At 48.5% G+C, this 71,455-nt stretch overlaps 2 protein-coding genes across 2 annotated transcripts; both read right to left on the reverse strand.

The window, feature by feature from the left end:
• Positions 1-22,712: 22,712 nt before the first annotated feature.
• Positions 22,713-37,678, reverse strand: LOC134369071 (histone-lysine N-methyltransferase PRDM7-like). Its single transcript, XM_063085260.1, has 10 exons — positions 37,603-37,678; positions 37,063-37,179; positions 36,607-36,711; positions 34,334-34,383; positions 32,425-32,581; positions 31,618-31,719; positions 31,135-31,406; positions 30,660-30,727; positions 29,262-29,520; positions 22,713-22,790 (listed from the first exon to the last, which is right to left on the reverse strand). Exons 1-10 carry the CDS (start codon positions 37,676-37,678, stop codon positions 22,713-22,715), a joined length of 1,284 nt encoding a protein of 427 aa, XP_062941330.1.
• Positions 37,679-47,394: 9,716 nt separating this feature from the next.
• LOC134369072 (PI-PLC X domain-containing protein 1-like) lies at positions 47,395-54,679 on the reverse strand. Its single transcript, XM_063085261.1, has 5 exons — positions 54,553-54,679; positions 53,604-53,721; positions 53,251-53,497; positions 50,891-51,092; positions 47,395-47,633 (listed from the first exon to the last, which is right to left on the reverse strand). Exons 1-5 carry the CDS (start codon positions 54,677-54,679, stop codon positions 47,395-47,397), a joined length of 933 nt encoding a protein of 310 aa, XP_062941331.1.
• Positions 54,680-71,455: the final 16,776 nt, after the last annotated feature.

A 71,455-nucleotide genomic window follows, 5' to 3' on the forward strand; every position in this document is an offset into this window, starting at 1 on the left:
ATACCCTACCCCTAACCCTAAAACTAACCCTAACACTAACCCACATCTGGACCAGAATCCTAACCCTAACCATTACCTGAACCCTAACCTGAACCTGAACCCTAACCCTAACCTTCAACCTAAGTCTAAACCGAACTGTAACCCTAATCCTAGCCCTAAACCTAACCCTAATCCTAACCCTGAACTGATCCCGAACCTGAACCTGTACACTAACTCTGACCCTACAAAGGAACCGATCCCTAATCCTAATGGAATACTAAACTTAACACTAACCCGAACCCTAAACCGAGCCCTAACCAAAACCCTGACCCGAATTAGAACTCGAACCAGAAACCTAAACCTAACCCAAACTCCAGGCATAACCCTAACCCTAACCCTAACCAGAAACCTAACCTGGACCAGAACCCTAAACCTAAACATAAACCTAACCTGCACCCTAACACTAACCAAAGCTCTAACCTTAACCTGGGCCCTAACCCTAACACGAACCCTAACCCTCATCCTAACTCTAACCATAAACTGAAACCTACCCCTACCCCTACCCCTATCACTAACCTGAACGATAACACAAAACCAAAAAGTAACTCAAGCCCTAATCCTATCCAGAACCCTAAACATAACCCTAACCCTAAACCAAATCCAAAGCCTTAGCTGAACCCTAAAACTAACCCTTACCATAACATGAACCCGAATCCGAACCAGAACCCAAACCCTACTATCACCCTAACCCGAACCCTAAAAGGAACCCTAACACAAAAATGAACACAAACTACAAGCCTAACCTTAACCGTAAACCTAACACAAATCCCAACCCTAACCTGAACCTGAACCTGACCCGAACCCGAACCCAAACTCTCATACTAACCCAAACCCAACACCTAAACCTCACCCTAACCCTGACCCTAACCCTAACACTTAACTGAAACCGAACACTAAAATGAATACTAACCCTAACCCCAAAACGAACGCAAAACCTAACCTGAATCCGATCCCAAACCCTAACCCTCACCCGAAGAATAACCCGAAAACTAACACTAACCCAACGCTATCCCTACCCAAACCCCTAACCCGAACACAATCCTAACCCTAAGCCTAACCATAACCCTGTCCCTAACACTATCCCGAACCCGAACACTAACCCGAACCCTAACACTAACCCAACAACTTACCCTAACACTAACCCTAAACCTAAACGAAACACAAACCAGAACACTAACACGAACCCTAACCCTAACCCTATCAATAACCATAACCCTAATTCTAATCCTAATCCTAACCCAAACCAGAACTTTAATCCTAAACCATACTGTAACCAGTACCTGAACCAAAACCGGAACTGTAACACTAACCTAACCATAATCCGAACCCGAAAGAAAACCCTCCCCCTAACCCTAACCCTAACCTAAACCCTAAACCTAACACTACACCTAAGCCTATCCGTAAGGCAAACCTGAACGATAACACGAACCCTAACCCTAAACACAATCCCTAAACCTAACAATAACCCTAACCCGAACCCGAACCCGAACCCGAACCCAAAACAGAACCCGAACCCTAAACCAAACCCTATCCAGTCCCCAAAGCAAAACCGGAACCCTCAAACTACCGTAACCCTAACCCAAACTGGAAAGAAAACCCAAACCCTAACACTAACCCGAACCCGAAGCAGAACCAAAACCCGAAACTGCCCCCGAAACCAACCCTTACACTCACCCTAACACCTAACCTAACCTGAGACCTATCCCGAACCATAATCCTAACCTGAACAATAACCCTTATTTATAAAAGCAATACACAGCAGAGAAATAAGAAATGAAACATATTCCAAATCTCACCCACCCCGAGGTGCCCATTAAACAGGTTCATGTATATCTTCTAGGCATGTAAACACATCTGTATAGAAACACAAATTATAATCACCTTATAGACGTAATGGAATACATCTCCATCTGTGACCTGCTTGGATCAGCATATTGTACAAATCTTTTTCCTGAAAATAAATAACTTTCCCACAAGTAATTTTTAATGCTTCCAATCTATCCTATTGAAAGGATGAATCATAATTTAAACAGTTTCCCTACTGTGGACTGGTTTATTAACTCTTTGCTATTACTGAGAATATTGTGATGTATAGGCTTGTTAAAACCTTAATCTTTTCAGCAGATGGTTAGATCCATAGGAAACATTTGAAGTCTTGAAATTACTAATTCATCAGGCACTTGCACTCCTCAGGCTTCCTATATGTAAAGCTAAACTGTGTTCTGGACATGTAACACCAAATTTATGTCCTATTAGAATGAACATTTACTGTTGGTTTTGACCTTTGCTACATTTCTAAAAGGAGAAGAATCACATATATCCTGTTTTCCTTCGTATTTCTTTAATTACTTAAGGTTGACATTTCTCATGTATGCAAGAGTTTACAGCCTCCAAGGTGGTCCCCAATGGTTCCCAACTCCTGCTATCCACACTCTGTGTAATTCCCGCCCACATTCTTTCAGGCCTGATCTGCATGACCGGTAGAATATAGACAAGTGGTCATCTGTCACTTCTGACTGACACTTAGGTTCCAAAAGACATTTTTTATTTTGTATGATTCATATGTTCATTGTAGCTTAACACGTGCTCAGTTTTGGGAAAGGTCTGTGAATGCCTCTGCCTCTCTCTTGGATCGCTTCTTACTGTGCTATGCCTCAGTCTTAGATTGCTTGCACAAGAGGGATTTGCGGCCACATTGTGGTGAGCTAACAGGCCAGCCCAAGGAGAGTCACTTTTAAGGTTCAATCTCATTGTCCAACTGGACAGAACAAGCCAAACAGCAGGGATGTAGAGGAAGGAATACTGTCCACCATGCATTGCAAAGTGGGCCCCTCATTGCCCCTCCTCTCTATCCAAGAGCATTCTCTCACCAACTGGATCAGCCTCAGAGGGCTTTGTAAGCAAGTCCCAGCACGAGGCCGTGGAAGGATTGAAATCGACTTTGTTTGCTCTGCCACTTGCCAGTACAATCCCTTCTGTAGCCTGAAAAAAGCAGTGCTTTTCCTCTCAATTAGTAGTCACACTATATATGTTTTAATTTTGCACACTACAGAAGCATGTGGCATTTTTACCCTTGTGGACGGAGCCCTGGGTTTAAAAGTTTGGACAATCCCACTCTAGAACATATTCTCTAAGACATTCCAAGGAGGAGAAATCACATGCATGGAAGACCAAAGCAAATGCTGTGTGTGCCTGAAGGACTTAGAGCTCAAAGTGCAAAATTCTGCTGGCTAGAGAGGGTCAAAGATGGACTGAGAGGCAAAGCTAGGGGAAAGATCACTTTAAATGCCTGGAAAACTCACAGGAAAGAGAAAGTACATGATAGTCTCTGGACTCAAAATGTACAAACCTTACAGGAAAAAAGAGGGGCACTGAATCACTCAAGGCTCAGATCACTCAAGTTAACACCTCATTCCAGCCAGCTCACTAGCAAACCTAGAGCCTCAGTCTGGGCCCCAGTGTTGCCAGTGGAAGCTGGGCCACTTGTAGGCAGAGAGACAAGAGCCAGAATCACAGGGAGGCAGCTCCTAGGTCCCAATGGTAAAAGACCAGCCAGAGTTGCCAGGCAGATGTACGGACTCACACAGGATGTAGTATCTGGGGGTACTGGCAATTTATATCACACTCGCAAAATCAGTAATATTTGAAGTAACAAAGCTTTGGAGCACAGTGTCATAGCCCTGCATGAGGTCTTTTCAGGATACCAGGAGGATGAGACATAGCCCTCCATCCATTGATCAGCAATGCTGGAAACCTGGACGAGGAAAGCCTGGAGCTATAACGCTGCAGAGCATGGTGGAGATACAGGGGAGTCACTGGTTGAACGCAGGGGTGGCTTGTTTTGATTTGCTAGGAGTGGGTCAGGGAAAGGAAGGTGGGTAAAGAGAAAAAAAAATAAAACAGGGGAGAAGGGAAAGGTAAGGTCTACTGTAAAGGGCCTGTGCTTGTATCCTCTAAAAACGCAGAAGAGAGGAAGCCTTGCAACCTAATTTATGTATGGTTTTGTAAAGAATTACAGGGCTGTATGCAACTGAGTGCAGAATTAATGACATCTACCACGTTTGTTCCGTCCCGTCAATATAAACTACCTATTTTACACATCAGTTATTACCGGGAGATGAGGGAGGGACGGGGTGGGTTGGGGAGGAGCGAGTGGACAGGGAAGTGAGAAGGGAAAGGGGCAGGAGAGCACAGACACAGACGCCTCCTTGCATGGAGGTGTGCTCCCATCTAGTGAGACTTTGGTTTATTGCAAAGTCAGTTCGATTTGGGTAACGAGAGGCAGCAGGGCTGATGATATTGCATCTGATGAGAGCCAAGCCCTCACGCTCCTGATCCCGCTGCCTCTGTTCGGGTGACTGAGGGAGGGTGGAAGGGAAGCAATCGCCAGGCCAGGTGGAAAGGCACCCACCTGCTCGGGTAACCAGGGACTAAGCCTGCAAACCGGCAACGTCGCCATAAACAGTGGGCAGAACCAAGTCAGGAGGAGTGGTCACTTTGAGAACCCTTGCTGCCCGATCAGCAGACAATAGAAACGGAGTGAGAGGCCCTGCCCCACCTCTGGCCGGGGAGCCGAGCATGGAGGTCCAGGTTACTCGGATGCCCCTACAGCATTCACCTCCCTGGGTTTACGAGCCCTCGAGCACCCCAGGGCCGCCTGTGGTCCACACGGGGCGATCAAGCCCCACCGACTGGACTGCCCGTTTTACCTGCAGCTGCACAGATCCCCCCACCGACAGCAGGGGGCCACTTTCCTTTCCTTGAGGAGGGGGTATTGCAGCTTTCCCACTGCCCTCAGACCCGTACGTGGACCCTCAGCACCTCCTTCCATGCCTCATGCCACTGCCTTCTTTTCGCAACGCGGCTGTCATCCACACGCAGTAGCCATCCTGGCTCTCCTGAACTTTTCCTTAAAAACCTTCATCCAAAATTCCTTTGAGTTGCCAAGCAGCTTCCCACACAGGCAGTAACGGAGACACATTGGGGGAGGAAGGGGACACAGAGAGGCTGCGGCACTGAGCTCCCGCAAAGAATATGTGAACCGAGGGGTCGGGGGACTCCCAGAGTTGGATTTCTGCAAGAGACAGCCATCCAGGGCACGTGGGGCAGCCTCCACTCTGTTCCCTTTTGCTTCTTAATAGCACTGAAAGGGTCCTCCCATGAAGGAACCTCATCCCTTCCCCAGTCTTCCTTGATCTCACACTCGTCTCTCTCCCCCTGCCCTTTCCTGCCTGCCTGACCCCACATCGGAAGCCGCAGTCCTGCAGCAGTGGCCACCCCGTTAATGAAGCGTGGTTGAAATCCGTGCTGCCCCCTTCAGAGCTTGCTGGCTCTGCCCGCTCTTCCTGCTCTGGTCTCACCTGCCTGGCCTCCCTCTCGCAGCAGGTTTTTCCCACTCAGCCTTCACGTTTGGGATCGAGAACCACATCAGCCAGTCCAACATCAACGGGACGCTGGTGCCGCCCGCCGCCCTCATCTCCATCCTGCAGAAGGGGCTGCAGTACGTGGAGGCTGAGATCAGCATCAACGAGGTACGTGATGTTTGCGGGGCTGGGCTTCCCAGCAGCGGGGTCTCGGGACCCCAGTCCAAAGCCCGCGTGTGCTTCCTGCAGGCGTCTGAGAGCAAGCTGGGGTTGTTTGTTTGGTTTTTGTTACACTTTGAGCATCCCAAATACGAAGTCCTAAATGTTCCAAAATCTGAAGTTTTTGAGCATCAATGTGATCCTCAGAGGAAATGCTCACTTGAACATTTCAGATTTTGGATTTTCAGATTTGGGGTGCATAACCAGTAAGTATAATGCAAGTATTCCAAACTCAGAAAAAATTTCACACTGTGAAACGCTTCTGGTTCCAAGCATTCCTGGGAGCCTGACAGAGGGCATAACCAGAGGGACAGTCAGGGACAGAGAGATGATGGCCCTGTGTTAAAGTGACTTCAGGTGCTGGTTTCACGACTGTGCTCTTTGTGGAGCTGATCCGGGGAAGTATAGAACAAAAACCATCAATTAAAATCATACAGATTCTCTTGTATCCCCTGCCACCTACTAGATTGGAGCTGTGCCGATTTGATAGAAATTTTGAAAGTGTTATTTGGGATTTAAACAGATCCCTTCTCTTCCCTGGCCCCTTCATCTGTGCTCTCTGGATTCAGCTGAGTCCCACACGGATGAGTCCACGTGTCCCAGTTCTGTCCCGCCTTCCTCAAGTTCAGAGCACACAAAAATGTGTTTGTCCGTCCACCAGGCAGCACCCGGAGCACTGCGGGTTTCATGTGATTCAAGTATTTAGAAAGCACGTCTTACTTTTAAGTGTGTACAGAAATTTTTTTGATAGTACCAGAGAATCAAAGGATGTTCAGACAAAAATGTGAATCAGAGGCCCAGACTGGAGCTCCCTCAGTACAGCGTGGTGTTGACAACACCAAGTCAAGGGTGATCCCCTTACCGGTCATCTTTAAAAAAAAAAAAAAAAAAATATGAATCAGAAGTAAACGAGGTCATTGTCGGTTGTATCGTGGCTGTATTCGGTCTAAACCCTGAACCCAGGGCATCGTTTCAAGTAGCTGCAAGTGCTTATTTTATTAGATCAGATGGGCACGTTCACCAGGAAGGAAATCCTGAATGCTGCAGGCATCTCTAAAACGGGGCTGCTGATTCCAAAGACTTACTCCTCCCACAAAAGTGGGTACTAAGAGATTCCACACTTGCCGTGGCACCAGACGGGGTTTCTCCTGTTCAGCACTATGTACACATGTGGCTGGACCCTGCTCTGTAGTGGGGACTGTCCTGTGCACTGGAGGATGTGGACCGGCATCCCTGGTCTCAACCCACCAGCTGTCAGTAGATTCCCTGCCAAGTGGTGACAATGAAAAATGTCTCCAGTCATTCCCTGATGTCCCCCAAGGAGACAAAATAACTCCCCCCTTACACACATCCCTGCCCCTGTTGAGAATCCTTGCATCAGGGATATAGCACTTTTGTCTAGGAATAAAGGAGACAGGTTCACATGTCCTTAATGTCCCAGTTCAGGTTGACACTTACCAAATATCAGGTCTCCCTCGAGACAGCCACCATACCTAGTTCTTCATCGATGGTTCCCCTTGTCCACCTCCCTGTCCTTGGCCCACCAGAGAGTCCCTCTGCCCTGCCCCTAAATTCCGGGCACCTGCTTGATGCCGCCGACCCCCGACCCCAGCCCCTGAGCTCCCAGGCGTCTCTGTTTCTGGGCCACCTTCCTGCACCTCTCCCACCTGGAAGGCAGAGTCTGGTCCTCGAGGTCCTCTTGCGGTTGCTGACGGCTGCCCTTGGCTTACTTTCTCAGGATGGCACGGTGTTTGACGGCAGCCCCATAGAGTCCCTGTCCCTGATAGACGCTGTGATGCCCGACGTGGTGCAGACGCGGCAGCAGGCGTTCCGCGAGAAGCTCGCGCCGCAGCAGGCCAGTGCGGCGGCCGCAGCGGCAGCAGCAGCGGCTGCAGCAGCAGCCACGGCAGCCACGTCAGCGCCGGCAGCAGTTTCCCAGCAAAATCCACCAAAGAATGGAGAGGCCACGGTCAACGGGGAGGAGAACGAGCACACGCAATAATTAAGTGTGTTTCTTCTGGCGCTTTATTGTGCTTCTAAAGCTGGGCGAATGCAACGACTTCTTAGAGATCTGCCTGCTGTCAACTTCTCACCAGTTGCTTTCCAGTGCTTGCTTACTGTACGGCCGGAAGACCTTCACATTCCCTGTTTGTCAGCAAAATCCTTAGACATGACCTTCTCGACACACATCCTGGATTTTAAGAAATCCTGCTGCCCTGCTCCTGAGGGCACGCGTGTAACAGGGACAAGTACCAGATGATCACTGTCCAACATAAGCAAGTATCTCTCTCAGCCTTCCATGCAGAGGGTTTTCAGCCAAATTATGGTCTAGTAGTCGAGCCCATGGTCAGTGCAAGGGCACCACGCCCCGAACACCAGGCATCATCTTACTAGGTCATTGCAAAACTCCGGGAGGTTAGACCTGTTAGCTAATCTCCCAAGAGTATGCAGCAGATGAGTCAGAGCTCGACAATCATATCACAAAACTTGCTCAGGCCCGGTGCACCTTCCACCAACTAACTCCCACATCAGAAAATCTATTTAAAACTAGAACAACGGAGACAAAAGAGGTGCCATGTCCTGGGACCCAAAGTCAGAATGCAAGGCATGCCTGTGCTCCATCAAGGACCTGAGCCATTCTGCCACCCCTCTGGTCTGAGGTCGGCTCCTTGCCCGTTCCCCATCTCTGGTCTGTTCCTCTGGAGGCTGTTCCCTGCTGTGGCCGTGGGAGTGGGAGTTCTTCTGCCCAGGCTGCGTCTGGGCACTGACCCCTGCCCCAGGGAGCCCAGCCTCCTTCTCTTGCTGGTGCACGTGGCTAACACACCCTCGCTCACTGCTCTTAATTTCTGCAGCAGCCAGCTCAACCCCCTTCTCAGCACCTCACGCCTGGTCTGCAGACCAGCCTGTTTGTGCTGGAGCGTGCCACGGCTGCCTGTGGATAAGTGAGCAGGTGACAGCCTACTCTGCACGCCTCTACAGAGTCCCAGGCCCCCACTGCATGGCTGGCTAGGATGCCAGCTGTCCTCTCGCCATCACCAGGGGATGGATCCACCAAACATGGAAGATCATTTTGCTTATCTTCATCTTCTCCCAGCCACATGGGAACTTGGGAAGCATAAAAGAAGTAGGGTTTTTTCACAGCCCCACTGTTCCTGAGGGTAGGCTGTGAAGATTTTGTGTCAGGCTTCTCAATCCAAGCAAGGGTCACCAGGCATTTTCATATTTTTATGTGTTGACCCAGAAGCAGTGGATCTTAGGTTACCTGCCACTGAGAAGTGAGTCCTTCTCTTCCTGGGGTTTTCCACCAAAATATCTGAACAAGAAGATGTAACAGCAGACTCAACTCTACACTGCATTACAAAACTGTCAGCTGCTGCTGACTGTGTGCTAGTTAGATTGGACCTCTGCCTTCTCTTTCCCGTAAAGCAGGGGCTAGTAAACTTTCCCTAAGGGGCCAGACAGTGGCTGTCACAGGCATTCAGGGCCAGGCAGTCTCTGTCACAGTGACCCAATTTTGTCTTGAAATGCCGTAGCAGCTGTCCTCTTCTGCTCGGGCAGCTGTGACAGAGCACCGCAGATCTGCGGCAGGAACAGCAGACATTTCTCCCCACAGGCCTGGAGGATACAAGTCTGAGCTCAAGGCGGGGCAGCCTGGTTCCTCCTTAGTCCTCTCTCCTTGGCTAGTACACACCATCTTCTCCCTGTGTCCTCACATGTTCGTCCCTCTGTGTGTGTCTGTGTCCTAATCTCCTCTCCTTATAAGGACATCAGTCATATTGGATTAAAACCCAATCTAGCAACCTCATTTTACCTTAATCACCTCTTTAAAGACCCCGTCCCCAAATACAGTCACTGTGTGAGGTACTGGGGACATGGTTCACACCATAACAGTCGCTGCAGGTAATGCCTAAATATGTGGGCATCAGTAAATAACTTAAACGTTATTTATGAGGAGAGGCTGCACCAGGCTAGGTTTTGGCCCATGGGCCATAGTTGACTGGCCCCAGTTTAAGGAATAATTTAGTGTATTTCTCACTCAAATTTGAAGACTGGCAAAATACAAAGAGACATAAAATACCCAATCACACAAAGCCATGATTTAGTTATAATCATCAGAGATGGTATCACCTAGTATATAAAAACAAGGTGTTCCTAAAACAGAAGCCCCCTGAGAATGAGTTTCCTTTTTATTGATGAGCCACGTGCCTTTTTGTGTTTCCTACAACAGATAATCACTCGAAACCCATGCAAATTGATGGGGACGTTGAGATTCCACCCAACAAAGCCACAGTCCTTCGAGGCCATCAGTCTGAGTTGTTCATTTGTGCCTGGAACCCTGTCAGTGATCTGCTGGCTTCTGGGTGAGGATGTCAGGTGGGGGATGCTCCAGGGTCAGGGGAACCCCTTCTCGTCTCTGGCATTCTGCCTCAAGGGACACGTGCTGTTGTCTGACCTCGTGTGTCATGTCTTTCCGACATGAGCAGATCCCTAGTGGGTCCTGTGAAGTCCACAGCTCTGTGTGTCTCGGATTGTGAAGTCGACATTCCACGCCGTGTTCTCCATGGGATGGGGAGCAAAGACATTTAAAACTGCTAAATGCAGAGGTGGGAAGGAGCAGAGTGGGGGTGGATGGGAAAGGGGGAAAGAGCTGTTCCCACCAAGAGCCAACGTGCGTGTGTTTTTATTCTGCAGGTCTGGAGACTCGACGGCCAGGATATGGAACCTTAATGAACACAGCAACGGGGACTCTACCCAGCTTTTACTGAGGCAATGTATACGGGAGGGGGGACACGATGTCCCCAGTAACAAAGATGTCACCTCACTGGACTGGAATGTAAGCATCTTCCACCCCCCGGGCCCCTTGAAATGTGTGGTGGCCCTGCCCTGAGCTGTGGGCTCACAGGTGCTCTCCATCTCCAAGAGATCCTGCTGAGGCCATGGCGGGCACAGAATGAGCTGGGTGTTGGGTGGCCGTGCCTTCCCATGGTCAGCACACATGAGCGAGTCAAGCCTGATGGCGCTGAGAGGGGGACCTCACAGCGTGAAGGTGGGACCCCCGGAAGGCTCAGCTGGGGAGCTGTGACAAGCAGCCAGGAAAGAAAACTTTCCACCTGGAGAGCTCAGGACCAGCAGCTAAGTGCATTTATACGTGGGACACATGCCGTTCAACTTCTTTTTGCTTTCTGCATAGTCTTAGGATGACTTTCTGTAGGTATTTTAAATTCTGTCCTTAATTAGACAGCACACATGTTGAGTGGTTCCAGTGTGGCTTTCTCACTTCCTGGTCCACATGCCTTGCATTTAATTTAACAGCACTGTGTGCTGAAGTAGTCAGAGATGACCCGTTAGTCTCTTAATGTGGCATCAGTTATCGGCTTAGGAATATTCTAGACTTGGGATCCTGGCGATTTCTGTGTGCTTTTCTGGTGCCACCACTACTAAGCTGCTTCTGTGGGTTTGTGTCTCTTTCTGGCCCGCAGAGCAATGGGACGCTTCTGGCCATAGGTTCATATGACCGTTTTGCAAGGATATGGATGGAAGACGGTAGTCCTGTGTCTGTCGTGTTGGGGTTGGACAGGACCCTCTTCTGTATGTAACCGTGAAGTGAACAGACCATGACTTTGAAGTCAACATGTTTGTCTGTATTGGTTTTACATAACAGGTATTCTGGCCAGCACCTTAGGCCAACATAGAGACCCCATCTTTGCCTTGAAATGGAACAAAAAGGGGAATTATATTTTGAGTGCTGGTGTAGACAAAGTGAGTATTAACTTAAAAAAAAAATACTTTCGATCTATACATGTTTATTTTCATTCTCCAGATAACACGATGTTTTCTTTGAATTCTTAGGCTTTCTCCTTCCCCTTAAGAAATCAAAAGGACCTGTATAGGTTTTGTTTTTGTAATTTTGATCTTCGTGTTAATTTTACCATGTAATCTCTGTCAGTATATTCCACTGTTCTACAGACCTCTGTGCAAAGTGTCTCTTCTTTTGAGGTTCATAGTTTAATGATAAAGAGAGGAAAATCTCCAGACTGTGTTTATCAATGGCTGGACAGAGCAGGGGGTGTGGGTGTGCTCTGTGTAAACTTTCACCCCTAGACTGATGTTAGTGACACAGACTGTTCTCTTAGCAGACTTCTGCTCTCTTAATTTGATAAGCTCCTTTTTCCCACTGTAGACTGCACAATTCCTGAGCAGGAGTAAAACGGACCCAGGGACAGGGCACTGTCCCCTGACAGGCCACGGAGCCAAAGTGGGACTCCTTTACTCTGCACTTGGACAGGGCTGCCAGAGAGATGTGATGGCTTTAGAGCCAGGTGCCTCTCGAAGCCATCATGGGGTGGAAGATCCCAGAACAAAGAGGAAGGAGACATAGAACCATTCCCCCACAGAAACTACACTGGTTTCATGATAGTTTGAAAACTTTACTCTGTTACTGCTTTCTGTTCATTCAAGGTGTAAAATTTAATATAAAATAATAAACGAACTCTAAACATCATCACACTCTTGGAGAAGTCATGGGTGCAGTTGGCAGGGTACAGCCCACACAGGTGATAACTGGCCCATCACCTGTTCTTCTAAATAAGTTTTATTGATACACAGCCACTCTCATTTGTTGAGAATTGTCGGTAGCCGCTTTCACGCCTTAGTGGCCGAGTTGAGGAGTTGCAATAGAAGACCATTGGACCTCAAACTTTAAGGTATTTACCAGGGGCCCCATGACAGAAAGAGTGCCAGCGCCTGTATGTGGATATAACTGTGTAGGTCAGTGAATCATTTGTTTCTTTTCTCTATATTTAAGCCAAGAAACTCTTCATTCAGACTTGGGAGCCTAATTTATTATAATATAAGAAAAGATAAGCTGCTGTGGTTGACATACTAAATGTGTCGTGTAACTACCATCTAATTTTTCCCAAGATGTTCTAGTTCAATTAATACGCATACACAGTACTCTGTCATGCCTTCAGTAGGCCATTGGTAACTGCCACTTGAATTATGAAAATAATTCATGAAAATGATCGCTAACATTTACAGCAAGCAGGCATTAGTATGTTCAATTCCATTTTACAGAGGAAGAATTGGAGTGCCAGAGATGTTTATTACCTTGTCAAGTGACACACAGCTGGTGCAGGGTGGAGGAGGATCAGTCCCTGGTTACCAGTAACTCTGCCCTCCGACTTGCCGAGCATTCTAAATCGTTTCCTGGCCACCTTCCCACCTGGCGGATCTTTATTGTACATTCATTTGTGTGTTTCTTACCGATTATTTATTTTGACTCTACCAGGTGACGGACTGTACGATCAGTAAAAATGCGTATTTGGAATCATGTTAGTCTTTTGGGTCATGTATGTCCCTCTTTACTCCTTAGTCAATCATGGCAGTGTGACAAGAACGTAAGTAGGGTGGAGAGGGGAACAAAGGTGGGAGCACCTACCGCACTCCCCATGCAGAAAGAGGCAGGCCAGATGTCTGTTCCGTTCACATCGGAGATGTTCTCAACGAAATCTGGGAGTCCTAACAACACCGAAGAACGTATTATGATACCTACGTGAGAATTAAATGATGCTTGGTGTCTGATTCTAATTCAAATCTAAAGCTGACTTTAGTTGCTTTGTACAGATAACAGATAGATAGATGGACAGATATAGATATAGACAGACAGACAGACAGACAGATAGATTAACAGACAGACAGACAGACAACAGATATGATAGTAAGGAAGCTAGGTAGATATGCTAGATAGAAGATAAGCATGACACATAGAGATAGATGATAGAAAGGAAGGGAGGAAGAGAGGGGAAAGGGAAGGGAGAGGATGGAAGTGAAGAGAAGGGAATTGAAGGAAGTTAGAAAAATCTACACATATTGGAGTGTGCAGAGAGAGAGAAAGAAAATATACTGCATTACTCAGGAAATAACTCTTATGATAGCAAGGCAATCCCATGCACTTTGATTTCAAATTGAACCATCTTTGGCTACAGTCTCATCCCTATTTTTTTTTTTTTTTTTATTGTTTGCTTGGCATTGCAACGTGATGTTTTGAATAGCAATCTGTATTTCTCAGCTTCAATTTTAATCTCCATGTTAATTATACCTCATTTGAAAACGAATTATTCATAAAGCACAGTTTGGAAGTTTGAATATATAAATCCTTCATTCTTTTTAAAAAACATACATTTAAGATTTTCACAAATTAGCTCTCAATAATTTGCTTTTTACATTTGTTATTTGTGAGTTTCCCTTGTTATTAGACCCACATATCTAATGCTACTTAAAACAGCGCACACACTTTCGGTACATATTATGGTTTTTTCATTAGGTAATACAATGCCCTTTGTTTAAACATACACTATGTAATACACTACTAAAGGAGAACTGGGGACACTAAGACATACTATTTCTCATTATCAAGCCACTGCTAATAAAAATAATGCCTTTCTTCTGTATATAACTTTTGGCACATAGCACTCCTTTGAGATCAATAAAAGCCCTATGAGGTAGGCATCGTATTTCTTATTTTTCTGTAAGGGGACAGGTCACCAGCTTTCTTCTGACTTCTGCTTTCTCCTCATTTCCTCACAACACTATCCACCACCCTTTCTAAGGCTAAAGGATGTACGCATAATAATTCACTAACCCTCAAAAGATGTCTGGGTACACATTTACTTCCAGATATTCAAGTTATAGAAACTAAGTTACTATTAAGATGCTTTTCCAAAACGACTTAGTAGAATCAGGAAGAAAAGGAGTTTTGATTGAATTAGCCTGCACGCAAGTGATTTTACGCCAAATAAAAAGGAAATATTGCTTCCCTGTCTTATTCCTCAAGTCTGATAAAGTAACTTGAGGTTGCAAAGCATTTATTTGAAGTCAAGTTTCTTGAGCGCCTTCAGTCACGTTTTTGGCAATGTGGGTAAGGGGACAGAATAGCTGGGCCCTAGACACACAGCCCTGTGCCCAGAAACTTGCACAAGGTGGGGTATGGAGGGCAGTTAGAAAATACCTAACCGCCTTCAAGGACAAACATTCTGCAAATACATGATTCCAAAATGGTCAGCCCCTATCACCCAATTGCCAGTGTGGACAGTATTTTGACCCGATTCAAAGAAATCTATTGTACAAAACAAAAACAAAAAACAACAAAAACACTTACGATACAACTAAACATACACTGATGACATTAAAGAATTGGTTTTAATCATTTTAAAGTGATAATGATATAAAGGTTATATATGTTTAAGAGTCTTTGTCTTCTAGAGCTGTACACTGGAATCCGTAGGGATGAAATGATAAAAGTTCTGGAATTTGCTTAAAATTAATCCAGTGAGGCGGATGAGGGGGTGTGTAGATGAGCTGAATGAAGGGTAAGAGGAATTTATTTTATTCATTTATATATCATTTACTACATTAACATATGCTGGAAATTTTCCAACATAAAAAGTTAAACAAAATGGCAAAATCTAGCTTAGATGTCTGTAAAAAGTGCCATCCTATAATTTAAAGCAGATGTTGGCAAACTTGTTCTGTAAAGGGCCAGATAGTAAATATTTCTGGCTTTGTCTGTCCAGAACTTAACTTTGCATTTGCAGGGCAAAGGCAGCCCTAGACAACGCACAAACGAACAGCATAGCTGCGTTCCCATCAACTTTACTCATGGGCACTGACAATTAAACGTCATGTGACAGTCACATGGCAACATATACTATTCCTCTCTCGATTTAAAAAAAAAAACATTTAAAGATGTACACCCACTCTTAGCTCATGGGCCATAGGAAATGAGCAGCAAGCCGGATTCGGACCTGGAGAGCAGCTTGCGCACCTGTGGTGTAAAATCCAAACCTGAAAAACCGGGACAGGGGAAGGATATCAGGTTTCAGATTTAAAAACACGCGAGACAAAATATATGGTGCAAAACAGAAAAGAATACACACACCACCTGGTGGGTTAAGTAGAGATCCAATACATTTTTTTGCACTTTGCTTAACTGCAGTGAAGTTTTCCGAGTAAGCAAACGCCAAACACCATAAACTGAATTTTTAAAACCAACGTCCCTCGGACACGAATTTTACCAACCATAGTATTTGCAGAATACCCTAGGAAAGCACTCCTGGATGACCCCCTTTATCTGTGCTCAGATATCCCGCCCAACCCGCGACTGAGAGCCCTAACCGGGACACCAGTACACTCTGGAGCATTCAGCCCACACAAAGCACGGCCCCCAGCGGGTGCGCGCCCTTACTATGCACCAAGCAGGACCTCTGCGAGGCGTACGCCCACACCCTGACACGGATAAGGTCTGGAGCTCTCGCCCCACATGGAGCAGGTCACCCTGACTTGGCAAACACGCCCTTATCCCACACAAAGCAGGAACTCCCGAAGGCCGCGCACCCTCCAACCAAAAGAAGCTGATGCCGTGCCCGGCGACACGCAAGCCACGCTCTTCATGGAGCACGTACCCACAGTGGGCCTCGCACCATCACACGGCAGGGGCACATCACCACCTCCCCACTCTCGCAGAATGCGGGCCCACACCCCTCAAGAGCAGGTCACCGACAGCGGACCGCAGGCCCCCACCCCACAGGGAGCAGGACCCACGCGGGCCGTGTGCTCTGAACCCGAATGGAGTATGATCCCACACCGCGGGACGTGCGACCTCAGTCTAAACTGAGCAGTTCCCTTCTGTGGAATGCGCACTTCAAGCAGACACCGATAAAGTCTGTAGTCTTCAAAAGCACGAAGCATGTCTCCCAACCAGCTGCATGTCCTCACCCTGGACGCACGGAGCATGTCCCCGCGAGGATCACGTGATGTCACCAACGCGGGTCCCACGCCTTTAGCCCTGACACAGCAGGTCCCAGAAGCCAGTGGAATGCCCTCACCCAACACGGCGCAGCAGTTCCTCGCGCTGGCCTTATACTGTTATAGCGCACTGAGAACGTCTCACCAAGGGCCGTGAACCCTCACACCGTACGCTTGGCCCACGTTCCCGCGAGTGTCACATCATCTCACTTCACAGGGAACAAGACTCCCGCGGGTCGTATGACCTCCTTCCGAATGGAGTATGCTTGTCTACCGCGGGAAGCACGCCCTGCCTCTGCACTGAGCAGGTCCCTACGCGGTAGGGACTCACGCCTCACCTGGACACCTACCTGTAAGGCCTAGAGACCTCACTCCGAAAGGCACAGCTCCGCACCGTTGGCCAGGCGCCCTCTCCCGGACATGTATAAGATTTGCAGCCCTCCCACTTCAAGGACCAGGTCCGTCCCCGCGGGCCGAGCGCCTTCACCCTTCAAGAACATGTCCTCTCCACAGACCGTGGGACCTCACCCACAGGCAGCAGGACACCAGCGGGATGCGTGCCCCACTCCTGAAGAACATGTCGCCTCCAGCCGTCCGCGGGACCTCAGCCCACAGGATGCTGGACACCCGTTGCGCGTTTTCACCTCTGAAGATCTGGTCGCCCCAAGCTGACCGCAGGACCTCACGCCAAAGGGAGCAGGACCCCAGGGGGGCACGCGACCCGAGCTTGAAGAGCATGTCGCCCCTAGGGGACAGCGAGACTTCACCCCACAGAAAGCATGAACCCGTGGGTCCCGCTCCATAACCCCTGAAGAGGAGGTCGCCCAGAGCAGAACGTTGGACCTCACCCTACAGGGAGCAGGACCCCCGCGGGACAGGCGCCCTCACCACTAGAGTATGTGGTCCCCAGCGAACCGCCAAATCTCATCCCGCAGGGAGCAGAACACCCGGGGGTCGAGTGCCCTCACCCCTCAGGAGCAGGTCGCCCCCAGCGGACCGCGGGATCTCACCCCACAGGGAGCAGGACACACGCGGGACCCGGGCCCTGCAGCCGAATGGTGCATGACACCCCACTGCAGGACGTGCAACCTCACTCTACCATTAACGGGTCCCTAGGGTGGGACGCGTGCCTCAAGGGGACACCGATGAAGTCTCTAGTCCCCCAACGCAGTAAGCAGGTCTCCAAATCAGCCACGCACACTCACCCCGCACGCAGGGAACATGTCCGCTCCAGGGTCACGTGATGTCACCAAAGCGGGTCCCGCGCCTTTAGCCCTGACGGAGCAGGTCCCAGAAGCCAGTGGAATGCCCTCACCCAACACGGTGCAGCAGTTCCCCGCGGTGGCCTTATACCGTGACGAACTGAGAACGTCACGACAAGGGCCGAGAGCCCTCACACCATACGCTTGGCCCACGTTCCGGCGAATGTCACATCATCTCACTTCACAGGGAACAAGACTCCCGCGGGCCGTATGCCCTCCCTCCGAATGGAATGTGCTCGTCTACCGCGGGAAGCACGCCCTGCCTCTACACTGAGCAGGTCCCTACGCGGTAGAGACGCACGCCTCACCTGGACACATACCTGTAAGGCCTAGAGACCTCACTTCGAAAGGCGCAGGTCCGCACCGTGGGCCGCGCACCCTCACCAGGACACGTATAAGATTTGGAGCCCTCAAACTTCACGGACGAGGTCCGTCCCCGAAGGCCGAGCACCTTCACCCTTTAAGTACATGTCTTCCCCATCAGAGCGATGGACATCACCCCTCAGGTAGCAGGATGCCCGCGGGCCATGTGGCCTGCACCCTAATGGAGCATGATCCCCAACTGCGGTTCACGTGACCTTCCTCTACTCACAGGAATACGTCCCCCGCCTAAATCTCTGACAACCACTAACTGTTCTCCATCTCCCCTACGGAGGGACGCACGCCTCAAGGTCACACCGATAAAGTTTGTATTCCTGAAAAGCACTAAGCAGGTCTCCAAAATACCGGGCGCCCTCACGCCGCACGCACGAAGCATGTCCCCGCGAGGGTCAGGTGACCTCACCACGCTTAAGCAGATACCTCCTGCCGCACACACACTGGCACCCAGACACCTACAAGACCATCTTGTAACCACAATTAAATCCTGAGCTGCACAAAAAGCCTTCCCCAGAGAATCAGCAGCAAAGCAGCAATTTAGCTCAACCACAGAGCTCGAGTGCTGGTCCTCACAGGAAGTTCCCCCATTTTAGAAGTAAGCAAAGGACAACAAACTAGTTCCAGTGCAGAGTTTAAGTGGTAGGAACAGTAAATACTCTAACACAGAAGTGACAAAGTTCTGATATTAACCAGTAAAGGTCTAATGCCACCAAAGAATACCTAGAAGGACTGGAAGAGTATGAGCCTGTCTGCAGCGAGGCTGTGCCAGTACGAGACACATGATGGCACTGCTGCCTTAGGCTCAATGGGACTGAAATGGATGTTTAAAACAAGGAAAGCTCAGGCAGTTGCAAAGAGTGGCTGTACAGGAAACTGAGCAGGCTGCACGGTTTCAGGTAAGCCTCTCCTGAAAGCAGACAGCAGAGTTGGGGGAGGCTGGACCCGAGGGTTCTTCCCGAGGGCATGCCTTTAAGCACCGTCGCGTGAGTAATGGTCTTGAGACACATCTCTGCAGCGTGGGCTGTGGTTGAGGAAGTGTGAGCTACATTAAGTCTCATTTTCTGTTACCACTGGGGAGGGGTTTGCAAAGCACCTTTGTGTTTAGGGAAACGTCGAGGTTACAAAGAGTCCCGATGCACCAGGGGCTGGAAGGAGGAGGCGTCCGTTCCCTCATGTCAGCATCTAGGGATGCAAGTGGACAGCTCTGCTGCCGCGGTGACTCGGGCCCAGGCTGTGTCCTCCTGGCTTCTCACTTTCCTCCTTGGTGGAGGGCCAGTAGCAGGGCAGGTGGGTGGTGGTGTGGAGTGACCACGAGGCACAGCGTCCTTCGTTCCTCCTCACACCAGGCCAGCTCGGATACACCTCACCTCCACCCACTTCCCACTGGAAACTTGGGACATTGCGCCCAAGCTGCAGGGCAGGGCGGGTGGGAGACGTTGTTTGGACACAATCTCAGGACAAAGGAAAGCACACTGTGGCGGGCAGCCAGGTGGCTCCAGCACTGCGGGGTGAGCTGGGCTCTGGCCACGGTGATGCCTGGGCTGCAGGTCAGTGCAGACCAGACCCCGAAGCAGAGTGGCTGTGGGAATCCTGTTAGAGGGGTGTGTGGCAGCTTCCAGCCTGACGCTAACAGTGGAGGTGATCACGCCAAACTGCAGTTCTGCATCAAGTGTGCGAGTGGGTGCCCTGGAGAAGATTGCAGGAATAAACTTGCCTTCTGAGAGTGTGTATAGCTGTGTTCAACACGGATGCAGTCGTGTTATGCACAAAATTTCTCCTATTGCTTCCTCTATTTGTCTGCATATTACACACCCTTGTCTATCCTGTTGAATAATCCAGTTAAGTCCATGCAGATGGCTGTGGGCCACCGTGCTGGGCCCTGCTGTAGCAAGTGGCTGGTCTGCACTCAGTCGGGTCTAGGCCCCCAGGGATGTTGCCATTCTCTTGGTGTGTCAGAGCGCTTGTGGTACGTCGCTGCTTTGTAGAGAGCGCTCGGGTGAATGTGCTTGCAATGTAAACATTTTCAGGGTTTACGAGGGAGGGTGGCACTTTATCTGCAGCCCAGCCTCCCAGGGAGCCTGTGAGTGGGACAGCCGTACTTACAGAAAGCCGGCCTTGTTTAACAGCACAAATCAGCAAATTCACTGTAATTGCAGACACTTGGTAGAGAATGGCCAATAGCATGTCTGACATCAACCGGCATAGTTAAAACTCCCAGGCGCCGTAAGTCTCTGTTACACGGAAAATATCCACCACTATCATTTGAGAGGCATTAATTGCTCTTAGCTCCCCAGGCAGCATTAAGGTCTCACCTTGTGTTCACGGGGCAGCTTCAGGCTGGGGCCACATGTGTGACACAGTCTTTTACAAAAGGGCACCGTGTATGCAGAAGGCCAGCTAGAGGTGCCTGGTATCTCTGATGAGATCTGCAGAACTGATTCTGTTTCACTGTCCCTAGGGAGGTCACTGAGGCCCAAAGATGCCAGCAGACCCCAGGCACCACTTCATGGCCTGACAGGTAGATTTCCGGTCAGGGCCCTACACAGAGCATACGTCTGAGCAGATAGTGGCCGCCTTGGGCAGAGAACACACTAATCTTTGGAGCCCAAGGGACACACCTGGAAGTCCCAAGTGGGGACCACTACTGGATCCATGAGGCCCAAAGTGAGTTTGGCGTCATGGTTGAAATTAGTAGCACGGATACAACTGTCCAGAAGGGCACAGCTGGGCCTGAGCACACTCAGGTGAGGACACCTGGAGTCCCATGCCTGTGTGGTGAATTGGGCGCGGGACCAGGCCAAGGCTGAGGCATGGGCACAATGGTTTCTACCCTGGTTCTCCACATGTCAGATGTTCTATGAGTCCAGCGTCCCTCCCCAATGAACCAGCTGCCCCTGGAGAACAGCAGCATCCCTGCTCCAAGGCTGAAATCCCTTCATCTTGTGGGAGATGTCGCTGGGCAGTGCAGGGAGCATGGAGCTGGAGGCAGAGTTGTGTGGAGGATCCAGTTTCACCATTGACAGCGTGCACCCTGGGACAGCGGCCCCCTGCTACATGCGCACCCAGGGCAGCCCCTCCCTGCTCAGCGGCACAGCCGCGAGGCTGCCAGATAGGGTTAGAAAAGTCCCAGTCTAAGTATGGCTGTGACGCTCAGTGCAGTCAATTATGCACAGTGTCAAGTAGTCGAGAGCACTCACACATCGAGCACATGTCGCAGCCAGGCCAGACAGACTGTGACAGAGGGAGCAAGAGGCTGCTTCCTGAAGGTTATGTACATCAAGGCACAGCCCTCTGCTCAGGACGCCCCTGGGTCCCTGGGGACCCTGTAAAGTTACAGGGGACATACAAGGGGGGTGCGTGGGCTCCTTGACTCTCGATCTGATTTTACTCTGTGTGAGCCTGCCAGGGCCACCATAACAATGTCCTACAGCCTGGGCAGCTTAAACGACAGACATGTATCACTCCCAGTCCTGGAGGCTTGAAGTCTGAGATCAAGATGTGGCAGGGCCGGTTCTTCCTGAGGCCTCTGTCCTTGTAGACCCTGTCATCTCCCTGTGTCCTCACATGGTCATCCCTCTATGTGTGTCTGTGTCCTAATCTTCTCTTCTTATAAGGACATCAATCCTATTGGATTAGGGCCCACCCTTGTGACCTCATTTTATCTTAATCACCTCTTTAAAGACCCCATCTCCAAACACAGTTGCATTCTGAGTCACATTCTGGGGTCAGGACTCCAACACATAAGCTTTGGGGAGACTTGGTGTACCCCATGCACCCTTCTTAGGGCTAAGATGTGTGCTAGTCCCTCTCACCTCAAGTCCCATGGGGTGATGTGGTGGCTTGGGGGACACTCCATGTGCAGGGATTGGAGTTCCAGCTGGGAAATCCACTGACACTACTAATCCCATGGTGAGGGGGCAAGTCCCCTCCTGAGTTGAGCAGTTCTGGGGTGTCTTCCATCAGGCTGTGTCACTTTGACCTACTGGGGTGCCCATGTGACCCGCCCAGGAGTGCTTGGCGTCAGGAAGCTAAGGGGAAGCCTGAGGAGGACCTCAGGGCCGTGTGACGTCCCCCGCAACAGACGCTCAGCAAACATGGGGACCCTCAGGAGCTGGGAGTTGGGGTGCCCTAGTCTGACATTTGATCCGGGAAGCCTCATGGGCCTGGGTATGCGATGCTGGGGGTGAGGAGTGTGTTGGGCAGTGACACAGGTGGGGGCTTGATGGGGCTGTGGCTTCAGGTGATGTGAGTGGTGGGATTAGATTCTGGAGGAGGAACCGTCAGGAGCACTAACGTGCAGAGCTGGGGCATGAAGGGGAGTGGGGGGTGGGGGACAGTCCCTATGTCTGGCTCAGAGTGACGCCCCAGGATAGGCACAGCAGACCCCATCTCTGTTGTCTGGACACCGCTTAGCCCCCAGGGGAGGTGGCCACTTGGTGGCTGCATAGATGCACCTGGCACTGGGGAGAGGAGCCCAGGCTGGAGGCGGCAGTGCTTGTGTCATCAGCATAGCGATGACAAGGAAGGGACGAGGGGACGTCTGTCACCAGCAGACCCCGAGGGTGGTCAGGGGCCATCCTGGCTGAGGCCGGTTCTGAGCTACACACGGCAGCGGCCTCGGTAGCTCGAGCCTCTCAGTTCAGACGCGTCACGCCTCTAAATCCAGCTGCTGTGAAGTTGCCATGGCGCAGGCTGGTGGCTCAGAGGGCTGCTCTGCTGTGCATCGCTGGGGTGGGGGGCAGCAGAGGCGCTCTGCCCTAGGGAGGGTCTAGCGGTGTCAGCACTGCCTCCTGGCTTTGGGACTTTCCGCACGTGCTGCGGTTTCCACGGTTCCCACTCTGCATGGCACTGTGTATCGAGGAGGCCGCCCCCTAACTCCAAGGTGTCCACGGCCTGTTTGGATGACAGAAGCAGGGCAGAGAAGCTGCTGCTTGAGCTATCCAGGGGAGCAGCTGGATCCCAGCCCTCTTCTCACCCCTGAGCCCACACCGGTGCTGCCGCAAACGGCCTGTTTATCTGACTCTCCAAAAACTAAATAGCAGGTTTTCACCTGTTCCCAGCTGCAACAGGACTTCAGCAAGGCTTGGGGGGAATTCTGATCTCCAGGGACAGGAGAACTGGGATAGATTCTCTCCCCCTCCTCCATTTCCCAGACACCTGCAGAATAAAAGAGTCATAATTTTTTTTTTTTTTTTTTTTTTTTCCTGGAGGACCTCTTGGGAGAACTTAGGGGGAAAACATCAGGAAAATCATACTTTCAAAAAAAAAATGAAAGAATTAGTTCATGACTCCAGCACCTTAAATATCATGAAGGAACTTCTGGGAACCAGCAGTGAGTGCTTGATGAGGACACGTGATTTCAACCCAGAGAGACGGTGAAACTTCGCAGCAGACTCAGAACCTACTTACAGCACGCCTGCGGCATCGCCAGGGCTAGACTGGGCTCTAGGTGTTTAGGAGTGTAAAGGGCAGTCTGCGCATGAGTTTCCAGGGGCTGCCACAACAGAGGACCACGGGCCGGGCAGCTCGAACAGCTGAAGCTTGAACAGCAAGGTGTCCTCTCTCACCGTTCTGGGGCACAAGCTCAAGATCGAGTGTCAGCAGGACTGGCTCCTTCTGAGGCTGTGGGGAAGAACCTGCCCCATGCTTCTCTCCCAGCTTCCAGCGGCTGCAGCGGCCTTGGCTTGTAGATGGCCGGCTTCCCCCGTGCACGTCTTTCCTATACCCAAACTTCCTCTTTCCGTAAAGACACCAGTCGTATTGGATTATAGGCCCATGATAATGACATCATCTTACCCTGATCGTCTGTAAAGACCCTATCTCCAAACGAGGTCATATTCACAGGTACTGGGGATTATGACTTTTGGGGGAAACACAATTCATGCCATACCAGTCTGCCTTTCAAAGATATACAAGCAATCACAGACATACATAATAATATCAATAGCTAACTTTTACTGAGTACTTACCATGTGCCAGACATGGTGCTAAGCACGTTACACTCATTCAGTAACCCTGCAACAGCTCTGTGAGGTAGTACTATGAGCTGAATTGTGCTCCCCCACCCCAGTTCATAAGTTGAAACCCTAACCGCCAGTAGCTCAGAATGTGACTGTATGTGGTCTCACAGTGATAAAATGAGGTTGTGTGTTAGGGCTGGCCCTAATTAAATGTCCTGTTCTTATAAGAGGGAATTTGAGCACAAAGAAGGGATGCTTGTGCATAGTGAAAAGACCACGCGAGGACACAGGGAGAAGAGGGCCTCACGAGAAACTGGCCCTGCCACACCTCAATCTTGGCCTGCCAGCCTCCAGGACTGTGAGAGGATAGAGCTCTGCTGCTGAAGCCCTGTTCTTGGTATTTTGTTATGGCAGCCCTGACAAACTCGTACAGGCAGGAACATATACTCTCCCTGTTCTTCTGACAAAGAAACTGAGGCACAGAGTGTTACCAACCGGCCAGGCTTGCCCTGCCCTCTCGCATTAAACAAATGACCTCGAAGTCCAAAAGCTGATGCAAGGATTGGAAGGTTTATTCAGATTACACGTATTCAACTAAATTTCTGACCAAGCAAACAAACAAAGAGAAAAGAGGAGCAGTGGGGTCCAGTTCAGCCTAGTCCCAATCTGCGGGGCCAACCTACTCCATTAACAAGAATTGATAAAAGCAGTTCTCCCCTTTGTTTTCAGCATAAAGAAGAAAAGTACCAACTAGATTTAAATCAGAAAAACAAAGCATAGCCAGGAGCCCTCCACGGTGCACCTGTACAGACGTGGATACAATCCAGCAAACAGAAGAGGGCCGGGAAAGTCAGAGAAACGTAAAGAGAATGAAGCATTGACTTGTCAGAACTTAGGCCAGGGACTCCAGGAGAGATCTGCCAGCAGCAGAGACATGGGAGCAAAATAGTCCCAGTGGCCACTTGCCTCTTGCAGCTGGGGTCCTCTCCGATGCCCTTCCAATTTTTGCCAGTGATTAAATTAGGTTCTCGGATTCCAAAGTCATAGAAATGAACAATGTACCCAGCAATAGAGCAAGCAGCGCTTTATTAAAAGAGGAGATGGACTTATGCATGAGGGGGGTAGCAACAGTAAAGCTAGCCCCCCCAGGGGAGCTGCTCAGGGTCTTTTTATAGGAAAGGAGTTAAGGGGTGGCAGGCAGCATCACAGGAGGTGTTCCGTTCTGTTCTTCCTGGTTGTGTCATGGGTGCATGCTCAGTAGGCAGTGCTATTCATCATTGTCACCCCAGGAGGGTCATTGTAGCAGTCACCTTGACACTTTGTGCACAGGTGGGAATTCCTAAAGCAGTCTTAGGTTAATCTGTAACTTTTACAATTATAGTAAACAAGCCTTGGGGAGGGGTTTTGCCACTCAGGAAATATCTGTTTCCTGTCTTATGTCAGTCTGTTTTGTCAGGGCAGCCCATGGGGTAATCATTTGCATGGAGGGGTCTCATGACTGAGGAGTGGAAAAGTAACAAAGTGTCTTCTGCAGGGAAAATGGAGTCAGTTTGGTTCACAGGCTTAGCCTTACTGTTTCAAGAGAGGTTTAGTGACTTGGCTCATGTGGTCAGGACCCGACAGGAACGAGGCCTCTGTCATTAAAGGGTTTGGGAATACCCCACCACTGAAGCCCTGCTCTGTAAACGTGCCCTAGATCCTGGGGCTGCAATTGCCCCCTCTGCTATGATACCTGATACCCAACCTGATGACTGGACCCATTGAGAAGAAGTTGGGGCCTTGGCCAACTGGTTTCCTGACTTCTTTTCCTTTTCTCTTGAGTTCCCACTCGTGTCTGGGCCTGGCTTTCGCCTCTGAGGCTACAGAGATGGGGGTAACGGGAGAGACCATGGGTCGCTGGTGGGGGTGGTCCCCTCCCGACCCATCCCTGTCTCCATCTCCTCCCCTGGTTCTCTCCCTGGGCCCAGGAGGTGATTTAAGTGGGACTTGGTTCCCGTGAGACCCTGCTGAGAGTCTGAGTTCCCGTGGCCTCCCGGACTCTCTCACCTTCGGAACTGGGGACGAGGTACACAGCCCGTGCTGCAGGTTTGTGTGGGAACAACGTTTATTGGAAAAGGAGGCCAGAAGAACATAGAGGGGAGCCATGCGGGACATGGAGGGGATCTGTACCTGTCCATAGCCCGTGAGCCCTAAAGGAATCCCGGCCCCCCCACATTTTCTGCCTCATCTCTGGTCATGAAAGTGGAGGGTGTGTTTGATCACTTACATCTTTTTCGACACTCCTGGGGAAGGCAAGAGGTCAAAAGACGTTCTCTGAAGCCCCCTCAGTGCTGGGGCGTGGAGGTGTGTGGTGGCCACCTCTCTCTCTGTTGAGATGTGGTTTTATTGCTGGGGCTTCTCCCCTGTGTGTGTCCTCTGGTGTTGGACGAGGTGTGGCTTTTGGCTAAAGCCCCTCCCACACTCCCCGCAAAGGTAGGGCTTCTCCCCTGTGTGTGTCCTCTGGTGTTGGACGAGGTGTGGCTTTTGGCTAAAGCCCCTCCCACACTCCCCGCAAAGGTAGGGCTTCTCCCCTGTGTGTGTCCTCTGGTGTAGGATGAGGCCTGACTTGTTACTGAAGCCTCTCCCACACTCTCCAAACTTGACTTTTGCAATTCTTGAGATTCCTAACCCCACAAATAATTTGCCTGTGTCCTCTGGACACACTTTCTGGCCTGTTCTGGACTCTTCTTGAGAACTCCCCATTAGTCCTTTGGGTGGGCTTTAAAATGTGTTTGAAATTCTCCTCTGCTTTGTCCTTTTATATAAGGGGTTGGACCCTTCTTTGACCTCTTGACCTTCAGCCTTGTCATTCCAGCTGTGTGGATCAGAACGTTGCTGCTCCTGATTCTGACCAACTAGATGGAGATTCCCTGGCTGGAGAAGTTCTCTTGCAGATGTCCCTGGGAAGGTCTGAGAGGAGTGATTGTGTTCCACATGTTGCCTGAGGAATTTCTGACTGGAGAAGGCCAGAGGGCTTGAAGAACATGGGTGGATCTCTGGCTTTTGTTCTGCTGAAAGAGGAAGTTTTTGGTTAGGGGAGGTGTAGACAACACTGTCTGGGACATCTGCTTTGTTGTATGGTAAGGCCTGCTCCCCTAATCATTCCTCATGTGGTAACGCCTGCTGTCTCCCACCGAGTGTTCCTTTACAGTCTTTTTTCATTCCATTTTTTGTTCTCTACAACTTCCACAGAAATCCAGAAAGCCTAGGTCAAGGGCCTTGTCTATGTACCAGCCAAACCAGGGACCTTCAGTAGCATCAGAGGCAGCTTCAGTCTTTATACAGAAGGAACTGCAGTGACTTTGCCACACACACTACAAGTATCTTCTGGGTCATATCATATCGTCTTCTCCCCCTAATCTCTGGGTACTTTTCCTGATAGAGCATCTGCAGCTATTTTATTCTACTGAGAAATAATAACTGACTTTGGATTACGTAGATGGTGATAGATTTTGGATGTGTTGAACCCTCAAAACTCATGTGAAATTCTGATCCCCAATATGGCAGTGTTGGGAGCTGTTTGAGTCATGGGGGGAAGATCCCTCATGAATGAATTAATGTTCTCCCTGGAAGGTGGCAGTAGTGAGTGAGATCTCACTCTATTAGTTACCACGAGAGCTAGTTGTTTAAAAGACCCTACCACCTCCCCCATCTCTCTTTCTCATGCTTCCTCTTGCCGCTTGTACCTGCCAGCTGCCTGCCACTTTCCACCATGAGTAGAAGCAGCCTGAGGCTCATGCCAGATGCAGCTGTCCCAGTATCATAAGCCAAATAAACCTCTGTTCTTTATAAACTATCCAGTCGCAGGTATTGTGTTATAGCAATACGAAAAGGGGCTGTTATGGATGGACTCATCCTTAGTGACTTTTCTTATGAGGGGAAAGGGATCTATAAAGTCAGGAGCCACTTTGTCTGGAGATGCACAAATGTAGAAGGCAGTGTAGAGTAGTGGTTAAAGAGCACTGAATTTGAGTTTCCCCAGTCAAAGACATTTAATTGAGGACTCTTGTGTACCTGGTTCTCCATCAGGAAGTGGGATTCAGAGTGGTCCAGTCCCCCTTGAGTAAAGGACTCTGGTTCCTGCTGCCTAAACTAGATTGTGAATTGCTTCTCTCTCTGTCCACAAATCATAAAATGAAAATATGTCCTTCCTTGGGTGACACGCCAAATATTCCTACTTGAGTTATTTCATTCAGTCTTAGGCCATTTCAAATTTAATAGAAAGTTCTGTTTTAATTGTATCCCTAATCAGACTTTTTACCTCCTGACTTCCACCTTTATCCAACCCACCATCCTCTCTTACCTGGAGTCTAAAGTGGCCTCTGATGGGATTACCCACTGCAGTTTATTTTCTGAAAATTAACCAAAACTCCACAATTGTTTCCATCTTAGGAAAATCCCCAGTTTCTGGGCAGAAATCATGGGCACTACATGTCCAGGCTTCTGTGTATCTCTCTGACCTCTGCTCCCTTCTCTGCTTCCTTCACCTGGGTGGTCTCAGCCATTCCTCAAACACCCTCACTCTCTCCTGCCTCAGGGCTGTTGCACGAGCTGCTCCCTCTGCCTGGAGTCCTTTGCCCACAACTCTGCACCTCTCAAATGTTATGTCCTGAGAAGAAACTTCCCTGACCATCCCTTGTCACACCCTCCCTCCCCTCATGATGATCTCTAGGCTCTTTTCTGGATTAGTTTTCTTGAAAGCACGAATCACTGTCTGATATGCACATGCCTGTGCGTGTCTGCGTGTTTCCTTAATTCACGTGTCAGCTGCTCAAGAGCACATATTCTGATCATCCTGTTCTGTGTGTATTTCCTGTTCCTGGAACATCGTCTGGCACAGAGTAGGAATTCACGTGACAACTAATTGAAATAATGAATGAATGAAAAACAATATATGCATGTTATTTAGAAATATGGAAGAAATTAAGAAACAATTAAAAGAGCCAGATGAAACTGCCTTGATAAAAGAGCTGGTAGGTGCTTGAGACTTTTTCTTTGTCTCTAAGCCTGTCAGGACTATATGTTGTTATATATTTTTCATATAAAGAAGTTAAAAAAATAAAATAAGAACAGAAATTTCAAAATATAAATTGTCCCTAAGAGTCAAAGGCAAATGAAATGAATCCTTAATTTCAGAAGCACCTGATTTGAAATTTTTCCATCTTTCGACTGCCTTTTACTCTACTTAAGAGTTGTACCATGAAAATTCCCAAGGAGAATTCTTTCTCTTCTGTTCTATTTAAAGAATAATAGTGGTGCCCACCTCTCCCTGCTGTGAGCTCTTTCTTCCACTTGCTGTCCCGCTTGATACCCAGCTCCTGGCCATATTCATCCCCGTACCAGACCAGCAGTTCACAGCCCGGCCTGATGACCTGGCAAGTTCGATAGAAGATCTGCCCGTGGTATTGAAAGGCCACCAGGTTCTGCTCCTCATCATCCCGGGCACAGTTCACATACCTGGGGTTGAGGCAGACAAAGGGACAGAAAATAACAGGCAGTGAGTCTCCACTACCTGCCAGGGCCGTGTTGGGCTTGTCACCAGATGGTCAAGGCCCCCATGCTGTGACGGGCCATGCCGTTACCCTCCTCCAGGAACCTGCTGTTCATACCTAAGCCTCTTTCTCCAAGTCCTGCTTATGGTGCTCATCCTGCCTGGAATGCTTTCCCCCCCTTTGCCTACTTATCCATTCTTCAAAGCCCAATTACAAACTTACCTCCACCTTGATTGGCCATAAAATACTAACTTCTCACTTCTCTAAACTCTCAATCGATTTCTGCTGATAGCACAGAATTTGGTGTTTGATCAATCATGTACTCCGCTTCTGGATTAGCACACATCATTCTTTACTCAGCACAAGTCTATCTTCTTTTAAGAGACCTTTCTCTAATCTCCCATAGTTTACCCCAGTGCCATTCACCTGCCTCCCTGGGTTTCCATAGAAACTTAGAGGTCCCTTTGTCCTAGCATGAAAATACAGAATAATAACAGTATGTCCATATTCTTATCTTCTAATAAAATGAGAGTCCCTCATGGAAAGGGGCTGGCCCATGCAGCACAGAGGCCCGTGACCACCCTGCAGCTCACTTCTCAGGCTTCAGGTTTTAATTTCATTGAAGCTGGCAAGATTTCCTGCCCTCACAGTTTAAAGGTCCCTTGTTTTAGGTTGTCTTGGCCTTGTGTACTTCTCCTATAATCAAATGTTTCACATCTCCGCGCAATAGTCCTCCACGAGGGCATGGGTTGTGTGATCTGTTCATGTGATGTACTCCATTTTCTAAACAAGAATATAGTAAGTGCTTAATAAATGCTGATTAGATCAATGAAAGTGCGAATCCAGCATCCCCAATGAATCTAGGCTCCTCAGCGTTTATTCTGGTGCCCCAATTTTGTCTATCATAGACATTTAGTTTTTTCATAAAAGAAATGGTAATATTTATATTTTATCTCTTTTTTCCTGGATGTTCATTATATGAAAGAACATTGTAAGGAGAACAGAGAGTGTAAAATCCATCGAGGGAAGCATGCTGAGGAGGAAAGAAGCCGAGCTTGAGAGAGATGAGTGTCCCTGCTGGAACCCGAAACCTATTGGCCTTACCTCATCCAGTTGGCCCGAGATTTGTCCTTTCCATCCACATACTCATAGCAGTTTCTCCCCTTGGTGATCTGAGTTTCAGAAAAATAAGTTAGTCATTTTGGGGTTGAGGGGCAGGTAATAATCAGAATTATTTTATTGTACTGTCATCGATGCATTTTGAGCCTGCATGGATTCAGCCGCCAATGGTGGCACATGCTGTGTACTCCTCAGCATAATCTACACATCTGAGTTGATTTGTCCAGTCAGAGCTGAGGCCCCATAGGGAGAATGCACTTTTTCTGTCTCTGTGCCACTTTTCTCCCACTCACCCTCTGACCTTTAAATAGGAGTTCCAGGTTCATGCAAAGACCACTAAGTACACAGAGCTAACCATGTTGCCAGTATCCATGTTCTAGCATGTAGAAGGTGATGTCCCACCAAAGGCACAGAAGGGATATAGGAAGCCAGAAGATGGGGTAAGGTAGGCCCTTCTCACCATCCAGGAGTAGCCACTGTTGGCTGCCTCTTCATCTTCTGTGATCTGGCCCTCAAAGGGGCCAAAGTGCAGACCCAGTGGAAGATCGGATGCCTCATTCCATACTCCAAGCCCGGCCTCAGGGATGCGCGACGGCCCAATTCTCAGCCCAGGGGGCAAAGTGAGGGCTGAGCGGTTGGGATGCCCCTTGTCCACTGCACTGTCCTTTACAAAGGTAGGGGGTCCATGAGCCACACAGCTGTCGATGAAGTAGTCCTGGCATTTCTCACAATCTGGAGGTGAGAGCAGCAGGGATTTGGAAAAGTATAGTGCATGTTCCTGGATATAAAGAGCTTCAGAAAGAGCCCAGCAGTTACATAATTTAGCCTCAATCCTGTATCCCAAGCCACCAGAGTAAAGGAATGATTTGGGGTCAAACAACAAGATAAAATTATTCTACCGGGATATAGCCTTCTCCATGAGTGGGCCAAAAGGGTCACTTACACAGGTAGTCATCATCCTGAGGCTCATCGACCTCTTTGTATGACCGACCCTTTCTTTCTCGCAGGCTGTACACCTTCACTTCAATCTCCTTTCTCTCGAGTTCTACATTGGAGAAGAGTAAGTGAGTGAAGTTAGGAGTCTGGAGTGTTTGTTTCTGTTTTTTCAGAAGATGTGAAATCTCTTACCATCAAATTATTATCTATCCTTCTACATACTCTGGCTCCCCACCCCTTCAGTACCTCTTAACTATTATTTCAGAGAGACTAAGACTCCACACTGACTACAGATGCATAAGTCAATTTAAGTTTCTGGATTCCCATGATCAGATTGAACCTCCCAAACTTTCTACTTACAAAACAGTTCATTCATGCATTTATTTATCCACAAAATATTTGTTGAGGGTGCATTACATATTAGGCATGGAACAAAGGCATGGATGTACAATAAGAAAATGTGGTCTCTATTATCACAGTTGTATGTATCAGTTCTTTTATATTTAATTTAATGCTTTTAAAACATATATGAGCTATATGTGTTTATCTTCATTTTACAGATTAGCTTTAAGGAGTGCAGAGAATTTATAATGTCTGCCCAAGGCCCTAATGATTCTGCGTGGATTAAAACAAGCGTGTGACTTCAGAGTTGGTGTTCCCACATGCTATTCAGTACAGTACCTAACTTCTGGTCTCAGCATAGTCCAGCTTAAGTGCAGGCCTATTGAAAGTCTTCGCCACATATCTAGACCATACTCATCAACTTTTCTAAAGGACCTAGAGGGGATAAAGTCCCCAAATTATTTTCTCTTACCCAATTTTTGTCTAGAGTGCCGTCTGGAGGTACTTGCTTCTGCAGGAGGGGACACTCGTTTCTGGGCCTTCTCTGAGTCACTTGTGTTCAGGAAATCTGTTGTTCCGGGCAATTTCTTCAAACTAGATTCATTACTTAACAGTGCCCTGGACATTCCCTTTAATGTGAGAGTCACATATTAAAAACCAACATACATTTATTTAGTTTCTTAGGGCTTGCAACAGGTTTTCACATGTAGGAGTTTTGTTCAACAGTCCCTTGAAAAACCTGGAGTGTCTGAATACCAGAGAGAAAGGGAAAGGCCTGATTGGGTAGTGACTCCAGGACTAGAACCCATGTCTTAAGGCTCTTTTCTTTCAACTTTCTCTATATACGTTAGAGTGAGGGAGGGAGAATATTTTGGAATACTAGCAGGAGACTCAACCAGGTCTTTGAAAGAAGGAGGTAGGGGCTTATAGAGAAAAAGAGGGGATCTTCTATGAACTAGTAGACTTTTGATTGAAAGAGAAATGTAGAAAAGCACAGAGGGTACAACACACATCTAGAAAATGAACAGTGAGGTTGGGAAGAGAAGAAACAGTTGGTATAAATGTATGCAGACAACTAAGAAAGTGATGCTAAGAGTTGCAAACTGCCATAACCTGGAAGGAATATTTAACTTTGGAATTGAATGAACTGGTTCCTGTACCAATTCTACTTAAGGAAGGGTGTACTATTAGCTAATTCTACTCAGCTTTCTGATCCACAAATTGGCATGCATTCTCATTCTTAATGGTATAGTGAACATGAAATGCAATAATGTTCACCAAAGTGTTTTGCGAGTTGTTAAATACAGTGCAAACATGAGATTAATAATTTCTCTTATAGTCCTGACATCGATTTACCTCCTCAACCATCTCTACAGTTGAAATCTAATTCAAAGATATTATCTTCAGCATTACTTGACCCTGTTACACGTATTTTAATTTGCAAAACTTGGAATCATTCAGAAAACATTCAGGGGGCCCTCAGGGGCTCTAAGCCTCACCTGGGACTCCTGAGAAAAATCGGGTATGAACCATGCTCTCAAAGAACTCACAATACAGAAGCAGCAGGCTAAATAAATGATTCGAAACAGCATGACATTTGCCTAATTTGGGCCCAGAGAAAGGAGTAGTTACTTCTTCCTACAGGGAGGAGAGTTTAAAATCAGTACCAGGATGCATTTCTACTGGATAGTGTAAAATACATGAAGTGCTAAGTCATTTTCCTATCTGTTGTTTCTCAGTCAAACCTCAAACTTCTCAGGGCCTGGAGCAACTTTCTCACATCTGAAAGCATCCCTTATGAGAGAGTAGGAACTATCTCCGCCTTCCTCTGGGACCGTGCGCAGTGCAAATTGACTGTATATTTGCAAGTTTCCCTCAGAGTGTCTTAGCGTATCTCTCACTTAGCACAGCAGACAAGAATTAGGTTGAAATAATCAGTCCGATGAATAATGTAAAGGTGTCCGGGTAAGGCAACATGAACTTTACAAAACACGAAAGCTTTAATGAGCTTGTAAGTACTTTAGAGAATGAAGGAGTATTGGATTAGACTGAACCACTACTGACTGTGATCTCAAACATTTCTGTAGCTCAGTTTTTTCATCCACAAAATGGTTATAGTTATAGTTGTAAGGTTTGAGTGAGTTTATTCATGTAAAATGCTTAAAATAAAGTCTGAAATATTGCAAAAATAAAACGAGTGGTAGTGATTATTTTTGCTCTTCTTATTAACTCTTAAAATGATGATGTCAGACATTGTGCTGAAGAGATCAGAAAAGGAAGGCAGCAGTCCTAGGATACTCTGCACATTCTCCTTCCCTTACATGTGTTTGGATCTTCCATGAGGAAGATTGACTTGTCGATAGGATTTTTCAGTTACTCACCTTCTGGTGTTTACTCTGTCCCACTCTGAAGGCCGCCCGAGGAGGTTTGACTAAAAGGTGATGAGAAACCAGTGTTTTGGTCGGTAAATATTTCCCAGCTCAGAAGATTCTCATTAGGGACAGAGAATTCTGAACTAGAGTGACAATTCCAAGTATTATCCACGGGTGATTTGAAAACGGTTTCTGAAGTAACATTAAGACCTTTGCTTCTATTGGAGGCATTGCTAATTTTCTTAAAATGTTTTTTTTTTTTTTAAAAGAGAACCCAGTGTCTTGGTGTTAACACCACACTCTCACCAACTGAGGTAAATGGTCACGCACCACAAAGCAAAGAAAACAACACCAAACCTCATCTCTGCTTCTTCTTGTGTTCACAAGGTTTCCATTACATTTATCTTTTAAAAAATGAATTGGCTTAACTTTCATGAAAAAACGCTAAACAAAACCACACAATGGAGGAAAGGACAGTCTCTTCAAGAGACGGTATGGGGAAAACTGGATCGCCATATGCAAAAGAATGGAGATTGACCCTTATCTTACACTACATACAAGAATAACATCAAAATAGATTAAAGGCCTTAATCTAACACCCAAAAGTATAAAACTCCAAGAAGAAGACATGGGAGAAAGACTCAAGAAATCGAATTTGGCCATGATTCCTTGGAAATGACACCAAAAGCATCAGTGACAAAAGCAAAAATAGACAAAGAGACTATGTAAAGCCTGAAAACTTCTGAGCACTGAAAGAAAAAATCAGTGGAGTGAAAAGGCGACCTACAGAATGAGAGAAAATATTTACAAACCATATGTCTGAAAAAGGGTTAATACCTAGAATATGTAAAGAACTCCTACAACTCAACAACAACAAAAAAACTCAGTTAAAAAATGGGTGCTATGACTGGATTTTGCTCCTCCAAAATTCATATGTTGAAATTCTAATTCCTGGTGTGATAACATTGGGAGATGGAGCTTTGGGGAAGTAATTAGGGTTAGATGAGTTCATGAGGGTGGGGCCCTCATGATGGGAATAGTGCTTTTACAAGAAGAGGAAGAGAGAGATTCCCCCCAAGAGGTGGAAGCAACCTAAATATCCATCAACAAGTGAATAGATATAGAAAATGTGGTATATAAATACAATGGGCTATTATTCAGCCTTAGAACATAAAGAAACCCTGCCAATGCTATGACGTGGACAAACCGAAGACATTTTGATAAGTTAAAGAAGCCAGTCACAATAAGACAAATATGGCATGGTTCACTTATATGAGGTATCTAAAGTAATCAAATTCACAGAAACAAAGTAGAATTGTTGCCAAGAACTGGGGCAGGAGGAAATGGTGTGTTGTTGTTCAACGGGTGTAGCTTTAGTCATGCAAGATGAAAAAGTTCTAGCAGTTTCTTGCACATCAGTGTGTATATAGTTAATAATATCAAACACTCAAAAATTGTTAGGAAGGGTAAGTTGCCGTTGTGTGATTTCTCATAAGAAATCTCAAAAGGAAAAAAAAAAAATTCTTGTAGAAATCCCACAAGATTTCTCGATAAGAGATGATAAAGTGACTAAGGGGGGGATCAACTGAGTGCAGATAACGATGTATGACAAACCATGGGGTTAGTCATGTCTTCTTCTAAGACCGTTGATCCAATGACTGAACTATTAAGACATTAGGGTTAGAAAGCTTTTTGGTGGATTTACAGTTCAATGAAAGTTTAGTTAATTTCCCGCTGATTAATTAACAATGTCTAGCAAAACCAGTCTTTCTTTATGACTTTAAAGAATGGTAAACTTTAAACGTATAGAAAAGTACAGAGAATAATGCTGGAAAACATAAATCCACCACCATGCAGTCCCATTTCAACATTCTGCCACAGCTGCTTGAGATGTTTTTATTTCTACTTTTTATTTCAAAATTCAAAAGTAAAAATAAAACAAACAAAAAAGGTAACTATGACGCAGTGAAGCCTCCTGCCAGCCCTTCCTCCTTCTCTTGTGATAATAACTTCTGAGTTTGGTATTTCTTACTCACATTCAGATTTTTATACATTTAGCACTTATTACTGTATCTGTAAATAAAATATGTAATTATTTTACAGGTTTAAAACCTTTATATGAATAGCCTCTTACTGTATATAATGTATTGCACCTTGCTTGTTTGTTGAACATTTACGTTTTTGAGAGAACATGGTCTCCTTTGTTAACTCCTGAGATAAAGCCGAGACCTCAACCCAGGATGGTTTCAGGAGGTCACCTCTAATTCCTCCTGGCCCCTCACCTTTCTGTCGAGGTGTCCATTCTTCATCAGAATCCTCAGTGTCATCCACATGGTGCTTGGTCTGCCTTTGGTGACACAGGAAAGCTGGTTGAGAGGCTCCGACACCTGGAAAGAAGCCAAATCTTTGTCCTAAAAGGGAAGAGGTGAGAGGAGGAACAAAGGGTGGTGGCAATGGAAAGCACCACAAAGCCAGTGTGGCTCAGCGCGTGCTGGGAGAGTCTTGAAAAAGGTCAAGATGTGAGCTCTGCATGACTAGTGCCGATACTCAGCTGTGCACTGACAAAAAAAAAAAAAAAAAAATGATGAAGAAGAACAAAATTACCCCTCCAGATTTGTCTCCATACAGAAGGGAACTGTGGGCCCATGCAGCTGCCTAAGAGAGAGCCAAAATAACACGGGGACAGAAGACCTGTTTTATATTTCGCAGGCCGGTCTGCAACCAGCACTTGAAGTTACCTAAATTAATCAGCACATTATCGTTCCTTCTCACATTCCTATAGTGAATTTTCTCCAGTTCTCCCATCTCTGCCCATTCTTCCTTGGAGAAGTATATGGAAATGTCTTTGGAAGCATCTTTAGCCTAGAGAAAATAACATAGTTCATCAGTGATTTACTGCACACATCACAAGATCGAGTGGGGCCTTTTCTTCTGCCTTGTAATCTTAACAATCAGAACATAGGCTGGGGTCTTGCGGTGGTCTCTATGAAACAAGGATAAAGATGTTCGTTACCTCCCTCCCCAGATTGTGTTCGGTTTGAGAGAACACAGCATTTTCCTAGCTCTCCCCAACACAGAGAGTTTGATTCTAGTCTCCTTTTTGCCCTCATGTCCCAGACAGGACCAATTGTCCCCATTGCATGCACATGCACAGCCAGGGTCACACAGAGTTGCAGGCCACAAGTCTGTGGCCCTCCAGACACCAGCTGCTTGTCACTAGTACCCCCTCTCCATCCTTCGTACAAATCCTGCTTGGAGCTTCGCTCGACTTCCCCCACCTCTCACCATGGGCTTCCGCCCTGTTCTCCCTGCATCTCCCTCAGGGTTCTTCTCTGGGGAGATGTTGGAGCTCATGGTGCTGGGACAGGATGGCAGGCCCTGCTCCACCTCCAAGGTAGAGAAGGTCCCGTGAGTCTCCGAGCTGCAAGGCCAAAGCTCCTGTGGAAAGAGAGGTTGTTGAGAGGGGGCCACAGCCCAGACCACTGCCCAGAGCCAGGCTCTGTCTTCTCCACTTGGCCAGGGTGTCCAGACCAGGAAGTTGTGGGGACCCTGCAAGGACTGGAGGGCGTTGGGGAGGTCTGGGGGCTATTGACGGGATGGGGGGGTCTCTGCTGGCCATCACAGACCACCTAATGTAAGCTGTTTTGTTTCAGTTCCCCTGCATCTTGATGCATCTGAGGAAGGGTGGCAAAGGTGACTGAGGGTCAAGGCTAGGCGTCTTCAAGGGGATACCTGAGGTGTGAGGGCTAGGGGAGTCCCATGGAGACCTTGAGGGCCCCTGACTGGTGGGACTCAGGTTACACTGACCAGCGGGGCTCTCCTCCAGCGAGAGGAAATGAACATTTCTCATAGGAAGGCTTCTGGGATCTCCACCAGGAGATTCTGGAAAAGTCTGGGAGTAAAGCAGCCTGGATCTCTAAGGAGCAGCAATCCCTCAGGCTGAGGAGATTGGGGGTCTCCAAGGCCAATGAGATTTGGGGTCTCTCAGGCTGAGGTTCTGGGGGTTTCTCAGGTCGAGGGGATTTGGGGTCTCTCAGGCTGATAGTATTTGGGGTTTTTCAGGACAAGATTTTGGGTCTTTCGTGCTGAAGAGATTTGGGATGCTCAGGTTGAGAGGCTTTGGGATTCATCAGGTAAAGTGAATTTGGGGTCTCTCAGGATGAGAGGATGTGGCATTTTTGAGGCTGAGGAAACTCGGGGTCTCTCAGGCTAAGGAGATTTGGGGTCTCTCATTAGGGGGCATTAGGCTCTCTGACACTGACGTTATTTGGGGGTCTTTGAAGCTGAAGGACGTTTCCAGGCTGAGCAGGATCTCTAAGGTTGGGGAAAATTGGTCTCTCTGTGGCTGCGGTATTTAGGGTTTCCTAGGCTGCGGGGGTTGGGGTGCCTTAGGCTGAGGGGAATTGTGATTCCTCAGGCTTAGGGTGTTTGGGCTCTAAGCATTAGAGGATTTGGCGTTCCTGTGGGTGAACGGTAGATTTGAAGGTGTCTGAAGCTGAGGTGCGTCGGTGTCTCAGGCGGAGGGGGTTTGAGGTCAGTCCAGGTTAGCGGATTCGAGGTCTCTTGGGGATCAGGGGATCTGGGGTTTCCCAGGCTGAAATTTGAAGGTCTTGGGCTGAAGGTTTACAAGGGTTTCTTACTGCACGGCAAAGACTTCCCGAGTTCCTGTCAGTCTCCCTGGCTTTCTCCTGCCGCGCGGCCCACCCTGGCCTGGCGCCCGCTCGGATCCTCTCAGGAGGGAGACGACCGTTGAAACGGCCACGCAGCCGCCGGTACCACCAAACCGCCAATCCGAGCTCCCGCCAATAAGCGATCAGGAGGGGATAAAGGGGCAGGGAGTAGGGCGGAACCTAAACCTGTCAGTAATAGGCACCACTTCTTTCCCGCCTGGTGGACGATCCTGCCCAAAACCTCAGGCATTCGCCACTCTGGGTACTGCGCATGCGTCAGTCAAGAAGCCTCGAGTACTGAAGAGCAGTCTCTCAGGTCGTGACCGGCCTTACAGGCTTGTCATGAGGCCCAGATCTGGCTCTCAGCACTAGGGTAGCCTTGCCCCGTGGTCCTGTCCACAGGGGATCTCAAAGGGGTTAGGGTTAGGAGTTATGGTTAGGGTGAGTGTTATGGTGAGGGTGAGGTTTAGGGTTAGGGTGAGGGTGAGGGTTAGGGTGAGGGTGAGGGTTATGTTTAGGTTTAGGTTTAGGGTGAGGGTGAGGGTGATGGTGAGGGTTAGGGTGATGGTGAGGGTTAGGGTTAGGGTTAGGGTGAGTGTTAGGGTTCGGGTAAGGGTTACGGTGAGGGTGAGGGTTAGGGTTAGGGTTAGGGTTAGGAGTTAGGGTTAGGGTTAGGAGTTAGGGTTAGGGTTAGGTTGAGTGTTAGGATTAGCGTTACGGTGAGGGTTACGGTGAGGGTGAAGGTTAGGGTGAGGGTTAGGGTGAGGGTGAGGGTTACGTTTAGGGTGAGGGATAGTGTGAGGGTTAGGGTTAGGTTAATGGTTAGGTTTAGGGTGAGGGTTAGGGTTAGGGTGGCTCCAGAGGAGGATCCTACCTGCCACTTCCAGCTCCTTCTCAATTATGTTTCTGCAATGGGGAAAAGAGATAAATCTCCTGAAAACAGTGACTGATGTAGCTCCAAACTCTCAAAGAGGTGGACCCTTCCCACAAGTGTGGGCTGTATTTAGTGACGTCTTCCAAGAAGGACATCATGGGGGAGAGAGTCACTGAACAGGGACAAACCTGACAAACACTCTGCAGCCAGGTGGCCAGGATTGGCGTCCCCAATGGAGGGTCAGGTTGGCAGCAAGTGCCTTTGACATGAGGTGCTGAGAGGGACACCCTGCTCTGTGGTCTACCCCCAAAACCCTTAACCCCGTGTCAACCTGAGAAAATCTCCAGACAGAGGACATCCTACAACCATTGGAGCAGAAGAACTACACGCAGTCATAGCCAAGGAGCCTGAGACGTGAGGACTTTACGTATCTGTTTCTTCTGGGCATTGGGGCAGGAGGCCTTCAGGGAAAGCTAGTGAAATCAAACGAGGTGAGGAGTGACAAGCATGTAACAGTGTCGGCCCTCCAATGGGACAGGTGCCTACACTCACATCACGGGTGGACTGTGGGAAAAGGTGGCCAAGGGCCAGGGGCTACCCACTCCAACATCTGCAAGTTTTCTGAAAGTCTTAAAGTTTTCCAAAGTGAAAAGATTTTTTAAAAGCTTAAGTAACATCCAAACAAACCCCAAAACCTAGACATGAAGACCCTAATCTGTAAGTGGCACCTGTTTCTGGTGGCAGGATTACACGTGGCTTTTATTTTCCTCTCTTCTGTGTTTTCCAGACTTTCCATAAGGAACCTATGTACAGATACTTTTAAAATGAAGAAAAGCATCCTTTAAAACATGAAATCATTTAAATTTTTTTTTTAAAGATTTTTCAGAAGGATTAAACAGCTGGAAGCTTTGAATGAGGTGTCAGTGGATGGGTGGTCACACCCGGCACTCACCTTGTCCATGGATCTGGAGGGGCAGAGCAGGTACCTGTGGCCCCGGAGACCAGTCAGGCACCGAGTGGTGGTCCCCGTGTCACACAAGCAGTAGCCTAAGCGAGTCACGGCGGGTAGTGGGTGGGATCCGGACGCAGGGGCGATGGGTGGCCTCAGCAGCCCCCGTCCTCAGGTGCCCGTCTGAGACTGCACGCGGGGCAGCTCCTGCCCCCACCGGCCTGCAGTGACCGTGCAGGCCATCCACGGGTGTGGGGTTGGGGTCGGACTCACCTCAGCTCTGACGTGTGGCCCGTCCTGCAGGATCTGATTGTCCATGTGAGGGATGTGAGCCACCCCGAGACGGAGCTGCAGAAAGCCAGCGTGCTGTCTGCCCTGCAGGGCCTAGGCCTGCCCGCCCCGCTCCTGGACTCCATGGTGGAAGTGCACAACAAGGGGGACCTGGTGCCTGGGTGAGCCAAAGACCCAGTGCCGGCTGAGCATTCCGTTCCCCAGCTGTGGCCAGCAGGCGGGCAGGGGTGATCTCAGGACAGTTCCTCGTTCCCAGCCTGGGGTTTGCCTCCGCCTCTGCCACCTCTTTTCACTCTTCCATGTCCTAACCATCCGGTGGGGCTGGTGTCTTCACCTTGCACCAATTAAAGTGTCACAAGCCGGCTGTGGGTGGGTGACAAGGGGACCCTCTTCTCGACAGGTCATCCCTGAGGCTGAGCCGGGTCTGTGTCCTCTCTGGGTCTGTGTCCTACCCTGGCAGGTACAGCCCCACAGAACCAAACGTCCTGGCTGTGTCCACCCTCCTGGGGCATGGGCTGGAGGAACTGAGAACTGAGCTGGAAGAGGCGGTTTTGAGAGCCACCAGGAGATGGGTCCTCACCCTCCGTGTCCGCCTGGCAGGGGCCCAGCTCAGGTGAGCGGCCTTGGCGGGCGGGAAAGGGTGATGACCTGGGTCCCAGTGCCAGGCCCAGAACTGGGCCTTTGGGTGTTTGGGGAGAGCCACAAAACAGGCAGAGCACCCCCAGCTTTAGATGTGCAGGCATCAGCTGGGATTATTTTTTTTTAATTGATTATTCATATTCAAGGAGCACAGAGCTATCACCTCCTGTGCCCAAGATGTGATGCTCAGATCAATACTCTCAGTGTGCCCCTCACCACAAATTGCAGTTATTCCCTGTGTCCCCACCCAACCTCTCCCCATCGTCCCTCCCCCTGCCCCCCTCCACCCTGGCAACCCTAGGTCTGTTTTCTGACTCTGCAAGTAGCTGGGATGTTTCTGAAAGGACCTGAGCTGTGTTAATGACTCAGCCTGCGTACACCAGGTGCCTAATCTGTGCTCATGGACATTCTTGGGCTACAGGCTGTACCTCCCTGAGCAACACAAGGAGGTCTGAGCAGGGGCTTGGGGGTGGCTAGGCTGTCCTCCAGGGTATTTATGCTGAAACTGACCAAATGAGTGGAGGGTCCTCACGGTCTTCATGGAACGTGCTTCTCCGTCCCCAGCTGGCTGTAGAAGGAGGCAACTGTGCAGCAGGTGGACGTGATACCTGAGGACGGGGCAGCCGATGTTACAGTCACCATCAGCAACGCCACCTATGGCAAATTCTGGAAGCTCTTTCCGGAATGAAAAGACACCCTCGGCCAGCGAATCGCATTTTTCCAGCATCAGAGCAGAGCAGGCCACCTCCGCCTGTGTGTGCCTGGGCGTCTGCTGCCAATGACGACACCACGGTGGGGCTGGTGTCACCTCGGAGTGGGCGGCTGGAGTGTCAGCTCTGAACCATCCAGGCCAGCCATCAGTGCGTGGCAAGAACTGGTTTCCCTCTGGGATGTTTCAGTGACGAGGTATTAAAAGCTTTGTTCTGAGGCGCCTCAACTGGCATTTCTAGTTCTTTCAGCGCGTGCTGGGCACCGGGTGTTCACGGACTCAGAGACTGCCCTGCTGTCCCCTTGCTGGTGTCGAGACACAGCCCAGAAAGCTCCCCACAAAGGTAAAAGAGAAAGAAAACAGTTTTATTATTGGAAAAGCAACAAACCAGGAACACCGCTAAGAGATCGCAGAGACAGAGAGAATCTCACCTTCCTAAATGCAGGTGGATACAGCCCATCACATACACATCCATTGTCTTTACCCAAAAGAAAAGTGAAACTACTTACATCTTTTCAAGGAGTGGGAAATTACCTCTTAGAGCAAAACTCCAACAAAGGCAGGGAGACAGGGCCCCACTTAATGCTCACGTTGCACAGGAGGCTTCTCGGCTCCTGGAAAGACATTCATGGGATGCACAGCTGGCCCCAGGCTCATTCAGATTTTAAAGTGATCTGCAGAGTCGGAGACACTGAGGGAGCCCTGCGATGGCACGTTTTCCTAAGGAAATGCCTGAGAGAAGTCGGGTAGTGTCCTTTTTCCCTTTTGGCACTAAGGAAAAATCGTATTTTTTTCTTAGGTTTACATTCAACTTATAGTGGTCAGTGTTTTTGAGTTCCAGAATTCAGCATTCAGGGATAAGTTTAAAAAAAAAACAAAAATAAATCCGTACCCCTCTCCTGAGTGTGTGAATGGGGTGCGTGTGAACTTCTCCAATGGCGGGCCAGGTGGCCCTGCTGTACACACAGCCCTGCCAGACACACGGCCCCTCCTGTTCCTTTCCACTCCCCCCAGCTCAGTACCTGTCCTTCCCACACCTCTCACAGGTGAGGAGTGTAGGCTCCAGGGCTGGGGCCGTGTCCTGGGACCCACAGGTGAGGACAGAGCTTGCACGTGGTCCCAGCTGCACCCTCTGTCTAGCCCTTTGTCCCCAGCCTCACAGGGTGGATGACACGTGCAGGTCGCCCAGGCTTTACTAAGTGGAGCAGAACAGCCCCCTCGTCTGGGACAGGGACCAGTAGGTGAGGAGACCACTGAAGGCCTCAGGACTCGGTGGCTGGAGACGGGTGCTTCCCCCAGCCCATCTGGTTCACTGGGCTCTGCTGTGGAGGAGTCACTTCACCGCAACTTTGGAGACTCTCCTGTTGGCTGTGAAGCATCGTGCTTGGGCAGTGCCTCCTGGGGGCTCGTGGGGTACAGCCCACCGCTTGCCAGCCTGTGGCCATCCAGGGGCTGTGCCCACTGTGCTCCTAGGAGCTCTCCCAGACACCCCCTCCTGGGACTTGCAGGGCCAGATGGATCCCGAGACCTCTCCCCATCTGCAAGGCCAGCTTGTCCTCCCAGGTCTGGCTCCAGACTGTGTCTGGTCCTGTCCAAGTCTTCCCTGTCTGGGTGACACAGGAATGGCCGCACGGGGTCTGGTCTCCTGGCTGTCCTCCAGCACCCACCTGGCCACTCTCGTGGTCTCCACCCTGACTCAGACACTGAGGGAGAGCGTGGCCCCCACTGCTTCCTCAGGCACAGCCCAGTGAGAGACCCCCTGCAAGGAGCTCGGCAACACAGGGGCCTTCATGTGGGAAGCGAGAGGGTCTCAGGGAGCCCAGAGGGGAGGGTGGGGGCCTCAGGGAACCCAGGGGACAGGGTTGGGTGTCTCAGGGAGCCCAGAGGGGAGAGGGGGTCTCAAGGAGCCCAGAGGAGAGGGTGGGGCTCTCATGAAGCCCAGAGGAGATGGTGGGCATCTCAGGGAGCCCAGAACAGTGGGTAGTGGGCTTCGTGTGGGATAGGCACAGGTGTAGCACCCCGTCCTTCTCAGCTCCCAGTGTCTCCAGTCTCCTTGCTTTGCTGCTGGGCCTGTCCCTTCCCAGTTCCTCAATCTGGCTGTACCAGAGCACTGGGGTCCTGAGAACAAACCCCGTTGGGTGGGAGGAAAGCAGGACTCAGAGGAGGGGGTCTGCGTTGGGCTGATCCCCATGGGGGCCCCTCTCCCGGATCTGTCACGTGACGGGTTGCGAGAGAGCCCGAGGTGCACCCGTGTCACATAGGTCCCCTTGCAAACGTTATCGGGTAGTGACACAGAAGCTGCACTGTCTGCTATGAAGGCGGGAAGTTGGGCAGACTCAGCCCTGCACGGGGCTGGCGTTCTGTGCACAGAGCAATGGAGTCCCTCCCCGCCGGAAAGCTCTTTCTGACAGAGCATTTCTCTTTGAACTCAAAAGCTTCAGAAGTTCGTCTTTAAAATTCAATACACAATCTTTACTTAATGTCCCCATGGCGGAGCTTAAATCATGCAAAACTCAAAACTTTGACCCAATCCTTGAGTTTCTATGACAAAAGTAACCTGAGGAGGAGAGAGGCAAGATTTTATTGTTTTCTTTTAACTCTGTGATCTGAAAAAAGTGTTCAATCAAGGTAACATTTTCTAGATTCTTCCCATGGATTATTCTGAAATCTACCAAAATTGTCTTGGCTGTTTCCATGGTCACAAAAACCCATAAAGACATTTGACTTTAATTTCTTTTAATCTCTGGAATTAAACGAGTCATGCTGAATAGCACAGACGACGGAATCATGATACGGGTTTAGTGGAAACACTGGCCAGTGTCACAGACTTATCCTTAAACGTGTTCCTTCATTTCCATCGTGCTCTTCCTGAGCATCAAGCTTTGGGCTGCTGGATCCAGGAAAGTCATGGGTCTGAGGTAGCCAGTGGGTGGTGGCCCATGAGTTTGTCCTCCTGGATTTCAGGTACCTTCATAGAATCATCGCAACTGGATACCAAAAGTATAAGCAGATTTTCCTCTGGAGAACGACTAATTGGATTCCAAACAACACACGTCAACGTAGATTAAAGAATTATTTTTAAGACTATCCTAAGAAAACCTGTCTTGTTCCAGAACATGGACAAACAAGAATCCCTAGCTGGGTACCCTCTTACGAGGGAACTGGAAGACAACTTATGTCTGGTATCCATTATGTGGCTGAGAATTTAAACCACCAGCTCTGAAAAACTAGATGTACAGAAGGAGGTATTTCTGTGATTTTGGGGTTTGTGAAACCTGGACCCCTCAGTATTGGGAAGTGAAGCAAAAACCCACTTGGAAAATGTCACATCACCCAAGGACGGCAGGCCACAGTGGGGGAGTCTCATTTGTACCCGTTGGCCTTTAAGTTTGGAGGTGACCAACTGCCAACACAGGCCAATGCCACTGAAAGAAGAAATTACTTCATTAATCAAGAGGATGGGACCGTCACCGCACACGGGGCTGTGGGGAAAGCCCTGGTGTGTGTCAGGAGGCAGGAAGGGGCGACGGAGAGCCTGGGTCACAGCCTTTGCTGGAGCTTCCACAGGAGTGGAAGGCAGGCTGCGTGGACAGCTCGGGGCTGGTGAGTTTGTAAAACCACAGTGGGCTTCTTGCTGGGGGTCCTCTGCTGGCCTGATACCCAGCCCTGAGGTGACTGAGGGCAGGGAGATACTGGCTGGGTGTGTGACAATTAGGAAAAGGGGCTTCACAGGAGCAGAGTGCTCCGGAGCGGGTCGCTGGCTACCTTCAGGAGTTTGCTGGCCCTGGGAAGGGCAGTCTCTTTTCTCATCTGTAAGGCCCCCAAATGCCAGAGCACCCAGAATTTGAAATAGGAAAATGTAGTTAATAGAGCCGGCCCTGTGATGAAAGGTGCCAAACAGACAAAAATGTAATCTAAGAAAACACAGAACAGGCAGAAAGGTTGGAAAACTGACAAACCCACCGTGGCCTTGGAGGAAAGGGAAGAGTTACTGGCAGGCAGAGAGGGTGGGACTGCAGGAAGGACAGGTGGGCTTGCATCTCAGCCGGCAGCTGGGGACACCTGGCGGAGGCAGCGCAGCCTCTCACCTGGAGGGAGAGATGGGTGGACAGAGGAGGCCCAGGAAGGTTACTGGAAGTGGCAGGTGAGAGAGAAGACGTGAGAAACAGCTGTGACAGCGAGGTCACAGCATGGCTGTGGCACGGGGGCCCAAAATACCTGTGCTGTGCCGCTCACACCTGTGTTCTTACTCCTGCACATAAGAACAGCACAGGGAGGCCCGGGGGACACGTGAGGAGCGTGTGTTCGACACCGATCTCGTACACGGCCCGTCATCCCCATCTGTGTAAGTCCTCAAACATCTCATTAAATTTGTTCCTATGAACAGCTGGAACAGCCAAAGCAAAACCAGCGAGCACCCAAGAATCCCCTTGGCCTAGGGGAACAGTCTGTGATTTCATCAGAATTAAAAATAGGTAACCCTCGTTCTCTTTTAAAAAAATTTGTTTCTCGGTAGGATTTCAACCCCCTTAGGTCCTACTCCGCCAGCATCACAATCGTGAGCACTTTAAGGAGCGCCTTGTCACTATTCAAACGTCACTGCACTGTGGTGCTCTCGAAAGTGGTCAGGTGAAGGACACACTTGAGGGTTGTCATTAACACCCACGCCACGGCCGCGGTGGTGGGAGAAGCCCACGTTTACAGGTGAGTCGCGTCTTCCTTTGAAGGTGCTGCCGCGTAGTCATCTTTAGCCATCAGCATGTACGTTGACTCCATCCCGCGTCGAAACTGGAGGGTAACGAGGGCAGGTGGCAGGAGGCCGTGCTGGCCTCGCCCCAAACTCCCAGACCCCTGCCCTCACTGGTACTTGGCCGAAACAAGAGCGCGATACTTGAAGGATTATGGTTGAATCTTCGAGCCGCCCCGTACTGAGCTTCGTCAGCACCAAAGCAGCTTCTCGTTGAGTCTGATGACGTCACTGACGAAACTGTCCGCGCCGATGAAGTCACCCGCGATGACGTTGGTGCACCGTGAGCCCAGCCCCGGGCACTGCGCTCGGACCCAGGTGCTCAGGTACGGCACTTCGGGCACCGTCATCTTCTGCAGGGACTCACACGGATGCACCAGGATGTATTCCAGGTTCTCCATAAGGTTGATGCCAGCCACAAACAACCCGCCTGAAATAAGGAAGTGGCAGAGCAATTATGCGACACACGCACGCTGCTGCATATGTCCCGTCTCACACTGCCACCGTCACCCGCCTGTCTTCCCCATTACCCATTTCAGAAGTTAGAGTTCTGACGGCACAATGCTCAGCAGAGGCCTCATATTAGTTGCACTTCGTTACAGAGGACGCTGGCCTGACCATAGGCCTCAAAGATGTCCACATCCTAATCCCCATGTGGTAGACAGAATAATGTCCCCAAAGATGCCCACGTCCTAATCCCCATGTGGTGTACAGAATTATGTCCCCAAAGTTGTGCATGTCTCAATACTTGGAACATATGAATATGTGACTTTACTCGGCAAAGGAGACTTTGCAGATGAGATTCAGTTGAAGATCCTGAGATGGGAGATTGTTCTGGATTATCTGGGCAGGTCCAGTGTCATCACAGTGTCTTTATAGGAGGGGGACAGGAAGATTTGAATACAGAAGAAGAGTAGGTGACGTGGAGAAGGAAATAGGTGGAGAAAAGGAGACTCGATTTGGGGCCCTAGGCCAAGGCCTGCTGTAGCCTCCAGAGGCTGGAAAGACAAGGAAACCCATTCTCCCTGGAGCCTTGAAAGAACCAGTCCTGTGACACCTTTTGAGGATTTCTGACCTCTGGAACCTTAAGAGAATAAAGTTCTCTACAAATGTTTTTTCATTCTTATCTCCAAAGTCTCGAACCTTGTCAATTACATACACGTGAGAGGGCGAGATAGTAAAACAGCAGACAGCTGCTCCTGGTCTGTGGTGCCTGGTTTTGTGCTGTTCCCTCAGGACCCATCTCTCCTGGGTCACGCTTTGCAGTGTGAACAGCAGCACGTTGGGGCTGATCCAGCCCAACCCTAACCCTGTGCTGTGCGGGGCCCTTCATTGCTGCAGGCCTGTGATTCCTGCCTCTGAAGGACCCAAGATGTGGTTTGCAAAGCTGCTGCACCAGACGGACCCCAGTGGGTTTTTTAAAAATTGAGGTGAAATTTACATACTATAAATTCACCATTTAAAAGTGACCAATTCGGTGGGTTTTAGTGCATTCACTATATGTGCAACCACCACCTCTAACTAGTTCCAGAACATTCTCATCACCCGAAAAGGAGACCCCGTACCCGTTAGCAGTCAGTCCTCATTCCCCCTCCCCAGCCCCTGACAACCTGCTTTCTGTTTATGTGGATTTACCTGTTCTGGACATTTAATGTTAGTAGAATCCTACACTGTGTGGTCTTTTGTGTCTGACGTCTGTCACTGAGCATCATGTGTTCAAGGTTCATCTGCGCTGTAGCAGGTGTCAGAGCCCCGTTCCTTTTCATGGCTGCATAGTATTCCACTGTGTGGATACAGCACACTGTCTACTCACTCAACCCCAAGGGCCACCTGGGGTAACTCATCCCTGTAAACGTCCTGGGCCCCACCCATGACATAGGACCAGTCGATTCCAACGTCCAGCCAGGTTTGGGACCGCATTCCTCCCCCCCGAAATCCCATCCTCTGGAAAGTTTCTCATCACTGTGCTTGACAACACTGACCAAAATGGCCACAACATCAGGAACTCCTTTCTGTAAAGACAAACCACTGATCAAAGAACCACAGAAGGGCAGCACTGAGCACAAAACCCACCAAGGTGAACGGTTTTAGTGGAAACACTGGGGCAGGTGGAGCCGGCTGCAGGAAGCCTATGCTGGCTGGCATCTACAGCCCTCCAGCCCCGGTCCCTCTGTGCCTCTGTCCCTCCATCAGGTGTCCTTGCACGCAGTTGTGGAGCCCCACTGGCCCATCACATTACTGGCTTGGGCAGACAGGGATAACACTCGCATGGTGTTAGCATGACAGGTCAGTGCTGGGTTTGTTACAAATGCAGTTGTAGATCACGCTGGCTCAGAGAAAAAGGCCAGAGGTGTTTGCTAAGTGTGGCCCAAGCAACAGCACACAAGGCACCAGGCCACCTGCTACTGGTTCATAGTGAGAATGATGGTGCCCCAGGTCCCTGGAGACCCAACAAGTCCAGCGAAGTCTGACAAACCACTAAGAAAAAGGGAAACGCAGTGGATAAAACAGGCAAATGGAAAAAGAAATGCACAAAAACACGCGAATCCCATGCCAGTCGTCACTCAGGGCAGAGGCCAGGCGCGGCCACTGGGAAAGGACGTGGGGACATTGAGCGTGTGAGGGGCTGGGGGCCTGGAAGATTCTGCACAATGCGTGTCAACTACCATGGTGCAAAACAGGACTCTGGGTGGGGTTTCATCAAATCATGCCACATGCATGAGCTCCACACAGATGAGCAGCGAGGAAGGTCAGAACCAAATAAGATGTTAAACTTGATAGCAGAAGAGAGATGTTGACACACAGAGATTGAGATAGAGAGAGACAAACTGGGAGAGGCTGAGAGATAGAGAGAGAGATGGAGAGATGGAGAGAAAGAGAGACAGAGATAAACCGAGAGAGACAGAGAGACAAAGAAACTGAGAGAGACAGACAAAGAAACTGTGAGAGACAGAGAGACGGAGATAAACTGAGAGAGACAGAGAGATGGAGATAAGCTGAGAGAGACAGAGGGCGTGAGCCGAGGTGGCACCGTCAGGGGCCAGGGCCAGGGCCTCGCTTCTCACCTGCAAAAGGGACTTCGTCCTGCACAGGATGCTTTGAGACTAACATGCTCAGGTCTGTACAGGACTTAGCAAGCGCGTGGTGTATACACATGTGCATCAAATACCAGTCCTTTGTAAGCATGTGTGTGCTATGGCGTCTGTGGCATGTTTCTGACACTGCAGATCAATATGGAGTGCTCTTGTTTGTGCCCTGGAGCTGCAGACTAGCAGCTGCCGAGCAGAAACGGGCATGTGGGACTGAGAGGGAGTGAGAGCTTCCCACGCCTCAGCACTGGTGTGATGTGTATGTGTGTATGTGTGCACACATCACACTTCAAAAAGATCTTGGGAAAACTGAATTGAAAGACAATATGAATCTGTGAATTTTTTGAAGTACTGTCATGTATACACACGCGTATGTACATGTGTGAGCATGTGTGTCCACACACACGTGCACATATATGTAGACATGCACATGTGCATATACATATGTGCACACCACACACACACACACACACACACACAGTGACATGTATCACCTTTAAAATTCTTTCACTCAAAACTGAAAGCAAACGTGCCCCCAAGACTGCAGAAGTGTGTCACTGGCCTCAGTCTGGCCCTGTTCAGGAGTAGCTCCAGGTACATGGGCGGCTGCAGCTCTTCATGCCCTCCAGGTAGCGGATCAGCTCCTGCACCTTCACTTTGTTGCCCCACCAGTAGCAGACCCCCGGTGACAGCTCCCTGTGCCAGCTCACGGTGTCCTCGTCCTCGTAAAAGATGATCACCTGCTGGCTCTGCGCCCACAGCAGGCGCAGTGTCGGCACCTCCTGGAAGGGACAGAGTTTCTGGGTGCCAAGTGAGAGGCACCCACAGTGCGTGGCTCCCACACTCTGACCAGCCCACGATGCCCACCCCAAGCCCCCAGGACCCGCTCTGAGACCTCTGTTAGCGATTCCAACAACAGGGAAGGTTGGTTTCCGCTGCAGATGTCCCTGTCAAAGGACAGAAAGTGTCTCCCGAGGCGGAGACTCCCATTTTACTGAGGGGGCTCCACAGCAAGGCCTGTCCTCTGTCAGGACCCCAGGCAGAGAGGGTGGGAGGGCAGGGACCCCACGCCTCCTCTGGGAACTCTACATAACAGAACGTCCTGCGGGCTCATGGCACCACCAACTGACTTTATGCCCTCTCGGTCTGGAGTCCAGAAGTGTGACATCCAGGTGTGGCAAGGCTGTGCTCCCTCCAGAGGCTCTGGGGGAGGATCTTTCCTGACTCTTCCAGCTCCTGGTGGCTCCAGGCATCCCTGGGCTTGTGGCCGCTTCACTCCAGTCCCTGCTTCCATTTTCACGTGGCTTCTCCTCTGTGTCTGTGTCTCCTATTCTGTCACTTATGAGGACACCTGTCATTGGATTTACGGCCACCCTAATTCAGGATGGTCTCAACTAATTATACCTGCAAAGACCCTCTTTCCACATAAGGTCCCATTCTCAGGTGACACCATTCTCCCCACTGCATCAGGTGTTATTACACCTAGTCATGCCTCAGGCCCAGGCCTGAACCAGGGAGGTCTCTCCTCTCTGAAGTCCTGACAGCACCTCACAGCCAGGCCATTCGAGCGGTAGGATTGAGGCCGTTGGAGGAGTCTAAGTGGCAGAACAACTGGCAGCTCTCCAGAAAAAGTACAGATCAGATCCTGCTCCACCAAAATAAGTGTATGAATCAAAGATTTAAATGTCTTTTTAAAGGTTATAGAATTCTGGAAAGAACGAACAGGGTCAGCAAACACATGGAGGAATCTCAACAGCATTGCAGAGGGAAAGCAGCAGATACCTGGGTATATTCTGTAGGATTTCCTCGGTGGAAAGTTCTAGAAGAGGCAAAAGGAACCTGGAGTGGAAGAAGTCAGGACATGGATTGCTTTGGTGGGGAGAGTGCTGACTGGCAATGTTTCGGGGGACAGATGGATGCACACGATTCAACAACCACGGTAAAAAAAAACCCAAAAAACAGAAACAAAAACAGACGGACGTATAAACATAATGTTGTCCACCCACACAGTGGAATATTACACAGCCATGAAAAGAGTGAAGCTCTGACACCTGCTGCAACATGGATGAACCTTGAACACAAGATGCTCAGTGACAGAGACCAGACACAGAAGACCACACAGTGTGTGATTCCATTTACATGAAATGTCCAGAACAGGCAAATCCACAGAACAGGAGCAGATTAGTGGTCACCAGGGGCTATGGAGGGGGGAGGGGGGAGGGACTGCTGATGGGGATGGGATCTCCTTTTGGGGTGGTGGGAATGTTCTGGAACTAGATAGAGGTGGTGGTTGTACAACATTGTGGATGCACTAGATGCCCCTGAATTGTTCACCTTAAATGGGTGACTTGTGTGGTGTGTGAATTACATCTTGATAAAGCATGAAGAATAGAGTGTTCAGGGACAGATGTCACACCTGAACGCACTGGTTATGAGCTCCTTTGAAAGAGACACCACTACGTCCCTTTCCTGTCTCCCTCTCTTGCTCCACGTTGCATTTCAAGACCAGCCCCCTCATGCTGAACGAGGTAGGGAGCCAGGAGGGCAGACCCAACTCGGCTGGCCCTGCGGGCAGCGGTGCCAACCGAGGGTAGCATGGGGAAGCCGTGCTGGGCACCTTCCAGAACCTGCCACAGGAGGCTCAGCCATCGGGAGAGGTCTGATGAGCAGCACATCTTGCTGAAGGGGAGATCTGATTCTGCAGGTCTAGGGAAACCCCAATTCCTGAGCTGAGCCACAGACCACCCTGGAGCATCAAGGGCCACAGGTCAGCTGGCCTGACCCTTGGCCTGGTCCTCTGCCACCAGGATGTCTGAAGGTTGGAAGGGGAGTGTCTCCTGGGAGACGAGACTGGGCCCCTTTACAGAGGAGGCTTGTCCCCCCTTCCGCCTCCAAACTGCCTTCCTCCCAGCTGGGCCCACCTGCCGGTCACCTCAGGTGGCCCTACCCCAACCGCACCTGGCCACACCTGGTGCTGGAGCTACTTGGACCCACGTCCTTGATGGGCCTGAGGTTGGCCAGGAGGTGAGCGAATAGCCCGCTTCCTTGTTTACAGAGCATTGAGGATCCCAGAGCCTCACTGTTCAGGGTACTTGACAGGACCTTTCTTCCTTGAGGTGTGCACTGGCCCTTCCCACAGTGGGGGTGCTGGGCAGATCCAGAGAACAGAATGTCCCCCAGCTGAGCCTGTGAGCTGTAGTGCCTCCTGGGGCGGTGAGCAGAGAAACCCAATAGGCATCAAGGAAACGAACCCCAGCACACAAAACTGCATCTTGGAGAGAAATGGTGTCTGACTGAGTGTCCAGGCTCACGTGAATGGGTCGCAGACAGCAGGAGATGCCCAGGCACAAAGGCAGGCTCTGCTGAGAAGAAGCTCGGCCCCCTCGTAGCTGGAGGGCCACATGCGCAGCACCACAGAAAGCATCCCACCTTCACGCAGGTGCAGTGGGGGCTGTCAGTGGCGGTGCTGGCGGTGGGGATCCAGGCTCACCAACACCATGGTGGAGGGTGAACCACATGTGCTCGAGTTCATGGGCACAGGTGGGACACCATGGCCCCTCCCCCTGGGATCCCCATACCTGCAGTGGCCACCGTGGCCTTTGCTGCTATAGACTCGTGTCAAGCATTCTTCTTTTGATTAAGAAGTCCCTGAGCATTTAAGTTTGCCCTGCTGGTGGGCCAAACCTGACACTGGAACTCCAAGCACAGAAGATGCTCAATGCACCTTTGACGGGGATGATGAATGCAGCAGTGAGGGGCCTGGAACTCCCACCGGTGTCCTCAAAGCAAGGACAGACTAGTCACAGGGATCATAGCCACTAATGCCTCAGCCGTAATGGCTGCCAAAGCTGTGCTGTCCTGGGGTACACCACGTGCCCTCTGCAGCCAAATCAAGATGAAGGAGACAGAGAAGGACAGGTGTATGTATATGTGCAGGCATGTGTGTACATGCTTGTGCATGCATATGCTTCTGCATACATGTAGATGTGTGTACACATGTGCGTGGAGATGTGTGCAAATGCGCATACCTGTGTGTACGTGCACATGCTTGTGCATAAGCACATTTGTGTGCATGTGTACACGCGTGTATTTGTGTGCTCACGTGCATGTGTGTGCGTGCATACGCATGTGTGCAGATGTGTGCACATGTGTGCATCTGTGTGTACGTGTGTGTGTGTGTTTTGCGGGGTTCCCCACACCCAGGACTGATCCTGCAGCCGGCATCCCTGCTTGGGAATGCAGAGAAGACCTCGCCCTCACCTGGGAAGGAGAGGTGGTGGAGGGGCACGTCCCACAGCTGGGGGCACAGCCCCGTCATCCAGTCCGCGTTGGCGTTCCCACAGCGCAGGCTCGGGAAGCTGCTGGCAGCGCTCACCTGGCCGCCCATTGCAAGCAAGCCCTGTGCAACCCGAGGAAAGAAAAGTGGTTTTTTAGGGTGAAAACTTGTGCTGGTTACACAGGTGGCATGGCTTTGAAATAAAAAAGAATCAACAGACTTCCCCAGAGGAGGACAGGGTGGTCTGGGCTGTGGGGAGATCGGAGATGGGTTCTTGAGGACGGGGGAGGGAGAGAGAGGAGGGGGGGTCCTGAGAAACATGCAGGGGACCAGAAAGTGCCCCCCAATACCCACGGTAGATAAGGACTGTTCTGAGCCAAAGACACTTGAGAAACAGCTGCCCACACCGCCCCGTGTGTGGAGGAGTGAGAAGCTCTGGTCCCAGTCACCAAGGCGACCTGCACGCTCTGCAGCCCAGAGACTCACCGAGAGGAATCCACTGAACAAACCTCCTACAACGACCCATCTACCTTTAGTTTCCCCAGATACTTACCACCCCCCCCAACACACATACACATGATTTATGGCTCCGAGAAGCTCAGATCCCTTCCTTTGTCTAGTCCCCTCTCCACAAACACGTCACCCTTTGTTTAAGAGACCATCTCTTGGGGTTTTCATTTCATTTCTGTGAGGGCACCACATGCATATGAAATAAACCTTTTCCCCTGTTCATCTGTCCTTTGTCAGTTTATTTTGCAGGACCCTGTTCACAAAACCTAAGAGGGTAGAGAAAGGGTTTTTTCCCTTCGTCTTCACACAGAATAGAGAGAGAGAGAGAGGGAGGGAGAGAAAGAGAGGTGCCCAGAGCCACCTGGGGCACCCCCACACTAAGAGCCCACAAAGCCCCTTTGCTGGAGTGGCTGAAGCATGTGTCCTGCCTCCAGGGGAGCGCTTGCCCTCAGATCACACACTAACTCCACCCCACAATCCAGGACTGTGGAAAGGGGCGCAGCGGTGAATCTGCAGGGTCTCCCGTGTGGGGTCTCCTGGGTGCGGGGTCTTCCAGCTGCAGCATCTCACAGGTGTAGGGTCCCCCTTCCTGGCTATGGCACAGCCTTTCAGGGCCCTGCCTGGGGGAGCACTGGGCTCCACACCTCCCAGCCTGGCCCCGTGGCTGCTCTGCCTCCATCTGTTGGGATATCAGGCTCGGGTGCAGGAAATCTTTCTGACTTATAAAAAAGAGGATCTGGGTAATAAAAAAGTAAAGAGTTAAAAACTTTGGCCTTTTTCTAAATAATGCCGGGTATTTGCCCAGATCTTGGTTTCCCCAAATCTTTCTTTGCTTTGATTAAGAGAATCCTGGAGCAAATGTCCCACCTGCCTCTGTTTGCTAGAAACAAGTTTCCAGATAGGCTATGAGTTTTAACTATGGACCTTCTCACTAGGTTGAAACTGGGTTTACATTGAAGTGTTAATTTAGATTTGCATTCTTTCTGCTTTACTCTCCAACCTCTGATGGCTTTTTCCTGCTCAGACCTTTTACAGAAACACGTCTCCTTCAAAGAACCCGCAAAACACTGAGGGCAGAAGGAAGCCGGAAGAGACATGTGCTGCTAAACTGTGACCCCAGCTGCTGCCCTTGGACATCTGCAATGTGCGTGCCAAATACCTGTGCACAGTCATCAACTTGCTCTCACGATAAGCAGGCAGGTGACTGTGCACTACCAGCCACGCCCTGCACAGGTGACACAGCCTGAGCATCAGGTCCACACTGCTCGGTGGGGACGCCTGGGCAGGACCAGAGCCTTCACCCATGGCCATCTGATGCCAAAGCCACCCTGTCCATGAGGTCCCCTGACTTACAGTGTCCAATGGGGCACTGTTACTGGCTGAACTGTGTCCTTCCAAAACTCCTGTGTTGAAGCTCTGACCCCCAGAACCTCAAATGTTACTGTGTTTGGAGACAGGGACTTTAAGAAGGTGATTAAGGTAAAATGAAGTCATTGGGGTGTGTCCTAATCCTGTAGGACTGGTGTCGCTATAAAAAGAGGAGATGAGGACACAGACATGCACAGAGGGACGACCATGTGAAGACATAGGGAGAAGACGGGATCTACAAGCCGAAGAGAGAAGGCTCAGGAGAAACCAGCCCTGCCACGCCTTGATCTCAGACTTCAGCCTCCAGGACCGTGAGAGATAAATGTCTGTTGTTTAAGCCGCCCCGTGACATTTGTGCAGCAATCGTCCAGGTGGAGTCTGCCAGGTGGCACGCAGCAACTGGTTCACCCAGCACCCACCATCAGCAACGATGATGCCTCTTCCTCTGGCACCCCCTCACGGAATCTGACGTGCCTGGGGACAGGGCCAGGGCTCAGAGCCTGGAACCCCATCCTCAGGACCCATGGGGGTGACCTGTTGGTTATTAGTCCAATTAGACTCATTCTCAAATGACTGCTGCGTCTTTTAACATCCAGCTGCAGCACTGACGGAACCCTTTCCCCTCTCCAGTCCTGTCCCAGATGGGACTGAGACCCTCAGACTAATTTTGTGAACAGGCTTCTCTGCAGGGCTGCCCGGGAATCTCACAGGGATCAACTTGCCATCTTGTTTCCAGAGGAAAAGACTCTCAAGCTTCAAACACCACCTGCACCCCAACCCTTGTGAAGGCTGGTGCCCCCAAATGGTAGGTACTCGATTATCCCTTCACCAAAGCCCAGTGTTAAATTTTCAGGAATTGCGTGAACCGGTTGTGCAACGCAGCTATTACCAGAAATTAAATTAAGACCCTACACTTGAATAAGCAATATTAATAACAAAGTTATATTAACGAATACTCAAAACTCAACACTTCTAGTTATTGCACTGCGTTTTACTGTTATTTCTGCTCCTGCCGTTATTTACATAGTATAGGCACGGTGGAAACACTAACGGTGAGCCATCGCCCTCCGCCCCGCAACTCCATGGTCAACAAACTAGCCTGAAATTGTCCATGGTGGGAAGATTTACACGACAGAAATTGGCGGGCCTTGATTTATTCTTTTGTTAACTGCCTAGACTTATGAAAGTGATGGAGAAAACGTTAATAATGCAGATTAAACTTAAAAGTGTGTGTGTGTGTGTGTGTGTCTGTGTGTTTGTGTGTGTCTGTGTGTGTGTGGCTGTTATACAGTATATAGCAGTATTCATAAACAATTTGGTATTTAAATACAATTATCCAGTTCAGCAAAGAGGTTGACCCATCACTGAGGAATGAGTGAGTTTTTCTCACAGTCAGGTTTGTAGTCTTACTAATTAACTTAAAAGAATAGAAGTACCAACCAAGCTTCATCACGTGGGAAATACACTCATTGGTCGATGGCAACCGTAGCTTGGCTAATCATCCAAGAGTTGAGCAAAAATGAACAAAAGCATCATGACACTCAGTTGGCTATGTGAAATTTCCAATGAAGGGTATCATCTGTTATTATTTTGGGGTAACTGTGTGCACACACCCCTCATATCAGTTTATATAAATGTATGTATCTGTGCATGCTTCCTTTCTTTGGAGAGTCACTTACAGTAAGACTCTTGTGTATTATTAGTCTATCAGATAAGAGTAATATAGTATTTTCCTTTGTTAATTGTGTGGTACACATCCTTTGTATCAGCTTACATAATAAACTATGTATGTGTGCATGCATTTTTCCTGAAGAGCTGCTTCTAGATCATTTACCAGCACACCCCTGCCTGCAGGCCCTTCACCTAGCCCTTGGTAAAACTCACACTCTGCAAGTCTCACCTGAAATACCAATTAGACTGCAAAAAAGACCAGAGGATCAAGGTGACAGGGGTTCTCCAAACTTTCACCTCCAATTTCCAACTTGCTGCTAGGATAAAACAGGATAAAACTGGCCCCTCTGTGTATGCAAAAATGTCAACGTAGGCAGTGAACAGAGTATAAGGGAGGAAAAAACTTGACCCTCTAAAGTTCTGTAACGGCAGCCTGCAAATTAAAGTGACAAAAGACAGATTAACAGAAGAAAAGGCATGCAAATGTTATTTCACATGCACAAGGTCTTCACAGAAAAGTGAGAAACCCAAAGGAGCAGCTAGAACCAGGGGCTCAAAAACAATTTTAATAAAGAGTAATAAATTGTGCAGAAGTGACTGGCTCCTAGGAGTGGTAAATTGTGGGAAGGTGACTAGAAAGTGGTAAGGGTGGTTTAGTAAGACTGTTCTGCATATGCATCTCAGTGCAGTCTCTGGTGTTTCTGGAACAGAGAGGGTAACACCTTCACAGATGGAAATGTATGTCAGCTTCACAAAGGGAATGTATGTCCTATCTTTAGGCATAAAGGGGTGGGCAAGAGAGCTCTTGTGTGACAGCTCTTCCTCAATACCTTCAGCTCAGAATATACCTTATGTGAAAGTGGCATATTCTGATCCCCTCAAATATATCCTGCTAGATGTAGGAGTGGAAACATGGGTGTCCAAGTGGCAGTCTTAACATTGTCATGATAAAGCCAAGGCCATCGCATAAGAAGTCAACAAGAATACTGCAGCTAAGGAACATTTATGTGCAGGAGTAACCCCATTATCCTTGGAAGAGAAGGTGTCACTCAAGTGAACCACGATATCTCTCAAACCCCAGAATGGATGGATGGATGGGTGGATGGATGGGCAGGTGGATAGGTGGATGGATGGGTGGAAGGGTGGGTGGATGGGTGGATGGATAGGTAGATGGGTGGATGGATAGGTAGATGGGTCGATGGGTGGATGGGTGGATGGGTGGATGGGTGGATGGATGGATGGATGGATAAATGGTGGTGTTGATTGTTCAATGGATGTGTTCATGTATAGTTGGATGAATGGATGAATAGATGGATGGAGAGGTGAATGCACAGATGAACAGGTCACTCAGCAGCTCATCACACAGAGGGACTCTTAAGCCCCACCGACACAGAAATTCTGGAGTCACCCCCAAAACAGGGGGCTTGTCTACCTAGCATTGTCCTAGTAGCTGGACTGTACACACTCAACACGTATTTCTTGACCCTTGAGGAAGATCAGGACATGCCACCCACCCCAAGATATGCCATTTTTAGCACAAGAGTTATTTTGAACCCGAGGCATTTGATTTCCTGAATTCCCATACCTGTCTGAAAGCAGAGCCTCCCAAAAAATCTCAGTTGTCATTAATACACTCCCAGGACCCACTGCAGGTCTTCCCTGCACAGAGAGAATTCAGCACCACCCCCAGCAGACCCTGCCACACCCCACTACACTCTCTCTCATTCTCCTGAGGGCCCTTTACCTGTCCAAAAACATCCTCTGCTCTTCTATAAGTGTCTTTTCCCTCCCTTCTCTTTCCTGTATTAAGGTAGGTGCGCAGACCCCAAATTCTATCATCCCTTTGAGTTATTGATTCGTGAGTATTCGCGTGTTAATAAACATACTTGTTTTGTTCTGGATAATCTGCCTTTTGTTAGTCTAATTTAAAAGGCCCCAGCCTGAGAACCTAAGAGGGCTGGAGGAATGTCAGGCTGTTTTACCTGCTGGTAATCCTGCCGACTGGGCCAGTGTCAAGATAGGTCTGGATCTGGAGCACACAGACCCCTCAAGCCTGTTGTCCAGATTGGGTCAAAAACCCCTCAAGTCTTAGGCTGGGTCCCCAGGCCCCTCACATGCCAGGCTCGGTCACCAGACACCTCAAACACAGGTCTATGAGCTAGATAACCAGCCAAAAGGTCCTTGGAGCCGTAGGCTTGAGAGCATGGCTGCACACTAATTCCACCCACCCACACACACAAATTGCTTACAAAGAATGGCCCACACCACCCCCAACTGTACCTAAGGCTAGGGGTCCTGATTAAATTATCCTATTTTTCCAACAGGGGAAAAGAGCTTTCTCCGTCCCCACACCCTCAACCTGTACTTGTTGAACAAACAAACCTCACACCCAGACACAGTCACAAGCGCCTGTCCATGTTAACAGCTCTTCCACCCTGACAGGTGCACAGAAATTTTTATGTGTAGTATGTGTGACTCCTGCAGGAAAATCCAGGTATGATGTAAATTTTTAGAATGGGAAACAGCTGCCCTTCCCTGAGCCTCTCCAGACCCCTTGGCCCATGCACTTTTCTAGCAGCCTCAAACGAACTCGCTGCTCACAATGACGTTAGTGACAGCAGACTCAGGAGCACGGGTCGTGGTGGAAATTGTTCCACTAATTGCATATAGTTTTACAATTTTAATCCCCAACCAAGTAAAATCATTTCTGGGCCTTATCCACATCGAGACAGACAGAAAAACAAGTCCACTTGTAATGCGAGTGACTAAAACAGTGAGCTTGAGAGTTTTGCCCTCAAGTACAAAGAACACCCCATCCTGGGCTGCACATTCAGCACGTGAGGGTGAAAGGGACCTTAGCCAGAACAACAACCATCTTTGGGGTAACTAAAATCCAGCAGAATTTCAGTCAGCCCTTAACTTGGGAACTGATAATCATCAATTCCTTGAGGTTAGCAGAAGAATCGAGAGGCTGCAGGAGATGTGATCACCCCTTATGCTGATTTACGTCAGAGGTTGTGCGCCTGCAATTAAGGACTGAAACTGGGTTTCTTGTTTTTCTTACCCAAAGGAGAGATAAGAGAGAGGCAGACAGCCGAGCTGGTTGTCAACTCCCCTCTCACTTAAAGGAAAACTGCATTCATGCTCATTAGAAATCCAAGTCAGGTATATTTCTGATGTCTGACTAAGGTTGTTATCCCTGAGCTCTCCCGAGGAGATAAGGACTCCAACCTCGAGGTGACATCAAAGACTTGAAGCTGACCACAGACTCTGTGACACTGAAGTTTCCAATCCATCACGGGACCCTGACATTTGACTCAGACCATCTGCTGCTCCCAGACCCTTCCCCCACTTTTTCTTAGAACAAAGACCCTCTCCTCATCTTCCCACCTCTTCCCCTTTATAAACCCCAGAACAGGCATCAGAAGGGGGGATGAATTTAGCCTGGTCACCCCCAGATGCCGGTCATCTGAATAAACCTTTAAGCCTTGCACAAACTCCTGGACTTTCCAGTCATTTGTTTAATGCTAGAGGACAAGCCGAGCCTGGCCTGTCGGTGACAAGGGCTGTCGAAACTGAAAACAGGAGGCTCGGTCCTCCCGGCCGAGACTAAGGGAACAGACTTCCTTGTCAAAGCATTTACCTCGGGTGACTCGGTCCCTCGTAAGCTCTTCCTCTGAAACGTCCTTAAGTCTCTTACCGGCGGAGCGAGCCTTCGGCCAGGTCCGCAGCTCAGGAACGTTTCCTGCGGGTATCCTGGGAGCCACCTCTGAGGAACGCGGTGATCAGAGAACACAACAAATGGCTGGTTCCCGGGAGAAGAAAGTCCGAAGTCACCTCTGGTCATAAAGATAAGACAAATCAGTCATGAACACAGGAGCTGTGAATCAAGTCACTGCTTGGCTGCGGACAAGGGTGCGGTTGTCCACCTCTGCGAGGCTGGTTACCTTCTCCCACCTTTGTGGAGCGTCTCTGGTTGGCTGGAGGTTTTGTCTGCAGTTCTGTCTTCCCAGACATACTCCCTCCTAGACCCCGAGTCCTGTCAGATCCACAGTGGCCCTTGGTGTGCTGCAGTGACTCGGGAGGGAGGGCCCCTGAGAGCCCATGGAGCCACACGCAGTGGGTGGACCCCAGTGGCCACTGGCTTGCCTCAGTCTCCTTCTTTTGAGAAAACCAGGCGTCCCTGTACTGCAGGGAGGCCCAGGCAGGGAGCCGTCCTTCTACGCGGGCCTGGGAAGGACAAGACATGGAGGAATACACTTCTCCCATTTTCTGTCATACAGCTGCGCAGAGACGCTGAGAGGTGGCCCATGGCCAGAGGGGCAGCCCCGAGTCTCCAAGTGTCCCCTTCCCCTCTCAGTAACAGGCTGGTGGTCCCGGAGTGGCCTCGGCAGAGAGGGGCATGTTAAGAAAGCTGCTGCCCTTTCCACCAGCTTGCCTTTTCCACCCCAACGCTGAAGGTGTATCACTTTTAAGCCTCAATGCCCCCATTTCCAAGGAGAGCCGGGCCCCCCAACAGTGCTCGGGAGCACTGGTTCAGGGGCCCCTCTCCCCCACCACGTAGGAGGAGGCCACCCTGGCTCTCCTATGTGCACACTGGGACCCAACTCACTCATAAGCCTCTCTGAGCCTCAGTTTCCCCACCTGTGACATGGGACAAAGTCCCACATGAGGATGTTGATTTTACCTAAAGGTAAGGAACCCCTTACACTTTTCCTGAGCAGAACGCAGCTTCCTGCAAAGAGCCCTCACCCTGTATGACTCAGAGGAGACAGAGAGATGCCCGCCCTCCCTAGGGGAAGTTCAGACCCTGACCCTCCAGCCACGCCCCTTGTCTCAGGATGGATCAGCGGAATTGCTGGTCCCCACTGGTCAGTAAATGCACAAACCCCTGCTAATGGCCCCTCCTGAGAACAGGCGGACCTGTCTACTTCTGTTCATGCCTATGGATGAAACCCCTGTTACCTAAACTGGGAGAAGCTTGCAGACCTCCAGGTCAGAGAGTTCTGCCACCTCACTAACCCAGTCCCCTCCCCAGTGGTCCCGTCCCTTCCCCACCGCTGTCGTCCCCTCTCCCGTGCTCCCGTCCCCTCCCCACCGCTCCCGTCCACTCCCCAGTGCTCCAGTCCTTGTGAACAACACCTTCTCAATAAGTGTGGAATTGCTCTTACTGGACATGCCTCACAGGGGCTGAAAGGCTCTTACAGCAGGGCCCATGCCTGTGCGCCCTGCAGGGCTCCTCTTAGATCCCCTCTTTCCCCCTTAGTCAGACGAAGCTTTTCAGGGAGGATCCCAAGAAAGGGTTGAAATTTAATAATTAGGTTTAACTAAATCATACTGAGAGGCCAACCACAGGATTTCCAAGGGATATTCGCCCTTGACCTGAGAAGGATGATGCAAACGTAGGGAAATATCTCTGATTGGGGATCGAACATTATAAGGGCAATGACCCCACAGATCCACCCAGGATATAGGAGATGCTGCCAGATGCTCCCACCCTAACCCTCTGAGACCTTCTGAAACCCCAAGACCAAGCAATGGCAGGCTGTCACCACCGCTGGGACTGCGAGGAGGCTGGTCAGAGAGGTGTGAGCAAGGTGGAGCTGATGGGGAGACGAATGTCCCAACACACCAGCTGATTTCCTCACCTGTCTTGCCCTTGACCCTCATGAAGATGTCACCTGCCGATGCTCCCCGTGACACACCAGGTCTCCTGACCATGAGCAGTGTCCCATCCTCTCCTGTCCCTGCGTCCTCCAGATCCTCTCCTCACACCTCAGGTCTCCTGACCATGAGCAGTGTCCTGTTCCCTCCCATCACCATGTCCTCCAGGCCCTCCCTCACACCCCAGGTCCCCTGGCCATGAGCAGTGCCCTGTCCCTTCCTGTCGCCACGTCCTCCGCGGGCTTCTGCCCATCACGAGATAATGCTGTCGTGTAGACAGGGATCCTCCTCTCCAGCCCCCTTCCCAGGCAGCTCGGCCCTCGCCTCCCGACCGCCCACCTCAGCGGGTCCTGTGATCCCCACACACCTGCCGGTCCCCACGGAGCACGCACCTTCCCGGCCACGGTGGCCGCAATGTCGCGGCGCGTCAGAGGCTGTGCTTGGAAGGTCCGCGTCCAGGCCGACGTCCCGCAGGTGCGACGCGGACTGTCCCCACCTGCCGTCCCCGCAGGAAACTCCTGGTGACTGGCACGTCGCCCCCTCTCCGGGAATAGCTGTGGGGTGAGCGAACCAGGCAGGGGCGCACCTGCCCCGGACGTGCCCGCCCTCGTGCCTCCGCCCCCCGCGCAGCTCAGCCCTCAGGGCCACGCCTGTCCCCTGTCCCGTCTCGCCACCGCCCGCAGCCGCCCGGTGCTTTCCGCGCTGTCGCCGCAGGTCTGACCCTGGGGACGAATCCGCGCCTTCCCATCCCACGGCGACACCACCCAGGGAGCCCGGACCCCGCCCCCCGAAGGGTGACACGGCCCCTGGCCCCTTCGTGCCCCTCCACCCCAGGGTGCAGGGAGGAATACCCCAGGGCCTGCGCGACAGCGACGAGGACGCTGTCCCCTCCCGTGCTGCGGACACGCCCTCCCGGGCTCTGGGTCAGGCGGAGGGGACAGGTGCTGCCCTGCGGTGCGCGCTGGAGTCTGTCTCGCGGTTCCCGCAGCGCGGCCTGGTCTCTGCGGGACACGGCACTTCCTGCCACACAGAAGCTCGGCCACCACCGGACCGCGACACCGCAGACCCGCCCCCGCCGCGGAGACCCCCAAGGGGACGTCCCGACAGCTGGCCGTGGCCCTCGTGGTCAGGGCACGAGGGACTCCGAGGACATCCTGACTGTGCCCGCAGGGTCCTGGTGGCCAGAGAGGCATCGAGGACGTCCGACTGCCGGGCCCCTCTGTGGCCCTGTCCACTGCCGCGGTCACCCGGGGACCGACGGACGAGCCCGCTCATGTCAGCAGAGGGGCAGCTCCTCGGGCAGCAGGCGGCCCCCGGCATGTGATCTCTGGTATCCTCCACTGAGGTGTTCCCGCTCTTGTCCCTGAGATAAATCATTATAGATAATACAGTAAAACATTTTGAATGGTCAACTTTAGAATTTAATGTTTAACAAAGAATTTAGTTATTCTATGTTAAATAATCATTTAATTCTGGAAAATAAAACCCCAAACAGTTGTGAAATGTCAATTTCTTAGTTGCCACTTCTGTTGCAAATAGAATAGTTGCAATTTTATCTAGATTTCCTAAGGTTTTGAAAAAATTTCTCAGATTCCATAGCAATATGCTAAGCATAAAGCACAATTTATATAAGAAGTATAATTTTTTCCATTGATATAATGGTACAACAAACAAACAAAAATATCTTTAATACTCCTGAATTTAAAATTTTTATATGTGAGTTTTAGATATTGGTTTAGGTAGAATTTCCCAATTTTAGGAGTATACTAAAGTTTTCACTGGAAATGAGGGTTCATAGTGCAGAAAAGTAGAATTGGAGAAGTCATTTGTTGGCTAGTAAATTAATAACTTCAACCAGTACTTTGATTAGAATTGATTCAGTCATTGGCAATAGAAATATTTACTTATATTCTTATTTGTAAATTCTATTAATTTATGTGCTGCCTACAAATACCTTAACAATTAATCAGTTTTGCATATGACTTGACTTGGAGAAAAAACAAATTGTTTGGATGACTTTAGGGTATAAACTTGAAAACCTGAAAAACAATTTTGCTTTGAAGGTAAACTTAACTGACTTTTATAAGGGAAGAGTAATTTTGCACAGGTTGCATGGATTTATAGATGGATTGGGTTTTCACAAGTCAATTCTTAGTCACTGGATAGCTTTGGAGAGAGACCAGTAATATGATTCTGATCTGAATGATCATTATTTCCAGGTGCCCAAATCACAGAGGTGCTGACATCTGAAATAGATAAAATCAACAAAGATGTAAAGGAGACTACCCTCAGGATTATCATTGTTCACTGAGAAGCTATTTTCTCAAATTCCCCATTCATTCAGTAAATTAGATTAACATTTGTTATGCCCACAAATTACATTTGATGGTAAAATTAAAACCATATGTACCTAAACCACACAAGTAAGGAGCAATGCTGTTAAAACAAAGCGAAAACACTCCTATATAAAATATAATTGTTTACTCCCTCTAATCCTCTTCCACCCTGTGAAAACAGTTACAACAATAAGTTGAAGTTGCTCCATGTTTAACATTTGATCCATTTTCTGATAAAATTTATTTATCAGAATTCTTATAGCTGCAATAACATACTCCACATCTGGCTAAAAAGACAGACGTGCCGTTTTCATATAATACACTATCTGAAAGCAAGTCATTTGTAGCTTGTCCCTGTATACTACAAGATCGTTGCTACAGTAAAAACTCCTGCAGAGAGGAGAGTGCTCTCCTTCTGTGTGATGCTTTCTATTAGAATGGAAAAAAGCAAATCCCAAATATCCTGTCAGGTCCTGTTTGTCTGTACTAGTTTGCATGCTCATATGCTAGCTGTAAGTTTGTCTGAAACAGCAAGTAGCTGGAATTTTCATCTATTATAGTGGGAGACAATCTCTGTTAAGAGAAAAGTTAAGCAGGTTGAGATAAAGCTGCAGGATTGGCAGACCAGCTACGTACAAGATTTCCTATTTTTCCAGAGTCTTGTCAATACTGTGTACTGTCAAATTTTGAATTTTTCCTTTCACTGCTCCTCAAATAAGAAAACACTCAAATCAGTTTTTGTTTTATTTGCATGATATATATATAGTAATTTCTCTCATTTTAAGAATTCATTTAAATAGGTGATAAATTTACACGTTCAGAAATTTTAAAATACCTACTCATACCTTGTGAGTAAAGTTTTCACTTAAGAAATCTTCCCATATTACTACTTAAAATGTTTCTTAAATTTTTTACATATTGATTTTTCTTAATCTATTTAATTGGTCCCTCATTTATGAATATAGAAACGATTGCAATCATTTACTATTAAAAACAACGCTGCATTATAAAATATAGTAAACATTCATTTTACACACATGCAAATAAATCTATAGGATGTTCTGCTGGTTCATATTATTATGCATTTGTAATTTTGATAGATATTGCCTAATTGACCCAATGTTTGTAAAAATCTATTTTACTTCCATTAGTAATATCTAAGAGCACATGTTTCCCCACAGATTTATCAACAAACTGTGTTGCCAGATATTGGCATTAGAATGTGATTTATATAATAATACTTGATAAATTTTTGGTTTTTTTTCATGATTAGTCTTTACTCATACTCTTTTGGATCGTATGCCTTTATTCTTACTGATTTTTAGGAGCTCTTTAAATACTAAGATTAGTTATTGTTTGTGATATACATTCCAAATACTTTTTCTAAATGTTTTGTTCATATTTTTGACTTTATTGATGATATATTTACAAAAGTTTTAATTTTTTGTCGTAAAATTAAATAATCTTTTTCAAGAAATGTTGGAACTTTATTTTTGGTGCTTTTTACTATAAAGAAATTTTTATGTTAAAAAAAATTAAAAACTGAATCTTATTTATTTTTCGAGTTCCATTTGGCCTGAGAGTGAAAATTTAATCACTTCAGGCTAATTCAGTTAAAACAGGATAAATTGATCAATTTAGGTATTTTCTTTTTCCTCAGATCCAAGCTATAAGACTAAGTTCTAGGAGGCTAACATACTGCCATGTCTTTGTGGGCATGTCATTTTTCATCACACTCTCATCTAGTAGAAAACACAATCTTCCACCTGGTGCTTGCTCCATATTATCTCACCACATTGATATCTGCTGAGTCATCCATGTTTCCCTGGTCTCTGGTCACTACGCCCTGTTTTTCTCTTAGGTCCTCTTCTTTATTTTATTTTGCTATTATTCTTTTATTTTTTAGAAAATTTTTAACTTTAATTTTTTTTTTATTTTACTTGATCAATATACAATGTAGTTGATCTGTTTCCCTTTACCAACTCATCCTCTTCTTTAGATCTGCTGCTTTACTCCTAGCTTCTTCCTTGGTGAGATTTTGAATTTAAACTGTATGTAGTTAAACTACATTAATGTATTCCTTTATGGTTTTTGAATTTGGGGTCATAGTCCTTCCCATTTCAGTGATTCCAAAAAAAAAAAAAAAAAAAGTCTTCAATCTTATCTTCTAGTCTCATGATGATTTTATTTTTCACTCTTAAAGGCAATTTTGAGTTTATACCAGGAGGTGCAGGAGATTTCTCCGGGTGGCCTTGGACCAACCCACTTCTCTTTCTTCCTTCCTTGTAGTTCTCAAGAATGTCTGTATAGGGTGCTGGGAATGCAGCATCCTACGATAGGGAGGAACTGACTTCAGCAACCTGGGCTCTATTCCCAACTCCTCTCAAAACAGAATTTCTTTCAACACTTTAGCCCAGTGTTTCCTGAGATCCCAGGTTATAAAACCAGTGATGGTCTGCTTTCTGGGGTCCCTCAGCTGCAGTACAAGTGGGACACACACAGATAAGACTTTATCTATTCCAGGCAGCTTTACTGAACATTTAGGTATCAGCTGGCAATGAATCCTAGGCTTTGGTTGTCCCTTGCTACCAATCTTTAAGTAATAAATCTGCTTTATACAGCTTGTTATATGCGTGGGTGTTCTGTCTCACAAGACTCAGATATGTTGGTAACCAATGCACAGTGAACCTGCTTCACATAAGCTATAAAGAGCCAATTACACACAAGATGCTTATCTATGTACCTCACTGGTGTTTAAACTCCCCTGCCCCTGCTATATGCTCACCTTTTATTCTACAGATATATTCCAATTGGAAATTAAAAATCATTCTTGTCATGAGATCCTTCTGTATACTCTTCTACTTTCTATCCCCCCCAATTTTTTAAAATATCAAAAAAACTTTTTGAATAATATTGTGACTCAAGATGTAGAAAATAATTCATTTACTCCCTTTCTTTCCTCCTTCCATGATCTTTCTCCCTCTCCCTTTACCCCTTTCTTCCTTTTATTCTTCCTTCACTTTAATCTATTAATCAATAACACATATTCCTCATTTGGTTATATTACAGTGTGAAATTCAGTTGAGCACTGTAATAGAACCAAATTAAATTATATAAACATTTAAATAAACATTTATTAAGCACCTATGATGTGCAGGGCATTTACCGTTTTTAAAGTACAATCTTGTGTACTCTCGCACAAGTCGAAAGTATTAAAATCTTGAAGTCCAGGGACAAAAACATCTGCAATCAGGGACAAAAAGGCAGACAAAACATAGTACCTATCCATCAAGCCGAATTCATCTGGAATTTTGTATGTATACACCTCAATATTTCTATGACTTCCACTCAGTTCAGTACCCTGTGCCTTTATTTGAGTATCTGTGTCTATGGTTATATATCCAAATCTTACTCATTTTAATTGTTTGACTACCAGCATTGGCCTACATTTAGGGCATGGCATTTATCTTCTCCAGCTCTTTCTGTTTTGCTACCTGGTATTAGCTACCAGATCCGTCTTACACCTGTGTCCATTTGCTCCTGATTAAGCATGCGATTTTTTTTTCTTTTCTTTTTGTTTACCCCAGTACATTCTTACTGCCCTGATGGCTCTGCACTCCGTAGCTGGTATAAGAATTCCCAGCTAATTTGGTACCTCCCACCCCACAGCTTCAGAGCTGTCTTGGTTAGTGGTTTTATACTGTTTCTGATGATGGAACTACTGATGATTCTCCAGTACTGGGTTCTTTTTAAAGTGAGAGATCTCACGTTTTAAAACCAAACTCATAGAGTTCACAATGCTCTATCTTAGTATTAGTAGAAACAATGCAACTTTTCAAAATCCTAGATAAAAAATAAAAATTTGATGCCTTACCCCAAATTCCCCTCTCTGCAATTCACCCTACCCTTACAAGTACAAGCATTATAACTTTTAGCACATTCTCACTGTATGTAACCAAAGTGAATTTTTTTCATTTGTTTTAGCTTAGGAACTGAAGTGCCTTTGTTTAAATACTTCAACTTGGGTCATAATCTGGTTGTTCTTCCTATTGATCTATTCTTAGACTCTGTTCTGTACTTTACATTTACCTATTCATCACCTCCATATGGAAACTCCCTATTTTCCAAAACTGAAGTTACCCACACTTATTTCTAAAACACAATTGTTATCTATGTCCCTACTCAAGACAGCTGACAGTTATGCATAGTAACAAAAGTTACTCATAAAATCTTAAGCCCATGGGCTTGATGAAAACTGGAGTCACATCTTAAAACATTAAATATTCAGGACAGAACACTACCCAAGACTATGTAACAAATGAGGCATGGCAAAAAGTTATTAAAGGCACATTTTATGATTCAACATAACATAATATAAAAATAAAACAGAATTATCAATAGAAAGCCAACAGATTAGATTGGGCACAGGAGATGATGAATTCACAGTGAAAACAAATACTTTCAAATAGCCTACAATATCCTAGATAATTTCAGGAAAAAGAAAAATTTCTATTAAAGTAAGCTTTGAGATATAAGAATGGAAAACAAAGAAATTAAAAAGCATGCACATAAACAAATGAAACATTATCTGCATGAAAATATTGCCAAATTTATAGAGTTTGAAAATAAAAACAGAACTAAAATAATGGATAATATTAAGGATGTATATAAGAAACAAATGATAAGAATTAAAGTTTATTACAGCCTTTCTATTTTGAGAGAAATAATTTGAGATACTGATTAATCTTGAACTATATTATTGCTATGAAAAAGCATGCTATTAGAGCCTTACTTTATTAGACACAATAACTCACTCCAGGTGAATTAAAGCCTCAAATATGAAAGGCAAAACTAGAAAAACTTTTGAACGAATGTATAGGAAGATATTTTTTTATGGCCTTGGGGTAGAATAGGGTTTTGCAAACAAAACAGAAAAGTGATAACGATAAAAGAAAGAATTGATAGGCTACACATTTAAATTAAGATCTTCTGTTCCTCAAAAGACATCATAAAAGAGTTAAAAGACAAGCCAAAAACTAGGAAATAGATGACTTTTCTGGAAGGACAGATACGAATCACTAGAGAAGTTTGCAAAGGTCGTGAACAGGTGGAATGATAGTGGGAGAGGCTCTGCATATGTGTGGAGAGAAGGCATATGGGAAATCTCTGTACCTTCTACTCAATTTTACTGTAAACCTAAAAATGCTCCAAAATATAAAGTCCATTTTTTAAAAAAATCATGAATATGCATTTTGCTGAGGAGTAAACTAATGGATCTTGGACATGACTAGCGCCATTTTACACACACTGAGCACAAAATGGTCACCAGCTTTTCCCT

The sequence above is a fragment of the Cynocephalus volans genome, unplaced genomic scaffold (assembly GCF_027409185.1).
Source record: "Cynocephalus volans isolate mCynVol1 unplaced genomic scaffold, mCynVol1.pri scaffold_35, whole genome shotgun sequence".
Lineage (NCBI taxonomy): Eukaryota > Metazoa > Chordata > Mammalia > Dermoptera > Cynocephalidae > Cynocephalus > Cynocephalus volans.

Bases quoted from the DNA above. Each gene is read 5' to 3' on its own strand.
- LOC134369071 (XM_063085260.1), bottom strand. From the start codon at position 37,678: ATGAGCTCCAACATCTCCCCAGAGAAGAACCCTGAGGGAGATGCAGGG. The intron at 34,384-36,606 runs GTGAGGGGCCAG...ATCACCTTTTAG, and splicing joins ATGGACACCTCGACAGAAAG to TCAAACCTCCTCGGGCGGCC. The intron at 31,720-32,424 runs GTAAGAGAAAAT...TCTCCAATGTAG, and splicing joins GCACTCTAGACAAAAATTGG to AACTCGAGAGAAAGGAGATT.
- LOC134369072 (XM_063085261.1), bottom strand. From the start codon at position 54,679: ATGGGCGGCCAGGTGAGCGCTGCCAGCAGCTTCCCGAGCCTGCGCTGT. The intron at 53,722-54,552 runs GTGAGGGCGAGG...ACCTGCGTGAAG, and splicing joins CCACCACCTCTCCTTCCCAG to GTGGGATGCTTTCTGTGGTG. The intron at 53,498-53,603 runs GTGAGCCTGGAC...TCACCGCCCCAG, and splicing joins GCTGTCTGCGACCCATTCAC to GAGGCACTACAGCTCACAGG.